The 71,937-nt window shown below is 40.2% G+C and overlaps 1 protein-coding gene across 1 annotated transcript; it reads left to right on the forward strand.

The window, feature by feature from the left end:
- The first annotated feature begins 8,150 nt into the window (after window positions 1-8,150).
- Window positions 8,151-35,832, forward strand: SMARCA1 (SWI/SNF related, matrix associated, actin dependent regulator of chromatin, subfamily a, member 1). The gene is made up of 24 exons (XM_027898069.1): window positions 8,151-8,307; window positions 11,604-11,690; window positions 13,334-13,500; window positions 14,421-14,521; window positions 14,643-14,743; window positions 15,036-15,215; window positions 15,515-15,670; window positions 15,924-16,055; window positions 16,791-16,859; window positions 17,618-17,727; window positions 18,370-18,596; window positions 19,149-19,270; window positions 19,657-19,809; window positions 21,198-21,330; window positions 22,296-22,444; window positions 23,048-23,167; window positions 24,281-24,391; window positions 24,569-24,682; window positions 26,564-26,686; window positions 28,204-28,336; window positions 29,293-29,411; window positions 29,611-29,823; window positions 34,552-34,662; window positions 35,358-35,832. The coding sequence occupies exons 1-24, from the start codon at window positions 8,209-8,211 to the stop codon at window positions 35,427-35,429; spliced, it is 3,102 nt and encodes a 1,033-aa protein (XP_027753870.1). The 5' UTR covers window positions 8,151-8,208; the 3' UTR covers window positions 35,430-35,832.
- Window positions 35,833-71,937: the final 36,105 nt, after the last annotated feature.

The raw sequence follows: 71,937 nt of genomic DNA on the forward strand, positions 1-71,937 counted from the left end.
GTGTGAGCTGCGTGTGGGTATGGCCTTTATTGTTGTGGACAGGGCAGAATCTAATTTTACCAAAAGCACTCATGACATACAGGGAGAACACTTTCAATCCCTTCCAGAAAACAGACCAACGCCCTCTGGCACTAACCTTCTCTGGGAAACGGCAGCAGACATCCAGCATCTCATAGGAAAGTCTCCTGTTTAGGAAAGTAACTGGTGGAAGGGCTGGAATTCTCCTGAACAGTGCATTTATTTGCAAATGTAAAACTGTCTTTTTCTAACATGGGAGTGCCAACAAACAGGCTCACTTTGGTTCAAACCCCTGCCCTGTCTCTTTTGCCAGAAGAGAGGTTTCTCTCTTCTCTGTCATCCACGAAAGTACACATTAAAAATTGCGGTTTTGCTACTTTTCAGCTTCTGTTTGCAGACTAGTAAACGATTTTATGATGTCTACATAGATGGATAAGTGGGTCTTATTCTCTACATATGCATTGCTAGCAACCCTTCTGTGAGGATTTCCTTGTGGGGTAATTACAACAATGGCTCCTCATGGTCAGCAAATAATCCTTGCAGCTGAGGGAGGAGATACCGAAGTAGAAAAGATGGCTTTTTAAAAGAGCCATAATTTCTGTTCTAATTGCCTTAATCACCTTTTGAAGCTAAGAGAAGCCTACTTCATTTTTCATACATAACAATGACCAATACTCAGCTCACGGTTGAGGTCTACTAATTAACTTTATATGGCAATTTGGAGGAGTTTGCCTGTACACAGCTGATGGATCTTGGTGACATGACACAGCCAAATCTCTAACAGCCAGGAATTCAAAATAATCTCTTTGACATCAAGATTATGACATGCCCCTTCCAGCTCAGGAATAGCAAATCATTATTAAATTTTAATTTTAATCTCCCGAAAGTGAGGACTTGCTGAAACCAGTCTACTCTGGGCTATCTGGAACAGCCTCAAGTTTGGATATGAAGCTTAAAGAAAGGTCTCAGGAAGGCCTGCAGAAACTGATGGAAAAAGAAGTTGTAGTTTTATGTTTAAATGAAAAAACATCTACCTAGCTATTTTCAGACTCATAAATGTGGAAGGCTCACCATGAAGTGCGGGAAGAGTCTCAGCTTTCCTAAAATATTCTTACTGAGAACAAAGAATTTTGGAGTGATGAGAAAGTAAACCCATGAAAATTAACAGAGGACACTGTCTGCCTTTGTTCTCTATATTGCCCCAAAATGCCTCACTGGGAGTTATAGGAACTCTACCTCTTACACTGGGACTCGAGAGAAATTTTCATGCAGATGGCAGAGCTGTGGGTGAAAGAGAGACCTTCCCCTACCAGGCAATTGAACTACTTTGTTTAAGTATGATTGAATAGAGGCTATTACAGCAAACAGACCAGATTTCTGAACTCTGTGTGTAAAAGGTTGCCCTGTGTGAAGAATGTAAATGCAGGAAAGGAGAGATTGTTTTGATGGCAGCTGTGTGTTTGAGACTGTTACAAAAAAGGAAGAATCATTACAGGATGAGGAAGAAAGAAGGCCTAGGCAGTCAGGGAAGCAAAATAGAACAGAAAAAAAAAAAAAAGGGGTAGCAAGGAGAAAGGCAGAGACATATTCTATGTGGATAAATTAAAATTAGTTACTCTTGTCTAACAGATCCTTCAGCAGAAATGGATAATATACTCTGGAAAATATAACAGGTTCAGTCTAGTTTTCCACAGGGTGTAGATGCTGGCAAGTAAAAATAGATATAAAGGACAGGATTAAAAGTATTTTCACAGCAGGTTGAAGCCTGTGGCAACTGAAGTGATGGCTTGTGGCTTATGCAATGCATCTGCCATGTTTGCAAGGCCAAGGCAGATTTTGTGCATTTAAGCATCCTTTGTGCATTTCCTGTATTTAAAAGAAAGGTGCATGCTAAAAGCTTTGAACAAGAACTGTTACATTTACAAATAGTCTATGATGATCTTAGGGATAACAGTGTGAAATCAAACCCACAGGAACAGGCTATTGCTTAAGGAAGAGATTATTTTGGGCAGAGAACTGAGAAAGAATCTCAACCATCACTAAAGAGAGTTAAAGGTTGTACTGTACCAGCCTGCTCAGTGGATATTCACAAATATTCAGAATTTTGTAATACTCTGTTTCTGTTATGGACAGATCATTTATAGGCTTTCAATATTGCAAAATGACTGCATATGTTAGGGAGAAGAGGATGCCACTGCAGTGAGCAGAAAAATAGCTTCAGATTTATTTTGGTTGGAAAAAACTTCTGAGAGCTTTTGCTTTGACCTAAAATCTCTTTTAAAGTGCCTTTCACTTTCAACAAAACTAGACTTTTCTGGTTGAGGACTGTCTTGAGACAGTGCTCAGATTTTGGCAAAGTCGTAGCTTATTACATCAAGAAATATTTTATGACCTCCAAAGGAATCACTGGTCCTTGTTAAATTTGCATGACATTATTGTTTGTAGGTGGGCAAAAGCTGGAGTTTAGGACAGAATACACAGCTGTAAAACTGTTTATTAAAGCCTGGGCTATGGTAGCTTAAACTGATACAAATTAGTGTGGCTGCAATTCCACCCTTCATCTTGCCACGGATCTGTTTTGCTGCTGTATTGGCACTGGCCCCTGAGTGCGTGGGCAGTTGAGTTGTTTTGCTGTGCTCATCTGAGAAAAAAATAGTAACTTGCTTTGTTTGGATCAATTTTTTCCTTTTTAGAATCGTGAACTAACCCTTTTCTCACCTGCAAAAATACCAGTATCAGTGCAAGGGGTCTGGAGCAGAGAAACATGGTGTGGTGGGAAGGTGTTTTAAATTCAAAGCTGCAAAGGGCAACTAGTGTCCATGTAGGCAAGGAGGGTACCTTTGAAATCTGTTCCTGATGAGGCTTGGTAAACTAACACATTCTAACATGATCACATAAACCTGGCTCATCACATCCATGAAGAGATGACAGTCTTCTCACTTTCATAATTTACCAAACTGTGAGAGTTCCTGGCTCTCCCACTGCCAAAATGAACACACAGCCAAAAAAAAAAAAAAAAAAGATACCAAGTGAAAAAATGTTGAGGGAAAAACCCCTGTGGTTGGGAAATACACCCCTATTAGATGCCTTTGCAGTACCAAAGTAAAGCTTTGGCGGCTAAAGCCTGGATTAAAAATGCAATACTGAGATAAAGTTGTAAAAACAAAGAGTATTTGTACAGCTATCAACTCTTTGAACCAGACACAAAGGATACATTAGCTATTTTGTTATAGTTCCCAAAGCTGAATGCGGTCTTGTATTTGCAAACCCTATTGGCAATGCCAGAGACTGTCTGTTGGGTAAAATGAAAACTTGATACAGAAAATTGATGCATGAGTATGAAGCCTGAACCACAAATACAAACAAACAAACAAATAACCCTCCAAAACCACCAAAACAACAACAACAACAAAATCCACAAAAAAAAGAAAAAAAAGAGGAAAAAAAAATCCCAAGGAAACAAACTCCAGAAAAACTCCACCCTCCACAAACAAACAACCCCCTCTAAAGAATACTCAATGTGAAGCCTGTTAGAGCACATTAGTGCCTGTAGATGATGCAAGATCAGGTAAGCATTTATTTGTAGCCCTGAATTACCTCATGCAGGGGCTGGACTGCTCTCATCTGCTCAGCTTCCACAGAGCCCTGCAGCAAGGGACATCCTCAGAAATTACATCTTCAACAAAACCTGTGTCACAGATGAGTGACACATAAACCAAGAGCTCATTTGAGAAGTATCTCGTGTATTGTAAGCTCTAGAGAGGAGGAGGCCTATGCTTTTTTCTTTTCCTACGCGAAAGGAAAATCATCTGGAACCCTAAACCAGATAAACTTTGTAAGGGAACGTGTGAAATAAGGATCTGAATGAAACAGGGCTGCACAGCTAAGTGCAAGAATGCATGGAAGTGTGCCACTGGACATAACTGAGGTTACTTGTAGAGACATAATCTGTTAGCTTAATAACAGCAATATTAAAATAGCAACATGATGGAAGCATTTTGAGCAAGATGGTAGTACTGCAGTCAGGGTAACAACATGGTTAAGTGCACTGTGGTGGCTCACACGTGGAGGCTGATGCAAGCATGGAGATAAAGGTGGCAAATACGAAAGTCAACTGGCAAACACCTCAGAGCACTTCTTAGTTGCTCCCATATCCTGTTTGCTTCTGAACTGTAAGGCTGTTTATTGCTTACAGCTAACTTGTATTGCACAGTTGTGCTTTAAGTTCATTGATGGTACAATTAAGCTAAAAATGACCAGTGTTGTAGATGTGGATTTTGAACTACGGCATTCAATGGAAAGCCTCCTGAATGTGCACAGGAGACTGAACAGATCCCAAACCCACAGATCCCAAACCTTCCCAAGGCCCTTCTTAACAAGACGCTTTTGTTATTCTAGGGGAAGGTAGTGACTATACATGATACAGTTCTAGAAGTAATTAAAAATCAGCAAGTAAAAGATGGTTTACACAGCTAATTTTTACATTTCCCCCCCATCCTCATTCTTGATCAAATCAGTTTCAAGACTGAGGAGCATTCATATTAAATAGTCCATGGGCTGCCCGATTCCCTAGTCAGGACTCCCGCAGCCGAGCGCAGGTCGGTGTTGCCACCTGGTGGTATATGACAGAGGTACTGCCACTTGTAAATCGGATTTTCAAGGAAGACACAAATCACTACCAATATTTAAGACACATTTATTATTTAAGCTGTTGTTACCTACAGAAGTAAGTTTTTTAATGCTCACAGCAGTTTATTATCCATACAGTGCATTCACATGGCGGGATTACACCTACCTCACTGAGTTACTTGCTTTGTGTAACAGTTATGATTTGGCAGACTCTTGAGTTTATCTACTCCTGTGAATTCAACATAAAGCTTATCAGTTCTTGGGGAATTTTCACACATTATCTCTTCTTGTGAGGGCAAGAGGAGGGGCAGGCACTGATCTCTGTGGTGACCAGTGTCAGGACCTGAGGGAATGGCCTGATGTTGCACCAGGAGAGGTTTAGGTTGGATGTTAGAAAAAGGTTCTTCCCCCAGAGGGTGGTTGGGCACTGAACAGGCTCCCCAGGGCAGTGGGCACAGCATCAAGGCTGACAGAGTTCAAGAAGCATTTGATGATCTTCTCAGGCACATGATGTGACTCTTGGGGATGGTCCTGTGCAGGGTTAAGGATTGGACTTGATGATCCTTGTGGGTCCCTTCCAATTCAGCGTATTCTGTGGTTCTGTGCTCCTGTTATCCTGTGATTCCAGCACATATTGTTTCATTCTTCACCCTGATTTTTGGTAACATTTCTCGATCCACAGCTATATATTGGTACCTGTACAACCCATCCACAGCAACTCACACAAAGGGGGCTTGTATAACAACTTGGCCTACAAAGTAATTCCACGGAATACTAAGATTTATTTTAAAAAGTTACCCAAATCCAATATATCTGTGCTAGAGAAATTGAGACTGCTACAATTAAGCCCCTGTTTTGAAAAGGTTGAATAGCCACAATCCAAAATTTTAAAATCTTACGGAATTATCTGGATAGTATACGGAAATGCTACTGGATCTGTATCATACCAACTCTTTACAAATTTCAGCAGTGTTTGAAATATAAAAGTGGTAAACAGTTAGCCTAACTGTATGCAATTTCTCTTTCTAGATCTGACAATAAAACATAATTGTCATCATGCAATATGTTAAGTGGCATCTTTCTGAATTGGGCAGAGGAGGCTTGATAAATTGGTGTGTAGGAGACTATATATTCAGTTCTGATGATTGTATCTGGTAGACTAAAAAATAAGGAGCAATAAACCTGGGAAAACAAAGAGCTAATACCTAAATCTACAACTTTAATATGACAACTAGCTTCCTGCCTCTCAACACAAAAAAAAATTACGAATTGGACAAATTCAGTGGAATTTTTTAAATATTAGTACAAAAAATATATATAAAGTAGGCACAAAAAAGCACTTCACTACTTTTTTTTTTTTTTTTTAAACCCCAATAATTAGATTATCATATGATAATAAGAGATTTTTTTCAGTCAATGTCCTGTGGATCCACAGGAGTACACAGCCTAAGAGAAGCAGATAAGAACGTCTCTGCAAAGTGTCAAATGCAAATGTGAAGCACACAAGCAAAAAATAGCCAAAGGAGATCTTTCAAGAAAGCAGCAGCTTGGTTGTTTTGTACAGCATGCAATGTTCCTGTGAATTTCAAGGAAAAAACAAGCTGTAACAAACACTTGAGAGTGTTTGGCATAAACAGAAGCCACAAACATTTGAGAGTGGAGAAGGAAAGTTAGATGTTAAAAGTGGTTAGTGAGCTATTTTCCGTAAAGGTTAAGAGCAAACACGTCATAAACTGGAATTTTCCCACCTTAGAGACTTTCTGCATAGCTAATGGTAAACTTAATCTTCTAGACAGCTCTGCTTGGAAAAGCTATTTGGAGCACTCTTTCAAAACCAGTCACGTCACTCTTCTCGATTGCACTATGAAAAATGTACTTCTCAAAGCTTTTAAAAATAAATCACGTGGAAGGGCTACTGCAGACGCCGTGGGCCTTGCTTTGTTGTGAACTGTACAGCAGATACAGAAGACAAGAGGGGGCCGAATAATTTGGAACAGCCCTGTTACTGCTGCGCAGCTGTTTCTCAACACAAAAAAGGGGAGTTTAGAACTTAAATCTTCTGTGCTGGGCCATAATGTAGATAATGAATTTCCAAGTAATCAGGCAGTCATGGAAACACTTAAGATGTATGTTACTGGCACCTCACTGGAGTCAATGTATAGATGGCAAAGAGGTCTCAGAGGTTTTTCTAAATGCAATGTGTGAGTGCTGCAATAGCCCATTTGCTCAGCTTAGTTGTTGAGTTATGCAAAAAGATCTTGATAACAGGTACTGAGCTTTTTACTGGACCGAAGAAGCTTTTATTGCTCATTCTGCCTACTGGGCTAAGGTTTCATTGCTGTCTCTGTACAAAATGCTCACGATAATGCCTTTGTAAGTAATCACCGGGTAAAATGGCTGATTTGGAGCACTCAGCTTTTAAAGTCTGACATCTCAGAGATTGTTTTGGGATCCTTTAGAAGTATGACCAAGGTTACAGCTCAGCAGCTGAGAATCTGAACGTCTTGCACTGACAGTCAGAAATATGTGCATTGCCGGTAACTAAATCGAATGGCTTTATTAGTGTAATTTTCAACAGAAATACGCAAACGCTGCTGAATTGAAAAAGGCTCAAGAAAAAAAACCCATATGGTTTTTCCTGTAAGCTATTCTTGTTCGGGGAGCTCCACTGGTGCCTCTGCAGATGCTAAGAGATGTCTTTCTCTCTAGTACAGCCTGGGGCATTTAGGAAAACACACTTGCCATTTGCAACAGGTTTTGGAACCACTGGGCTGAGTGAAAAGCAGTGTGGACAGCAGGTGGAGGGAGGGGATTCTGCCCCTCTGCTCTGCTCTGGTGAGACCCCACCATCCAGCCCTGGAGTCCCCAGCAGGATGACGTGCGAACATTGGAGTGAGCCAAGTTGAGGCCACGAAAATGCTGCAAAGGCTGAAAAATCTGAGAGCTGGGACTGTCCAGCCTGGAGAGCAGCAGCAGCCTCCAGGGAGACCTCCAGGAGACACATAAAATAGATGGACAGGACCTTCTGCACGGGTAGATAGTTAATAGGACAAGGGGGAACGGTTTTAAACTAAAAGAGGAGACTTAGATGGGATATTTAGGAAGAAATTCTTTAATGTGGGTGTGGTGAGACACTGGAACAGGTTGCCCATGGAAGCTGTGGATGCCCCGTCTCTGTAAGGGTTCCAGGCCAGGCTGGACCGGGCTTGGAGCAACCTGGTCTATTGGAAGGTGTCCCTGCCCATGGCAGGGAGTTGGAACGAGGTGATCTTTAAGGTCCTTTCCAACGCAACCTCCTTTCTGTGAGCTGCGGCGTGGCTGGAGAGGACGGGAGGCAGCGAAGCGCCCGCGGCCGCCCGTTGAGCATCGCCCGTTGTGCGGGACCCGCTCGGGATCCGCTCCGGAGCCCCCGCCAGACCCTCCCGGGGCCGCCCCCGCTCCGCTCCGCTCCGCTCCGCTCCCCTCACACGGCCCGGCCCCGCCAGTATCGCGAGAGCCGCGCGGGCCGGGGGAGGGGAGGGGCGGTGGGGCCGCCCCCGCCCCGGGACCGCCGAGCGAGACATGGACACGGACCCGAGCCCCGGCCCCGGCCCCGCCGAGGAGCCCCGCGCCTCCACATCCACCGCCCCCGCCGCCGCGCACGACCCCGGCGCCGAGGAGGTACCGCGCCGGGGGGAAGGGGCCTGTGGGTGGTGGGAGCTTTGCCGGGCCCCGCCGCCCCCTCCTGCGGCCGCTGCTCGGGCCGCGCCGCCCCGGCCCTGAGGCCGCCCGGGCCCCTCCGCGCCCGCTGTGAGGGCTCTGCGGGCCGGCCCCGCCCGGACACACCCCCGGCCCGGCGCCGCTCCCTCCGCATCCTCCCTGTCCGTCCGTGTGGGCCCGCGGTGCCCCCGGCCCGGCCCTGCGGCCCGGACACGCCGGGGCCGGGTCCGCTCAGCCCCTGCTCCCCTGCGGACCTCCCGCGCCCCGAGGGCTCCTGCAGGGCCCGTCCTTCGGAGCCTCGCTATTTGCCTTCCCCCGTCCCCAGGGAAAGCTGCGACACTTTCCGTGGAAGAACTGGGAGCTCCGAGGGCCGACGGGGGGAGCGTGGGGCCGGGCCGGGGGTTGGAGGCTGGCCCGCTCTGCCCCAGCCCGCACGGCCCGGGCTGTTCCCCTGCCCTGGCGCTGAGCACACTCCTCAGACGGGCTCGTAGGGCTGCCAGCTGGCTCTCGTTAGGTTTTTGGAAGAAAGAAGGCTAAGGCACGAGGAATGTAAGAAAGTGACGTATTGAGGTATCCTTGGAAACTGAGCAGGGTTCAACCTGAAGAGCGAATCTTATAAAAACTTAGTGAGAATGAGGACCGTGTCTCGAGCATTTGTGGTATTGGAGAAGATTGCAGAACTACTGATAACAGTCCAATCAGAATTTTTAGCCCAGTTACTGAAAGTCTGTTTTTGTCTGTAAGGAATGCTTGAGGCTTTAATTCATTACTTATGTATACAAACAGCTGTGAGACACAGTGGAGTGTAATCCTGAGCATTGCCTGGTTGTTCACAGGAAAAGGTTTAAGGGCTATTTCTCTATTAGATACAACTTATTCTGCAAAATTTTATGCATGCCAACCGTTGAAGAGTCAGTACTAAATGTTTAGAGAATGCCTGCATGGAAAAATCATTTGAAAGCATTGAATAGTTTCATATATTATCAACGTTTGCCACTGTGCCATGCTGGACAGCGTCACAGAATTATAGAATATCCTGAGTTGCAAGGGTCCCACGAGGAACATTGAAGCCCAGCTCCTGGCCCTGCACAGCACAGCCCCAGGAATCCCACTCTCAGGGAGAGTGTTGTCCAAACACTTCTTGAACTCTGTCAGGCTTGACTGCTTGTTCACAGCTGTGACTGTTTCTCTGGGGACCCTCTTCCAGTACTGAACCACCCTCTGGGTGAAGAACCTTTCCCTATATTCAACCTAAACCTCCCCTGAAACAACTTCATGCCTTGCTCCTCCAACATCCCCACCCTTCAGTGTCCTCCAGGCTGAACAAGCCAAGTGACCTCAGCTGCTCCTTGTGTGGCTTCCCCTCCAGGCCCTTCACAATCTTCTTTATGCCTTTTGAGTTGTTATTCCCAGTCATTTTTTGAGGTTTTGTGGGGCCTTCTCAATTTAGGACTGTTGCACTTACTGGGTAGAAATTTCCCAGCCTAAACTTAGTAGCACTACTTAGGATAGTTATCAGAGATTTTACTGGGAGTGTTTTGTATCCTCGGTATACTCGGGATCTGATATTTTTGAAACTGCTGCGTCGTTGTGTTTCTTTGTAAGATGTTTAAATGATACCAGTTTTCAGGGGGCTTAATGGAAACTTTCTAAAGTTGAGGCAAATTGTTAACAGCGAGTTTCCTGAGTTAAAAATGAAAGTACGTTTTTTGCTGCTTAATTGCACTGAGACTTGTCCTGTTTCCTGACAAGTCAGGCCTCTAAGTGATGAAGACACACTGTGTAAAGTTTCTAGGGAAAAACTCTCACAGACCTGATGAAATGTGTTGTGGTTCTGTGTTGTAGGAGGTACATGGTCCAGTTTTTAGTGAGAAGTATTCTTGTATCAAAATGTAATCGTCAGGATGTAGATTTCTGTAACTCAGAACATTATGCAGAAGCAGGTTTGTATATGATGCTTGTCTCTTACCACCTGCCTGGCTCCACCAGCACAAAGCAGTGTTTTAGTGAAACTGCAGCATATTGTCTTCCCTTGTAAGTTATAAGGAGGAAAAGGGAAACATGTGCCTTGTTTGTCTCTTTCATCAGCTTTTAATAATCTCCTGTTTGTTATTTCTGATACATTGGGGGCCATTAATGTTCAACAGAAACACTCCAGTGAGAAGCAGGGGTGGGAAAGCAGGAAAACTGTCTTTTATCTTGAAAGGTGATGTATAGGAAGTGATTTTATAGTGCTGTGGCTGCAGTAACTTTACGTGTCAGCTTGTTTGCTACTTTAACTCCGAGTGTGTTATTCACAAATATTTATTGCAGAATAAATTTGATTTGGATGCTGCCAAAAGTTTTATTCTTCTGGGGAAGTCTGAGTAACAACAGAACTGGCACTGGAGCCATCTGCCTTGGGGCTTAGAAAGATAATATTGCATTGCAGTTTACTTGGAAAACTTCCAGTTAAAAGGGATACTCATAATACTGAGTTGTTCTGCTTGAAGGACTGTATATTTATCAGTAGCAGTTCTGAAAGTAAAGTGTAATGTTGCTCAAAAGGCTTTTAAATATTTGATACCATTTTGGACTGGTTTTGCTACTTGACTCTGAATAGTTTAGATTAATTATTATTTTTATTTAATGTATTTGTAGGAGGCTGATACTTAAAGCACTTAACGCAGATTAAGACTCTGCAGTGTTACATTTTATACAAACATGAACTTTGGCAGTTCCTTTCAGTTTATTCAGGCCATTTCAAAAACATTTTTTATAATTTAATGCATCTCAAAATATATTTACTTTTTTATTGGCAGGAGGTGTGTAAAAAGGCACACTTCAAAGACAGATTAGGAAAAAACCCAACAAAGGTGCAAGTGTCAGAAACTTATCGTTAGGAATCTGACATTAAGAAATCACATTTAATGTTTTAAAATATCTTTTCAATATATTAATGATGCATTTATAGCAAGATCTCTGTGAAAAATTAAACTTGGTTATTTTCCAGTAATTTCTTTCAATGCTTTCAACATGGATCCTACTTGTAGAGATAAACACAAGGATGAGACAGATCTCCAGCTTTCTTTTTTCTGATCATTTCTTCTCTTTAGTTTCATCATGGATATCATGTTCTGCTTTGGGTGAAATAATTATTGCATAACAATAGCATACTTACCATGTAGTTTATAGATATGATCAGTTGGATATCTCTTTTTGCTAAAAAACTGTATAGAAAGCTGACATTTATAAAATGTTTAACTTTTGAATTCCAGAAAAATGATCCCCCTTTTCAACTCAAACTTCCTCCAAAAGCAGCTAGACCTGAAAAAGAAGTTGACCCAGAATATGAAGAGAAGATGGTGAGTGTTTTCATGGTAAAACATACTGCAGCTTTTAATGGCACTTGGCTGTCGGAACTGGATCAGCACAGCTGCATGAGGTTATTACAGCCTGGATGGGTCAGAAAAAAACCCAACCAGATGAAGATTCATCTAAATGTTAGTCCAGTGTGGTGTTTCTCACAGTGACTAACAGTAGGTATTTAGAGAGCAGAAGAAGCAGGTAGTGACAGTCCTGTTAAACACTGTCCCACTCTTCCAAGTGTTTTTGTCTGCACGATTTCTGGAGTTGGAGGCTGTGGCTTTTATACTCAGCAGTTGTCAGTTGATTTTTGGTTTTGTGGTTTCTTTTTGAGTTATCCACTCCCTTCTGTGGTAAGGAGTTACTATTCAGTGACATTTTATATTTAGAACTCCCCCTTTTGTTTTGAATCTGTCTCTGCTGGCTTTATCTGATGACCCCTTGAGTCATGTCATAGGCATCCCCAAGCTGCTTCTTAGCTGAGAGAAATACTGAAGCTTCCAGTTTCTCATTATATAAAAGCATAAAGGTTTTAAATCTTGATATCCTGTAATAAATGTGCCGTAACAATGCAAAAGATACCTGTCCGTGATACCAGTGAAGGGAGCTTGTAGTGCTGGAGAGGAGATGTAACAGAGTAACTTCTGTGTTACAAAGAGGCAGAAATCAGGAGGACATTGCAAGACTTGCTCTTGAATGACACATGCAGTAAGTTCTTGGTTTAAAGCGCTAATACCTGTATCTTGTTGCATTTTTCTTAAAAGCTTTAATGTTAAATGGATGCCTAATAATTACAGTAGAGTCTGAAAGGATTGAACTCCATGGAAGTCAGGGAAGAGTATCCCTCTTAAACATACTTGTATGAATACTTAATTTTTAACCAAAGAGAAGACACGCAAGTAAATCTGTTTATTGGGAATGAGTTGAGTAAATAGCTAAACTTGTTTTCACAGTATTTCATGGTGAATTTACAGCTTTCCTAAATTAGCTTGTTAGTTCAGTTGCTCTTGGAGGCAAAGGGAGTAGATATCAAAAAAAAAAAAAAAATCTACCTCTAATCAGGGAAGAAATAGTAATTTTTCCCCAGGAGATCCTTGCAAAGGTGTTTCTGCGCTGTTACACGAACGCAGCGCCCTCGTGTGGCCAGATCGTGCATTGCGCGTCAGGCTCATTTTGCTGCCCTGTTCCTCGGGTGGTGTTGCTGCTGTGGGAGCACTTCCACTTCATGTCCGTTACCAGCACAGAGGCTCTCCGTGGTTTGAGTACTTCCCGGAAATGTTGTGATGCAGAACTGCTACTTCACTCTTGTGGTTTTTGTTATCATATGTAAATGACATCACATGAAAATTGCTTCGAGTGGTACAGTGTTACATGAAGCTTAGAAATGTCATTGAGAGGCTGATAAGGGTTCCATTCTGTCAGCATTTGCATTTTATTGTATTTTTCTTAAAAAATATGTAACATGTTGTCCTCTAAATATAGAGAAGGACATATGTTTTCCTGTGTGACACAGTGAAGTGTATATGCCCCACTGAGATGGTAAAATGGAAATGCTTGAAATTTGAAATTTGACTGCAAAATTCACAACCTTGAGTGAAAGCAGTATTTTTTTTTTTATCCTCTTCCCCACTTTGCAAACTAGAAAGCAGATCGAGCAAAAAGGTTTGAATTCCTCCTGAAGCAGACAGAACTTTTTGCACATTTTATTCAACCTGCAGCACAAAAATCACCAACATCTCCATTGAAAGTCAAGCTGGGACGGCCACGGATGAAGAAAGATGAAAAACAGAGTTTGATTTCAGCTGGGGAGTAGGTTTTATTTTTCTTTCTGACTTCTTACACTTTCAAGTAACTTATGCTTTTTAACATATCTGTTTAGTTTGCATAAAGATTATTGTACTTTCAGTAAATCCTAAACTTTTCCTGTTAATGGTATATCAGTTTCTTTAAAAATTGTTTGGTGTGTGCATGCTGATCCATCAATGTTAGTATGATCAGAAATGCCATTCTAAAGCAAATTGACTGATTCTTGCCACTTACAATGCTTTGGTCTGTATTGTGGGGTGATACTGGAGCACGTGAATTGACTTTCTTTTGCATGATGCTGAACTAGGAGGTGAACTCAGAAGTGCTCCAAATGTGCTCCAGCTGCTGGTGAACAAGTCAGTGGGACCAGACTGGAGCTAGACCAGGATAAAACAAGACAGCGTGCATGGAGTGGGGATGTTGGGTCCTCAGCACAAATTGTCTTGCTGTGCCAGTCTGTGTTAAGGGTTGCAGGCAGAGCCTGCATGCAGTCCCTCTGAGGGTTTTTGGGAATAACAAACAATTAGTTTTTGGAATGTTTGCAAGATGACATTCTAGTTTATAAATTTTATTTTTTTTTTTTTTAAATTTGAATATGTGATTCTTCTGAACGTTACAGTTATCAAGTAACTGAGTCTAATACCACCACTGATGTGTCTTTTATTTCTGTGTTGCTCATTAAAAAATGCCTTAGAGAACTCACAATACTTGTTGCCAGATTTTACGGCTCTGGAAGAGAGGGCTTTATATCAACCTTTCTAACTAAAGCTGGAATGACCCCTAAGGAATAACTTATTAACAGAACACTAGAACATGCACATCGTAGATCAGTGATTGCTTTTGCTGTAATTTGTGGTTTGAGTTTGCAATCAGTGTATTGAAATTTATTCAGTGTAAACATAACTCTGGGGCTCTTCCTTCAGGTACCGTCACAGGCGCACGGAGCAGGAGGAGGATGAAGAGCTGCTGTCCGAGAGTCGGAAAACGTCTAATGTGTGCATTCGCTTCGAGGAGTCCCCCTCCTGTAAGTGTTGTATCAACAATTCTCCAACTGCTTTCATGTAATTAAGATCTGAGCAGAACACAATTAAAATGTTCTGCTTAGAATTGGTACTTTTGTACTTAGAGGAATCTTACATTTACAGATGTGAAAGGAGGAACTCTAAGAGATTACCAGGTCAGAGGTTTGAACTGGATGATCTCATTGTATGAAAATGGTGTTAATGGCATTCTGGCAGATGAAATGGTAAGCAGTCATCTTTTGGAATTTTTGTGGTAATTTTTGAGCAAAATATAACAATAAAGTGCTTATAGTGTTTAATGTATGTGCAGTAGCATGCATCATTCTACAACAGTTTGATTTTTTCAAATCTGAAATTGTAATGCAATGAAAGGAATTTTATTGCAAACATTTGCTGTCCAGCTTGCTTTGAACAACTTAAATGACAGAATTATATAGTAGGAAAACTGTTAGAAATTATTTCTGTATGGTATTTCACTTCAGCAGGTTTCTTTCCCCCCCCTCTTTGCCAATGCAGGGTCTTGGTAAGACTCTGCAAACAATAGCATTACTAGGCTATCTGAAGCATTACCGAAACATTCCTGGGCCACACATGGTCCTGGTCCCAAAATCAACTTTGCACAACTGGATGAATGAGTTCAAGCGCTGGGTTCCATCCTTACGTGCTGTTTGCCTCATCGGGGATAAAGATGCCAGGGTAAGTGCCCTGCACTTCAAAAGTGTTTGCATTATTTTGTGAAAATATCATTTGGGTATGTGGAATTCTTTCATTGAGAAGGCCTTAAAATAGATATGGGGTGTTTTTCTGACTTGGAGGGGATCAGCAAGCTGGATGTTTTTGTGAATTCTGTGGCTACTGATATGGATTGCCTGACTGCCTGTCACTATTTGTGCTAGTTTAGTGCATCAGTAATATGGGTGGAGACAGTTTTCACTGAATGTCATATAAATTGTTCATATTTATCAGTGTTTATTAATCCAGCTCTTCTGCTTTAGGCTGCATTTATCCGTGATGTTATGATGCCTGGGGAATGGGATGTTTGTGTTACGTCATATGAAATGGTAATTAAAGAGAAATCAGTCTTCAAAAAATTTAACTGGAGGTACCTGGTAATTGATGAAGCCCACAGAATAAAGAATGAGAAGTCTAAGGTAAACTCAAAATTGTTTGATACCTTGAAAGTAGTTCAATACAAAAAGATTCCATCTGATTTGAGCAGATTTTAAGTGTTAGGTGTGGTGTTTTTTAAAATAAAAACCGTAAGCTATTGCATGGTAAATATGAATTTCGTGGGTAGCTCCCTGTCCCTAAATTTAATTGACATTGTTTTAGGTGTCAGAAACTGATGAAGATCCACTGTGCTGATCTGTGCACGGTGATGATAACTATTTGTTGTATTTGTAGCTGTCAGAGATTGTACGTGAGTTCAAGACAACAAATCGATTGCTGCTTACGGGAACTCCTTTACAGAACAACCTCCACGAGCTGTGGGCATTACTCAATTTTCTGTTACCTGATGTCTTCAATTCTGCAGACGTAAGTTGATGTTTGGAAGTACAATGTTGGTCTTGTTATTTTGATTCCCAGGCTGCTGTCTGTAGAAGAAGAAGAATGACCAGCCTAGTAAGAGACATATGTTGCGGAAAACCTGGATTCAGGAGAAGTCTGTGGCTTAGCAAACTGTAAACTACTCTTGCTCTGCCTAGTTAAAAGAGTGCATTCTGTTAGTGTTGATAAGGTCTCAGAATAGTAATGGCAAATGTAATATTTTGTTCAATACTCATACAAAATTTGGGAAGGCAATGAAGAATTAAGAACGTGAAGCATTCAAATACGCATAAGCCTTTTTTTTGTGTAGAATTTGAGTAATCTTTCTCCTCCTTTACTCTTAAAATTGCCTTGTACTTGTATTACTTGCTTCCATTAGTTTTACTGTGTTGTCCTTCTCATTACTTAAAGACTCTGGATTCTTTTTCTTTTTTTTAACTTCTTGCCCCATCGTTACACAAGCACTGAGGGGAAGGACTTGGATGCTGCAGTGATGAGCTAGGAAAACCATTGTAAATGAAGCAGAGTTATGCATTTGACTTGAACGTTATAACATGCTGGGGAACAGACATAGCATTGCAGACTGATTTTTCTTTCACTCGCAGAAGTCATTTGTCTCAAGATTTATGCAACTCTCAGCTGGAATGAAAGAGAGTCAATATGTGTCTGTTACAAGTACAGATGATAAATTGTTCATACTGATTGTGCTGTTTCTCACCACAGGATTTTGACTCATGGTTCGACACTAAAAATTGTCTCGGTGATCAGAAACTTGTGGAAAGACTTCATGCTGTAAGTAATTAAAGCTGTAATCACGTGTCATCATTAGCATGCACAGTGTGAAAAAGAAAACCAGATTATTTTCCCCTTCATCTCAGAGTTGCAAAGATGAACGTGAGGTATTTAGTTACAGAACTGCCTGGCAGAATTTTCATGAATTAAATATTGGAACTTACTATTATAGATACTGCTTTTTGTACCATTACTGTTTGAAGCAGACAAAGTCTGAACATTAAATGTGAAAATGAAGACTTTTGAGATCTTTTTGAAACCACTTATTATTGTGACTAGTATCTGATGCACATGTCGTGCTAGTCTGAATAAAGCCATGCTTTTACCTTGTTTTACTGTGCATGAGGTAAAAGACAGTTTTCATCTTACAGTAACAAAACAAATCAGAGAAACTACAACATACACTGCTTATATTTGAAATGTTGGTGTGTTTTGTATATGCTGCTAGTTGAAATGAAACAGAGCTTATGTTGAAAAGGAATAGATTTTATAAGCTTATGGGTTTGGCCCTGCTTAGGATGACAACTGGGAAGAATATGGGAATCCTTGCCTAGGATTGCATATTTATGTGTGAACTTAGTCATTACTGGACAACTCTGTTTTGCAGACTTTAGCAGAATTTTTCTGAAGGAGTCACCATGTCAGCAATAGATATTGGTTAGTTCTGAATATGTACCAGATAATTGAATCTGTTCATTTTGTATTTGAGGCAATCAATTTTATACATTTGTCTGTATAAAACCCCTTAATTTGCGTAGGTTTTGAAGCCATTTCTGTTGCGTCGTATAAAAGGTGAAGTTGAAAAGAGTTTGCCTCCAAAGAAGGAAGTAAAAATTTATCTTGGGCTCAGCAAAATGCAGAGAGAATGGTGAGTTATTTACGTCAAAGTAAGAATCTTTTGTGATACACACATTGATATTTTTTTTCTTCTTATAATTGCATGTTGAGTAACTTTTATTTAGGGCTTCTTAAAAAAAATACACAAGTTAAAAAGAACTCATGAAGGGCAATGAAAAGAGCTGAGAGGACGAAAGCAGAAACTGTTTTCCTGCCTTAAGTTTGTTTGAGAGAACATGTGCCTCCTAAGCTTCCTCCTTTGACCCAAGTATGTATGCACCCGTAAAAGTCTCACCTGAAATTAAAATAAAAATTTGAGGAGCTACATACCCAGAAAAAATGTGAGGAAAAGGAGCCAAATCAGTGTAGCAGCTTCTGTCAAATACATGATGTGTTTAATCCACTCTGTGCTACTGAAGTGAAAGATAACCTAGTAAATGACAGATCCTTGTCACTTGCAAACAGATTGCCTTTCATGTTCAGGTATGGATTTTAAATTCTTATTGGTCAGATGTTTTTTACCGAGTTTCATAATAATATAGCTCATTGTTATATAAACAAAGCAAACTCCTGCATCCAGAAATAAGTAATTGAGATATTGTAGGGTTTCATGCGTGTTTTGAATATCAAATAAAAACCTGAGAGTTTTTCAAAGTTGCCTTTAAAACTTCAGGTATACAAGGATCCTGATGAAAGACATTGATATCCTGAACTCAGCTGGGAAAATGGATAAGATGCGTCTGCTGAATATTCTGATGCAGCTGCGGAAGTGCTGCAACCATCCCTACCTGTTTGACGGTGCTGAGCCCGGCCCTCCTTACACCACCGACACACATCTCATCACCAACAGTGGGAAAATGTTGGTGCTGGATAAACTGCTGGCAAAGCTCAGAGAGCAAGGTGAGGACTGGTTATGGACAGCAGTGATCTGAATACTCACTGTAAGTAAAACTACCTTTCACAAATAGCATAGGTTCATTCTTGTCTTTCCTCCACTGAGAAGGCATTCACTACTTTGTAAGGTTTTGTTGAAAATTAATTTTCTGTAGATCTTAGCACATGGACGGAAAGAAGTCTTACAGGAATGTTGAGTAAGACCAAAAGTTTGGAGAAGCAGAAAGAAAGGAGAAGAGAAGCTCTACTCTTCCTTTCTTGAAGAAAATTCCCAATGAGATGACTAGTTTGTCTGTGCACATCAGTTGTTACCTAATTATCTTCTGATGGTTTGAAGTGTTCTGTTTCTTTGGTTGTGTATTTCTCCTGTATAATTTATCAAATAGCCTGTCTTGAGTAGTTAAATCAATACCAGAAAAGTAACTTCAGAGGAGAGACGTGAGTTAGACAGAGTACAGAATATTTCACATAAATTCTCAGTCAAGCTCTGTGGTAGCTCTGTGATAAGATTAATGTGAAAACATAAAACTAACAACAAAACCTCCTGTATTCTGTCAGGTTCAAGAGTGCTCCTTTTCAGTCAGATGACTCGCTTACTGGATATTTTGGAAGACTATTGCATGTGGCGTGGGTATGAGTACTGCAGGCTTGATGGACAGACACCACATGAGGAAAGAGAAGTATGTAAACAAGAAATTACTTTGGTTTTATGTATTAGATTATTAAGAAGTTGTTATTTGCATATTTATATGTAGATACATGATTTTTAAGGTAAAGCAAAAGTTCTACAGTTTTTAAAAGGCTGCCAAGGGTATACTTTTTCCTAACCAAAGTCCACAGTAAAGCACTGTTCACTTGTTCCTCAGATAAATGAAAAATATAACATATTGTGGACCTAATACGGGTTTTTCCACCTGTGTAAATTTCCAGTTTCTTATGGGGATACATTTTTTTTAATACGACAATTGAGTACATTTAAAAGAAATTTCATTGAAAAGCCACCAGCAGATTGGAAACTTGTTTGAAAGATCTGATACTTAATTGACATTGCGTTTTTTGCTTTTAGGAAGCAATAGACACATTTAATGCTCCCAACAGCAGTAAATTCATTTTCATGCTGAGTACCAGAGCTGGAGGTCTTGGAATTAATTTGGCAACTGCTGATGTGGTTATTCTGTATGATTCAGATTGGAACCCTCAAGTAGATCTGCAAGCCATGGTGAGTTAACTCCCTAATACACGTTCGTTTGTTGAGGTTGACAATGCTCTATTTTGTACAACTCTTTTCAAAACTCACATTTTTGGTATTTTTCTTTACTTTTTGCATACACAAGACAATACCAAGAAACTGAGGAATTGAATGAAAAGGCACGAATAGAATTTGTGGAAGTAACTGTATATTTTCATCTTAATTATTTTCTTAATGACAAATTACTTCTATTGAAATACTGTATCAGTATTGTTTATGGAATCATTCGTAATATCTGTCTTTCCAGAAAAGAAAAGTAAGTGAATAACAGAGGGCTGCTTCCAAAATAAATAATTAAAAGCATGCAGCCTTATATTTCTCTATTTGGGAAATTTGTGCTTTTGCAACCCACCTTGTTTCTGTGTAAGCATAAAATCCTGTGGTGATGTCAGGGGGAAAAAAAGTTATCTTTATACTAAAATCTTCTCTTCCTGAGTGCTGAATGTAAAAAAAAGAGTCTGTAATTTGTTTCATGTGGAATAAAAATGACAGGGCCCCTCCTGCATGATTGGGAGGGTGGATATTTGTTCAATAGTTTGTAATACTTAATTTTTTTTTAGTGCACCTAAACTCATCAAATATTTCACGTGAATAGGTCATCCTTTTGATATGCATGCTGACTGCCTTTAGTAGACCAACTTCCTGGAAACTGATGAGTGTGATTTGTGAACTTCAGTAGGGTTTTCAGGAAGAAATGAGTATTACACAGGAGAGCAAAAGACTTAACAGATCATTTTTAAAGGACAGTCAGAAAATCCTGGTACCCACAGCTTGAAGGATAGTTGTTTTAAGTTGACAAAATATTTTTATTCATGTTTTCCAGAGAGGATAAGCACAAGTTTTGTTACAAACACAAGGATAGCGTGTCAGTCATAAACCTCATACTCTGTGTGTTGTACCTGTGCTGTGTCAGCTGCATATTGATGAGTTAACGCAGCTGGCTTGGGACAAGTACAGTATTGAAGCTGTGGCTGCAGGAACTTTGCCCAAGGAATCAATATGCTCAAGCCAGGGATGCCAGAGTTTCATTACCTGTGTCAAGTGAGAGAATTGGTTTGAAAGCAGTGCAAATGTGTGTGTGTACTGTTGTATCCCCACTTCCCAGCTGCAGTCCAGACAGACGTTGAGATATCTCCATTTACAGCGAGGGAGATGCGTTTAGTGCTCCAGAATGACTCAAACACTGTAACAGCCAGGTATAAGTAAATATTACTGCACTGGTTTTACATCTTTGTATGCTCTTGAATAGGCGAGGAAGCAAGAAGTACGTGCTAGTGTGAGTCTGCTGTTTCTGCAAGCTGACTGTCTATTGCTTGTGAGTTCTTGTTGCTCAACACTCACTGATTTATGTTTGTTAGGACCGTGCGCATCGTATTGGTCAAAAGAAACCAGTACGGGTGTTCCGACTTATCACTGATAATACTGTTGAAGAGAGGATTGTAGAAAGAGCTGAAATAAAACTGAGGCTGGACTCTATAGTTATACAACAAGGTATCAACTGCTATATATGTTTGTCTGCAACTGAATTGTTCAGTCCCTTAAAGTATGGTTAAATGACTGTACAGATGTACAGTGTTAAAGAAAGCAGGCCTTGTGTATAATAGCAGTGTACTAAATCAACCCAAGAAACCCTAATGTGTAAGTTATTCACTTGTTCAGCTGAATTATTTAAATTATTTTTCCTGATTAATGTGGACATAGATTTATATTAAGAGTCTAAATGAGTAAACTACAGCTGAATAGATGTTACTTGGTTTTGTGATATGTTAAAAAGGAGGGAAAAAAAAAATATGTTCCATGGCAGATAAAATAATTAAATACATATGCCTCTTACCACAAAAGAATTGACTGAATATTAAAACTGCTTTGTCTATCTTTGTTTAGAAGCTCTTGGAAGAATAGTTTGTCAAAAACTAAGGTGCTCAAGCTAAGTTTTGAAGGTTGTTTTTTCTTGAGGGTGGGCTACTGAAAAGATAATGGTCAAAATATTGGTAGCATGTTGAAGAGATGAGATAGGATAAGTGAAATTTTGGGACAGCAGTTCAAATTTTGGGAAAAGTATTCAGAAATTTGGGTTGAAATTGATGAAGTGGATGTTAAAAATGTCAGGTACTTAATAATGGTTAATACAGAATACTTGGTCATTTTTCATCTTGAAAAAAGATTGTGATCTTAAAAGTTCAGCTTTGTAAGAATAAGATCTTGAATGTAAAATTTGGGTTATCTGAATGTGAAACATTTTTGTTATGGCTTGATTTAAAGTTGTAATTTTGTTATTTTCCCTGAAGTTCTTGATTTTCATTTATTCTCATCTCCAGTGAAATGTAATTTTTCTGTATGGTTGTTCTGTTTTTTCCTTTCTCGTTCTGTCAGTGAACTAAAAAAAATCCACTGTTTGCATGGTCCTACTAGAACTCCTGTAATTATAACTTCCAACACGTTTCTTCTAATTTTAGGGAGGCTCATAGACCAACAGTCCAACAAACTGGCAAAAGATGAAATGCTGCAGATGATCCGCCACGGAGCCACTCATGTTTTTGCTTCCAAAGATAGTGAGCTGACAGAAGAAGATATAACCACTATTTTAGAAAGAGGTGAAAAGAAGGTCAGAGAACAGTTTTGTGTGGAATTCAAAATGTGTCAAACATGACATACTTATGCACAAAATTGAGATGGGATCCGGTGATGTAAATCAATTTTTATGCCAAATTATTACTTTGCTATTTGTAGGTATTTTAAATCATATGACAGTTTGGAAGGAGTAGAATTAGTGAGTTGTAATTATTTTCGAGGTTCAGACTTGTGTGCATCAGATCTTAAGCACGGTTTATTTTGTGGCCTTTTAGAGAAATGTAATTTTAATGCCAAGAATTCTAATAGACACAAAATCTTTATGGAACTTCATTAGGGATTAGATAACTCTGTGGAAAAATGAACTGCCATTTCAGCTCCAAGGAGTTGGGCATAAATATAATTTAAATTTAAAAGTTAAATCCTACAGTTGTAGGACTACATCCCAGCATAATAAATTTAGCTTAATGGAGAGTCTTGGAGTCAGATTGTTCTAAATTGAAAAGCACAATGAGCATCTCTCTTTCCAAGAAAATGTAAGTAAAAGTTTAAAGCAGAAAGAGACACTGAGAATGCAGTAATGATGAAAGATAAAATAGCTTGAGTGAGCCTAAAAGTATCTTCCTCTCTTTTTTAGACGGCTGAAATGAATGAACGATTGCAGAAGATGGGGGAGAGCTCCTTACGAAATTTCACTATGGACACAGAGATGAGCTTATACAACTTTGAAGGTGAAGATTACAGAGAAAAGCAAAAGGTAATTTTTCTTAGTCTTATAAGTTGAGAGGTGCAAGCATAAAGGCCATACTATAAATGTTATGGCTGTGAAGGTTGTTCTAGAGAAGTTAGGGGCTATTGAAAAATTCACTTGACTCTGCAAAAGCATCAATATTCTGAATTTTTTTAAATTAACTTTCAGCTCCACTGATTTTTTTCACGGTAAAATCAGATAATATTGTACAAATTTTATCCTTTCTGCAGCAAAAGTACTGTGTTGCATCCTACTGTACTGCTGCAGTCAGCTTTATTTTACTGTCACATAACAGAGGGGAAAAACCAGGCCTGAGAATGATTTTGTGTGTGGATCTTGGACTTCAGTCTTGTTTTTGCAGTGCAAGTTTTAGTCACAAGCATTAATGTGCACTGTTTGTACGTTGATTTACCTAGTAACAGAAGGATCATCCAAACAAATAGGTAGTGCTCAGTCCCACAACTTTCCCTTTGTGTCTCATTGTTTTTTATGGGATGTATAGGGAAGATATCCTGAAGGTCTCACCTGGAATCAGATATGTGAATTCTTATTTGTTAACTACAAAAATGCCCTTCTAACCTTCTTATCAATTCTTAAGAAATATTTAGAAAAATAAATTGTATATACTTCAGCGTGTGTCTTCATGTTGATAATTTCATTACAAGAAGTGAGTTAAATACAACATAGTCTTGAAATACACTTTAGTAACTTCAAGTGATTCAGCTAAGATAAATCTACTGGTAATAGAGTTTTTGTCTATGTTGTAGCCTCTGTAGATGGAGAAGCAATTTATTCATATCACAAGAAATTAGAGCATTCAGAGCCCAAGTCCCCAGTCTTTCCATTGTGTTTTGGTAGATGGAATCATAACCTTGCTCAGGTGTCTGACATACCTAGAATGCTGTAAAAGGATCTATTCTTGCCACTGCGCTCCCTTGCTTGTGTATTATCTTTTATGTGTTAATCAGCTCTATATGTTTGAGCTCTATTGTAGTACCCAAATCATTTTGCCATGCAAAAAGACATTCCTGTTTTGCAGTGCCACTTTAGTCATTATTCCTGTGACTTTAGGAAAGCATGAAGCTTCTTAAATCCCTTTTTATTTTCTTCTGTGTGTAGCTGAGCATGATGGAATGGATTGAGCCTCCTAAAAGAGAACGCAAAGCTAATTATGCAGTTGATGCTTATTTCAGAGAAGCCCTGCGTGTCAGTGAACCCAAAGTCCCAAAGGTGAGAACCTGGCAAGTATGGAGGGCTTTTTATGTTTATCTTTTGCTGCTCCTCTCCCATGTTGTATCACCCTGTGTATTTCCAAAGGAATAGTTTGCCACTGCTGCTGAATTATCGGAATTTAACTGCACAGAAGTCAAGCTTATATAATGTTGATGTATCTGTGTGTTTTTGAAGGCTCCACGACCTCCAAAACAACCAAATATTCAGGATTTTCAGTTTTTCCCACCACGGTTATTTGAACTTCTGGAAAAAGAAATTCTGTATTATCGTAAGACTATAGGATATAAGGTAATGCTTTTTTTTTCCTCTTCACATCAGCGAAGTGTATTTATATTCCTCATTGCAGATTTATTGCAACTTAAAACCTCTATTCCCCTGTTTCTGTTCCACTGTGGAACAGAAAAAGTAATCTGTAATTCTTTTCTTCACTAAAAATTTCATATCTGTGTAGCTTTGTGTTTTGTGATGGATTCCTAACAATAAAATAGAGTAGAAAAAGGAGAGACTGTTCTGATGCTTCAAATACTCAAACCCAAAAGTGTGATATGTGGTCTAGGTGAGAAATACAAGGTCACCTTCCAGAGCATGACTCTCTCTGTTAAAGCTTTTGTATGTCTTATGCAGAAAGTAACTTAAGATAATACTGACTTTGATATGAAGGTAAGTAAACTGATAATGATTTTCCTTGGATTTTACTGGGATATAAAAGGTTTAAAGGTGTGGAGAAGTCTGAATAAATTACTACTACAAAAAAGAAACCACACAACAGACTCCTCTTTTTACTTCCTATTAGCCCTGAGTTGAATTTCTCCCTCCCCCCGGCTGATGTTACTGGACAAGTAGTAAACACAGATTTAATGTTGATTATCTTTACTTGCACCAGTATTGACTGGGTAAATCACATGGATCCTCTGCTTCTAGACATGTCTGTAACTTGCTTTAAAAAGCCCCAGGTTTCATGGCAGGTTGCAGCAAGAAGAAATCACCTATAAAATGTGTTGGAGAACATCAACTTGTCATACAAAGCAACAGATAGAAAATTGGTGTTGCCCAAAAGTAGAATTAATATTAGCAAAGTTATATTTTTATAATAAAAAACAGAAGGTATCTTAGAATCTAGTTTGAGGCAAAGAGAATTTATATGGATGACAGGATAGAATTAAGCTAAGCATTAAAAGGAGTATAATTAGCTTGGGGAAAGAATTTATTCAATTAATGATCCAATGAAGAAGGATGAGAAAATTGTTAATGTTGACAATATGCATGAAAACAGAGAGGTTTCCAGCCCTGTTAATGAAACCTGTCAGACTGGATAGGTTGAACATGAATACTTGTTATCTTAAAAACCTAGTATACTGTTTACTGGTGGTGACAGTGATAAATATGATTACATTTGTTCTGCCTTGAAATGGAAGTATAACTTTCCTTCTGAGGAGAGTTTATTATTAAAACTGAAAACTGCCATAAACAATATGAGGAGGTATCAAATAGGTAGGAACCAAGCTTTATGTGTCAGCCTTAATTTAAACCACCAAAGTCAAGAAAATTTCTTAGATATTAAAAACAGCTGAACAACTATTAACTTACATACTTCTGCAGCTAAAGGCAGTAGTTCCACAAAATCTTTATTAGGCACTGGTTTCTGACTTACCTGCTGTTGTGTGCAGTGGAATTGCAATATATAGTTTAAAGGTCCCAAATATTAAATTGGTCAGTGTGGAACGAGATAAAATGCTTGACCTTGTTTATATCATGTTATCTGTCTGGTCCTTACTTTGGCAGTGTGTATAACTCCATAGGAAACCTGGCAGAACTTAGGATTTCACTGTAGTTATAAAACATTATAAACCCTTGGATGTGGGAGAGCAGGTCCTTAGCTGATGAAAAGTGCCACTGAAATCAGTGAGCTGTGACAGCTTACACGAGGTGGGGCTCTGCCCTTCACAGTATCCCTAAATTGTTGTTCATAGAGGTGGGGAGTGCAAGGCATAACAAACTTATAAAAGACATTTGACAAAATCTAGTCCTATATTTGGGAGGAAAGGCTTAAGCAATAGGATTTGAATGTAGGCAAAACACATTTGATAACTTGTACAGATCAGTACTTTGAAAATACAGTCTCTGAAATAACATTGCTGCATTACTGCTTTCTGATACCCCTGATTTTAGGTCCCCAGGAATCCTGATCTTCCAAATGCAGCTCAGGTACAAAAGGAAGAACAAAAGAAGATAGATGAGTCTATGCCTCTGAATACTGAGGAAACTGAAGAGAAAGAAAAGCTTCTAACACAGGTAAAAGAAAAAGAATTGAAGTATTTCATCGTATGTTTTTACTAGTATGCAAAGTAAGTACTAATAATGGTAAATACACACAGGAAAGCTATACTGACATTGTTGAAAGAAGAAAGCAGATAACATGTAATGATTTTGCTTGGTTTTGCTTTGAGGGCCCTTTCCTGTCCTTGAACAAATTTACTATTTCCTTGAATGTCCTTGAATGTTTCTGAGGCCAGAACCTGTATAGTAGATGCACTACCAGCAGCACATGCAGAAACCCAATCAGCAGGTTTCTCCTCTGGACATACATCTTGCATGGAGTTTTTAATCCAAAAGGCTTTGAATCAGGACAAGGCTCTGTCAACATATATGGTGTTTATGTAGATGTCTAAGACACATCACCTCTATTAATTCTCTCCTGCTTGAGTTGTTAGGCATGTTCTTTTTATAGTGGGACTGAATTCCTGTTCCTGGCTAGTTCTTGACCTTTTGGATGGTCATCCTGCTGAGTAGGCTTATTAAAAGTTGATTGTGAAGGAGAAAAGTGTGTCTCAAAGTAACAGGATTTTTTTGATTCAGAAAATTTCCTGTAAAGGAAATAGTGTACCTTGAAAGACAATTGCAAGGTCACAATTTGACTCCTAATTTCACCTGTGTATAGCAGAGGAAATATTTAAGCTGGTGCTGATATGCATATCAGTACTGCTGTTAATGATTAAAAGGAGGTACTTGTATTGTGTATATTACACTAGTTCTAAAGATGCTGTCCAATTGTGGAGTGAGTTTATTCAGCTGCAGAACTGACAGAGTTCCTTGTAAATATATTTCTGTGATGAAAGAAACTCGATGCACTACAGATTACTGCTCAGGCATGTGATTGTCTTGTTTGTTCTTGGTGTTTTCTCCTTTCCCTGTCTTTAAATTGTAACATCTCTTTCTTGGATGATGTTTTTGTGCATTGCATCTTGCTTTACTTGTTCAGTTTTGGATTGATTTCTTTGGTACATAACAAATTCTCTGACAGTGCTATAGAGTTTCCATTTGATTGCATCTTTTTTGGACTAGAGAGCGTTTCTTGACATACTTATGCTTTCATCCAACTCTTTGTCTGGTTCCAGGTTTGTAAATGTCTGTAAAGCTCTTGCTTTAGATACTTGCACTGCTCTAAGAACATTGCACTGCTCGCCCTGTACTCCTGGTACACGTTTCTTGTATCTGCTGGAGGGTGATTGTCATTGAGCTTGTTTCTTTGGAGAAATACCACAAAAACTTTAAGAAGAGAGGGTAGAAACCTCTTACTAATGCATGTGGACTCATGCCAAAAAAAATCTTCTTTAGACTGTTAATGATTGAGTAACAAGCCCCTGGACAATGTGAGTTTATGGAAATCCTGAAACACCAATGGCCACTGTAATTACGTGACGTGTCAGAGGCATTGCCAGTCAGAGCAAATGATAGGTACATAAATCAGAATTGTGCAAAATGTTTCCCTTCTTCCTAATAATGCCTTCTTGATCTCTTGCTGCTTGCAGGGTTTTACAAACTGGAATAAAAGAGATTTTAACCAGTTTATTAAAGCTAATGAGAAGTACGGGCGTGACGATATAGACAATATTGCCCGTGAGGTGGAAGGAAAGTCACCCGAGGAGGTCATTGAGTATTCAGGTTTGGGATGTTTTGAAATGTATTTCTTAATTACACAGTATTACCATAATTTTTGCTTTTTTCTACAGGTTCTTTTAAAATGCAGAATTTGTATGTGTGTAAGATTAATTTTTTTTTAAAGTATACAATGTTTTTTTTCAGAAGACTTAATTCTGTTAAAAAGGTTGATTTTTCAGCATATAAAAAACACCTGCAGCTGCCTTCATCCCTCCTTAGTCAAAATTTAAAATTTTACATGGTTAATTTACATTGGCAACATGGACTTGTGGAATTATGAAGTTGCCTTGTAGTGCCAATGTGATTCTTTATGCTGTATCTCTTCTATTTTAGCTAGTACACCATACCTTTGTCTTTTGTATTTACAAAATGCTATTTAATTTGTGCAGATTTCTTCCTCTTTCATTCTTGGATGTAATTTTACTAAATACCATAAAATTTAGCTTTGCAGTATTCTTCCTATAGTTAAAAAGGAAGAGCTCCAGAAGAGTTCCCTTCAAAGTGTTGCATTTATTTTGGATTGGCTAAAAGTTGTCACTGGAGAAACCGCAGTTTCCTAGCTTTTATAACATATAGACTAAGTAGTCTCTGCCCATAGAGATAACTAATGAAAATGAAAATAGTAATGTGTTTCATTGCTACACCAGTGGCTCTAACCTGGTTCACTACTGTTATGGAAAGCAGTCCTTAAAAATGACTACAATCAATTATATTGAACATAAAATTTGTTAGAATTTTTACTAAATCTTTACTTATAGTTAACTTTTAAGGATATTGAATAAAAGGTCTATGAAAGTTTATTTTTTGGCTAGCAAAGTAAACTGGGAGAGCATTAGCGCATCTTTTAAGATTTAGTGGAACCACAAGCTACATCCTTTTTTACCAGAGTGCCTTAACTGAGTAAAGTAGTAAGAGCAGAGGAAAAGATTACATTCAACAATTTTGTTTTGTGTTTTTAGCTGTTTTCTGGGAACGTTGTAATGAACTACAGGACATTGAGAGGATTATGGCCCAAATTGAACGAGGAGAGGCAAGAATTCAACGGAGGATCAGTATCAAGAAAGCCCTCGATGCCAAAGTAATCACTCCAGGTTTTCTTGTTTTCTGCAGCTGATTTCTTTCAAATTCCTTCAGAAAAGGAATAGTAGGGGATGGAGGTTCTGTCTTCCTATATATCCTATGTAGTATACCATCTATCAGTGATCTACACTAATATGTAATAAGCCCTTGATGTTATAGTGTACGTTTATTGTTCCTCATTTTTGTTTTGCATTCAGATTGCAAGGTATAAAGCACCTTTTCATCAGCTGCGCATTCAGTATGGAACAAACAAAGGGAAAAATTACACAGAAGAAGAAGACAGGTTTTTGATCTGTATGCTGCACAAGATGGGCTTCGACAAAGAGAACGTGTACGAGGAGCTGAGGCAGTGCGTGCGCAACGCCCCTCAGTTCCGCTTCGACTGGTTCATCAAATCCAGAACTGCCATGGTGGGTATCACCAACATGGACTAGGCGTGAAATCAAGTATCTTATTCCCTTTTTTTTTTTTTTTTAAGCACCATCACATCAAATTTGGATTTGTGCTGGAACTTTGGTGTCTGGGAAACAAGTGCTGAAAGAATAAGTTTGGTTTTCATTTTAATTTCTGTTTCTTTCTTTAAAAGTAACCTTTTCCCATAGCGCAGCAAACAACACATGACAATTGAAACAGATTGGAAAACCTGCCAAGCTGAAGTCCCATGTTGTTACCCAAAGGGATTAATGCAGAGGTAGACTAAACTTACAAATATCTTTGTTAGTTTTATTGCAGACTTGAGTGTTTTCCCAAACAATGTCTCTTAAAATATGACTTTTTTTTAGAAATGTTGGACAGTATTAAGGACCGAAAACATCTAAATTGTATACATGGAGAAAAGAACAGCTTTTTGAATGTAGCATTCAATTTCTAAAAGTGTGAGAAAGGTTAGTGATTCACATAGGAATTAATCATTGAAGCAGTGGGTTTAAAATGCACTTTGTAGTTGTGAACGTGGATTTTCACATGGAAGTGCTTAAATTTCTTTAGGTATACTTTTCTGAAGATTTTGTTCGTGATTAGAGAGGATAATACAAATTCAACAGCAAGTAGACTAGTACTCTGAATTTAGATTTTTTTTTCTCCCCTTTGTCTGAAAAGCAGAGTCATTAATTTTTAATTAGTCATTCGGTGGGAATTGATAACACTAACAGAAACTTTGGTAGTTGCAAATAATAAGCTGTGTAGGTACCAGCATCAGAATATGGGCCTCTTTCAGTTATAAAAACCTGTTAGCTTTGCCCTGGGATTTTTGTTTAGCTCTCCCCTGATTCAGTTACTTTTTCTTATGAGTAAAATGTGTAAATCAGTGCACCTTATGTAAGAAGCACAAACACGTGTTTTCATGTGAACCTGTTTAAATAGGAAAAATGTGCTTCGAAATTTTTCCATAACACAAGAAATACCTTCATCTTACAGTGAGTGAGATCTGTAACACTTTTTTGTCTCCTTGAATAGAAAAACATATTGGTTGAAGCTGATACAAGAGACTGGAACTCCCTATCCTTTATACAGCTGTTGTAGATTCTCCCCATTGTCTTGTAAACAAATTTTCAATTAAATGCTGTACTGCAGTCATATAACTTAAATGTCATTTTGCATAGAAGCCTGGATTTTTTAGTAGTGTAGTCTAGCATTTGCAGAGCCACTGTGCATTGTTGTTTACTGACTTAATTTTCTGGCCTCAGGATTTGTTTATAAAATGTTCTTTCAGAGTTCTGGGTACTGTACTAAGAATAAATAAAACATAAGATAAAATATTTAAAATGTGTATTTGAACAGGTGCTTCTCCCAGTACTGCTTGTAATGATGCAATACAATTTCTGCTTGATATTTCAGCAATTAAAGTGTTTCTGGATAGTGCAGCAGTTAGTCCTTAATTAAAAAGAATTACAAGCATTACTCACTAAAATGTCTGTTTGAAGAAATACTGGATTTTTAAATTATGTCCATAAAGAGAGAAGCCTCCAATATTTAGTCCATTAAGAAGTTTCTTTTAAGTTGTCTGTGCAGGAATTCATTGGAGTAAATCATAGAGATGGATACTAGAAATAAAAAATGTAGCTTGGCTCTTAATATTAGTTGATATATAGTTGTCAGAGATGGAGTTAAATATGCAATTTAAATCTTCTTGCAGATCCTTGTGTTCAGGATACTTTTTAAAGGGGATAGAAATAATTTGCTCAAGTGTAGAAATAAGTTCCGTGGTGTCTAATGCTGAAATTGAGGCACTGGGAATATAGTGAATCTTCTGGCTTAGGTTTTCTCTTAAAATTCTGTCCATTAATATTAATATTTTTAGTTTTTCTCCTATCACACAGTTGAAAAAGAATGCTATGAAAATACAAAGCTAAAGCAATCTTACAGTGTGCATTTAATTTTCTTAAATGTTTTAAATTGCCATGCTGTCTATGGTTTAGTAGTTTATAACTGCAAATCACTGATATAATCTATGTATTCTAATATCCTGACACTTGTGGGGGGATTAATTTCTATGGGTCCATTTAGCACTAGTTTGGTGATTTTTCTTTGTAAAGAAATGTGGTGGAAGAATCACATGATTATCCAGAATAATGAACCAAATATAAATACAAATCTTTATAGAGGAGTAAATAAGTGTAGAGAAAGTGGAGAAGACTTCTTAGAGTGCTGAAATTCACATGTGATCATTTAAACCGATATGAAACGAGATAGAAAGGGCAGAATAATTTTGAAAAAGGCTTAGCAGGCTCTTTGAGAAAACTTTGTGTCCTAACCACTAGATGTCTCTTGAATTCCATACAAAAACTAATTTATCTTCTGTCTTATTACTCCTGTTTCTTCCCCTAAAGATTTCTCTTTGAAAAACAAATTCTGCTTCATTTATGTATTCCAAAATCAGATGGTTTTTACCCAAGACATAAGGTTTCAAAGAGATCACGAGTGCCTAAGATTGTAGTTTTTTTGCTTTTTAAATTGAGCAAAGTTCTTTTTTTTTTTTTTTGTTCTTTTACTTCTGCCCGTGCAGGAAGAATGCAAACTATCAGGGCAGCAGCGAAGCAGGTATCTGTTCTCTGAAGTCATAAATTATGCATCTCCTTTTTTTTTACCTTTCTGCAAACCCTGCCCAGCATAAGACAAATGACTCCTTTGTAAATACAGGAATATCCAGGCCTGTGGACAAAGCTCTGCTCCCAAGTCAGCATCTCTGCCTTCACTCATGCAGAAGGTGATGGTTCAGTGCTCCCATCTTATTTATTGCAGTGCTGGTCTTTATAGCTATGAAGGGGTGAGCAAAGTACATCTTATCTCTTCCTATCTCAAAGAGAAAAGTATCAGGCCCCACAGAATAAAAACTCATCTCCAAAAGTGCAAGGCATTTTGAAATAAGTGTATTTTTATAGTAATAAATTGGAACAGAGCGGTCCATATTGAAATTTCAGTAGCTCAGTGGAGGATTTATCATGCAGATTCATTCTGATTGTAGGTGTAAAGAAACCTGTGTGCATCTTACTTCAACTGCTTCTGTGATTCTCTGGAGAAAATTGTTCTTGAGTCCATCCTCTGTCCACAGCAGATGTTTTGGTGCAGTGGTCCATCTGGAAATGCTAACCATGAACCTGTGCACTTTAATAAATCTATGTATTTATGCACACATTTTTCCTCAGGAAAGGGGAGGATTTTTCTGAGTTCCTTGAGCAAATGGATCAAGGTTATTTCTTAATCTTTTATGTTTAGTTGCTTCTCTTGAATTGAACACAAACCAGTTTCTCAAACACTGGTAAAAATCAAGAAAAAACTTACTATAATACTCTGTTTGTGAGGCTACGTGCATGACACTGGAATATTTCTAGTAGGGAGTTGTAAAGAAAAATGTCCTGAACACTTTTTTTGTGTGTGTGCGGCAAAAAGAATTCTTGTAGGGGCAGGATTCTGTGTGTCCATTCTGAATTACACAGCCTTCACCCAAGGCCACGGAGCATCCTTTGCAGAGGAATCTGTGGAAACTAGAGAAGTTTAAAGAATGTGGTTAAGCTTGAGGGTTTTAATGTCTCAAAGATGAGTCATTTGCTTGACTGTTTCAGAACACTCAGGCTCAAGAAAGCATTGGGGCTGCATCGTTATCCATCAGGGAACATGATGGCTGAGGCAATATACAGGTTACAGATGCTGAGAAAATAGAGACTAATTTCTGGGCAGAAAGGTCACCCGTTCACTTCATTGCAAATAGACCCATTGTAGGTTAAGATTTATGCTGCTAGGTAATTCTAGGATAGCTTGTGCTTCAAAAATGGCTTCATTGAATTTAATAGAGATAAGACATATTTTTTCCCAGCTTTTTTTTTTTTCCTCTCGGACGAAAGCTTCCTGCTTTGAGTTGGAAAGAAAAGCCCGTGGAATCACTGTTCTTAGTGTACATAGAATATACTGAATAATTGTAACAAAAATTAGTGCTGTTAGTTATTTGGTAAGAGATCTTTTTCCTTTGAGATGTGGTACCAGAAACTGTCAGAGTCAATAGAGTTCTGTAAAGCAAGATGACGATCAGTAATGGCAGTGCAGGTACTTTGAGTTGTTTGGCTCCTGATCGCTTTCAGATGGCCTGCAAGCCTTGATGCTAAAAGCATTTAGGGCCTACCACCCTCCTGGGTGTGCTGCTTGAAAATACAACTGTGAGTCCACAATTTAAGGCTGGATAGATTTTTGCCAATTTGGAGCTCTACAGGGTCTTACCGCAAAAAAAAACCCCACCCCAAACCTTGATCTGTTTGCTGCAGAAAACTATTGCTTAGGGTGGCTTTGATTCCTTTTCTCAAGATAGACTTGAAGACCTCTTTTCTAAAATCTGCCATACTATACTGGCAGGCTGTAATTTGCTTCATCTAACCAAGATGAAAGATCAGATCAGTCTTTTGGGATGTCAGTTGGGAAGATACAATCTTGTAAACTCCTTGTCAGGAATTTGAATATTTCAGTAAATCCTTCTCTCTTTAAAGGTTACACTAAGGGAAAGAGAGATGAACAGTAAGTAAGCTGCATGAATATTGAACGTTTTAGGAAAATGGGATTACTTTGAGATTCAAGAATTTTGAATATATTTACGTAAACAAGAGAATTTGTATAATTTACTGAAAAAAATTAAATGTTTTCTGTTTCTTCAGGAGTTTCAGAGACGCTGCAATACTCTCATATCATTAATAGAAAAAGAAAATATGGAAATTGAGGAAAAGGAAAGAGCTGAAAAGAAGAAAAGAGGAGCAAAAGTTACAGCAGTATGTTTAGCAGCATTTACTTTACTTCCAGTGGGGCAGAATTCAATTGTATTTTGTGAGAAAATGTAAAAGATAATTGTAGGCACTGATTGCTTTAGTTAGAAGCCTTTAGGTGAGAGATTAAACTGAAATACTTGTCTATTCACAGCTCTACTAGATTTTTAGACATGTATTCCCAACATACAATATTTTGTGGCACTTTTTTGAGAAATCTTTTGTTTGAGTAGCAGGGGAAGACTCTTAAGAAAAAGTCACACTGCCTACTTTATACCTACTTTTGTACCTCATATGTTAGCTTTCATTTTTTCTTAGATTGTTACTCCTCCCCTGCATGGTAGTTGCTGGAAGAAGAAATGAAAGTGCTTCTTTTATTTTGAGGGGTTGTCATCTTTAGAACAAAATTGTGTGTAAGTCGAGGTCCTGATCTTTTCATCCAATTCATGGTATGTGTGCTACCTGCACCACTGAGACCATGTAATGATTCAAGGATTTAAAAAGGGTAGCAGAATTAAGTGTCTCCGTCAGGGATTTATGTTTGCCTTGTTATTATATCCTGCAGAGCTGAACTGAACTCAGAACACATGAGGGGTCACATATCTCCCTTTTGAATAGTCAAGTCACAAACTTAAAAATATAATTTTTTTTTTAATAATGCCACCATTTTGTTAAATTTATAATTATTGTTTTCTCTTTAGTCACAGAAAAGAAAAGCAGATTTGGCTGCTGAGAACTCTGGAAAAAAGGATGCCAAGAAAGCGAAGTCGTGAACCTGAAAACTGAATGCTAAATATTAAACTGCCACTTTCTTCACTCCATCTACATGTATTAATTGCCAACTTCTTTGTATTCATGGTACTCTCCCCCAAGTCCCATGGTTTAATTTTGCAAATTTTGTATACTTTTCAATGCCTTCTTTACCTAAAATGTGTAGCTTTATATCTTATGCATTCCAGTATTTTTGTGTACTGTATTTTGTGAGTTTCATGTCTTTGGCAAAATTCACTCAGTCCTTGGTTTTTTGAAGCTTGTGCTGAGGTTTTAGCTTTTATATGTTTTATATGCTGCTGCTTTGAAAGAAAACCTAGATTCTATAGCTGTATTATTGTTGTTTCATATTTTAAATTTATATGGCTGTTGGAAAATAAACTGACTTAATTATTTGAAGAGAAATATACTTCATATTTGTTTTCCCTACCCTCTCTCCCTTTTTTGCAAAGCTACATTTAGAGAGAATGTTAAGGTTTGTATAATTGTGCCTTCATCATCAATCAGATTTTTTTCACAGGAGTTCTTAGACAGGATTAGGAGCATCACAGAACAAAATCTAATTAGACTGACATCCTTGTTTACTGTCAGCATTAAATGGACATTTTTCTCTGAAATGTTCAGAAGAAAAGCCAGCAAATACTTGTACACCTTTTTTTTTTTTTCCCCTTATCACTGATTCTGCTGGGCTTCATACATTTTTAAACACAGGGTGAGGTGTTTCTCAGAATGACCTCCAGATGGAAACTTTTCTATGCCAAATAAAAGGAAGTAGTCAACTACCAGCTTCTGGTTGCTTAAGTAGCAAACAAAATAATTCATTTTTGGGCTGGTAGGCTGCTCAGCTATGCTGCCTTGTTGCTCTGATTATCTCTGCTGAAGTTCTGCTTTTACCTTTGATTCAACATGTCAGTCAGAAGCAATGGGGATATGTTGTGGAGTGCTCCTTTTTAGTATTTCTATTTTAAGGAAGGGATGAGAGTGTTGGATGTATGATTTTTTGACTTTGCGAGAGTGGCCTTTACTAAGCAGGTTCATAGTTTTCTGCTCACCTTGGAGTCTCTGCCTTTCCCAGATCAGTAGAACAGTGACTGTGACATCCAATGTTTTACTTTAATGTTCTGTGTCTGATCTGGTGTTTAGGATGGACCTTGCTGCAGTGAGACATGCCCTCATAATGTCAAGTCTAGATTAATGCAGTGTGCTTTCCATGGTACTTCCCTTGTACATTTCTTCTGGTGCAGTTTTGCTTCCTTCGGTGGTTTGAGGTGTTTTGAGAGGAAGAAACCTCTTTAAACTCTTTGTATTTCGTGCTTTGCCTTGGGTATCACCTTCTGTATTTGTAAAATTCAGGACTTTATAAAATAAAGTTCTTGAGTTCTGCCCATGTTCTTTAATGTCATTTAAAATATATTGGTATGTCTTCGAAGTTTTTTGGGATTAGTATCTTAGTATCTCTAAGTTTGATGAGTAATTTCCAGCTTTTCTTGCTAGTCTCTGTTTAAGGTTTGGGGTAAAATGGGTGAGCATTTGAAAAGATTAATAACTTTATGAATTTGAATATATTTTGGAATGGAGCTTTTGTTTGGGGACCAACTTATTAATAAGCTTTTATTTGTATGCCTTGTAGTGAAAAAAAGGGTATTCATTTGTCGAGATTGATCTGGTGAGTGGAGAGGTAGATCTGATAATGATGGGGCACAACTTCCAGGCAGAAGGTCAGTCATGGGTGTCAGTGAGTGCTTTCAGTGAGTGTGCAACCCAGGTGCTCAGGAAGGAAGCTTGTCTGTCCAGCTGATGCTTTTGGAGTAGTTGACATCCTGCTTTATCCTTGGGAGAAGGACATCCCATGTAATTTTGGATGGGGAGAAGGCTGTGCAGCTACATGCATATATAATCACAAATCCTTGGAGCATTGCTATTAATAGAGAGAGGAAGATGCCTTATTTACATTTGCTTTTCAGCTCATGTGCCAGTCACTAAGTTTATGGCCTGAAATTATAAAAACAAGTTAAAAGAGGAAGAAAATAAAGGCTGAAAGAGCCAATTGAAATTTTTATGGAATTACATGGCTAGGTCTAGAGCTTATTCCATTGATCCTAGTTAGCTTTGGATGAATATTTTAATGTTTTAAGTCTTGAAATAAGTGTATTCTCATTTTGTTTATTGTAGATTAGCTTTGTTTGACTTGCATGTTTTTGTGTATCCAGTTTCTCTGTGTTGCAAAGTGTACGGAAAGACTTTAAATGGTAGTATCTCAACTTGTTCTTTTATGCAGATTTCTTGGTTTGAGTTACCACTTGAGTTCATGTTCACTCTCCTCCTCCTCAGTGACACGATATACAAATTATATAACAAAAAATCACGCAATTGTTCATCCAGATATTATCCCCTTGACCAGACAGCTTCTCTGAAGAATGATAAATACTCCCAGGAGCCACCTGTTATCTTTTACAGCCTGTAGTCCCTGGTTAAGCTGAATGTCCTGTTGAACAACAGTCCTTGAGAGCACTTGTACACTATAAACCAGTTCCTCAATGTAGTGAGTCTTCCCATCCATCATGTCCTACAGTGATAACTAAAGAAAATTGCTAGCAGCTGCTGGTCAGGATTAAAGTCAAATGGATCTTTCTTTTCCCTTTTTTGTTCCTCTGGTTGCAGATACACAGACAGTCTGTGCCTAGCAGTATCTTAAACGATAATGCTGCTGCTGTGACTCAAAATCAGATGGTGCAAATGAAAGAATCTTCCTACTTTTCGCCACTGTTTTCTTAGGTGAGGAGTGCTGTTTGTAAGGAATTGGTAAGCACTGAATGTAATGTGATGCAAAACTTCTGAAAAGTCTGGGCCTTTAGGCGATTTGAGAGTTGCCAAAAATATGACAAGATAGAAAATTCTGAAAATAATTTATGAGTTCCTGTTCAGCAGACAATTAAAATTTGATTGTGTTAGCATTAGGCTTGAAGAAAGAAAAAGTCATCTAGCACCTTTCACACATCAGACAGTGCACATAACATCTTGAGAGAGGTCAGAACAATTGTGGTGGGTTTTCTTTCTCACATATTCATTACTTTCAAATTATCAGTCCTTTTATTTTTGTCTTACGTTAGTTATGACACCAAAAAAGTCACGCTGCTGACCACCTTCATTGTATTTAATTTCAGTTTCTTGTGATGACATAGAGAAGGAATGAATTTTCTTCTTGCTGGTAATATCAGACCATCTTTAGATACTGTTTGCACAAGTAGCTTTACTATGCTAAAATATTAAGTAAGAATTTTTTTCTTGTAGATTAGCACTGCTTGTTTGATTTAGTGCTAGTGCTGGTTATGGTTTAGAAAATAATGCAGCTTTCACTCTTTGAGATCATAAGCAAGGGGTACAGTATGCAAAAATTGATCAGAATCTTTCCAAATGCCTGATAGAAATAACTTTGTTGTGCAGTGCCTGCTGGGCACTGCTGTGTTACAGGCGCTCTCTGTGCATGCCTCTTGCCCACACTCAGTGGAGGGATTAAGTACTTTCAGTGATCATAAATAAATGCCAAAGCGTTACAGGTTGAAAAAAACATGGAATTTTACAGTTAGAACCGGTTAATGTGAATGTAAAATGACAGGGTTGGTGCAGACATTGGCACTTGTGCTGCCGGAGGGGATTGATTGCTGACTGTACTTCTGGTCTGATTAAGAGAGCGTGGCAGCTGTTACATTTTCTTTAAGTTTATCTAGTCCGTGTTCTTAGCTTCAAGCATGTATGTAAATGCTTTAGTGGATCACAGTTCTAATGTTTGTTATGTTCTTTTTCTGAAAGAGTTAAAGTTGAACTTAGTTTGCATATTTTGAAATGTAATGTACTCTTTTAATTGCATTTGCATGATATCCATTCTTTCATGAGAGCCTTAATAGAAGTAATATTTGCTGCCTCAAAGGTATGTCTGCATTGTGTTGTTCAAAGGTAACTTTTAACCTTTTTCAAGTTGAGATTTGTTTCTTAAGTTGTACATATATGAAAATAAAAATTATTATGAACCTGATGGCTTCTGGTAATTATACTTCTGGTACACATGGGCCCACTCACTTGGATACTGTTCAAGATAGTTTGATTTGGTTTTTGTTGCTATTGTGTCTCCCATAACCTTCAGGCTATGGTGGCTGATGTAAGGGCTGTATGGTTGTTCCATGTCTGCTTTCAAACTATAATTTCCTGTAATCTAAAACAATATCCTAGTAGTGCCTATATTTTTGTGACAGCCTTGCCTGTGTTGTCTTGTAGTATTGTACAATGTATGTTGATCCTGTATTAAAGTATATTGGTTATTTCATACCTCTGGTGTGTTACTAAAATGAAATACTTTGGAGCTGAAGTCTAAGTGACATAGAATGGTAGGAACCATGAATTACGTTGTTGCAGCTGTAGACATGCTAGATATTCTGCTTGCAGAGGTGCATGCCCTAAATGAATCCTCAGTTTTCCACTTTTTTTTTCTCAGGATGATCCCATAAAAAAAAGAGAAACAGTAAGGAGCTCTGGAAGACCAGTTTATCCTGGCATTGGCTAGTAGCAGTTCTGTCAGCTTCACAGTGACTTTTGATGGACCTCACTCTTTTTCAGGTGAAGCACCTAGACCAGGATGAAGGAGCTGGGAATAGAGATGTTATCTCTATCTTATCTACCTTATCTTGTCCTCATTAGCAGCCACAACAATTGTCAGGTTCACCACAAGAGCTGTAGTTCTTCCAAATAGCGTTGCTTACTGCCAGGCTGAGCTGGATCCCCAAGCTCATTTCTGCTTCCTACCTGTTCTCAGGGGTGGGCTGCCAGCACTAAAGTCTGCTGTTTTCAAGATTTTCTTGGAAGCAGTACCTGCCAGCTCTCCTGCAGATGGTCTCCTCAAACAACAGAAGGTAACAGTGGTCCTGGCTGTGGAGTTCAGTATTGTCACATCATCATCATTCTCAATGCACTCAGTGTTTTGGGGAAGGTTGGGCTGTAGACACCTTTTGCAGGGAAGTTCTGGACCCTGATGCCAGGCTGTGCTGCCACGTGCTGAGCAGGGCTTACGAGGCTGGAAAACGGAGGAGAGATAACAAGTTGCTAGATATTCCTGTAACCTGCTTTAAATACTGACTGGTATTTGGATGGAAGTGTGGTAGAGTCCCTGTGAGGAGCAGGAAGGTGCACAGGTATGTGATGTGCTCTTGGTTGGGATCAAGCCTTTGCTTCTAGGCCTTATTTCAAATCCCACTGGGTCAGTTGACATCATGGGTATTTTCATTCAGAGGCTCCTTGGAAAGCTGTTCAAATTAACAGGTGGGGTGTCTTGGCACAGTTCCCAGTGCCTGTGCAAGCCCTGCTCTCACGGCAGGCTCCTCTTCTGACATTTGAAATGTGGAGGGAAAAGGTTGAATCCCAGAAAAAACTGCCTGTGCTGGGCTGGGAAAATCTGTGTGTAATTAACAGGAGATTTGATGGCTAAATCTATCTACTTTTATTGGTAGTATACTGGAATTTAAAGTAAAGCCACTGTAACTTGCTGCTGAGTGAGTGGAGTTAAGAATGCATGTACCTTGGGGTGGAGCTCAGCTTGTGGGGGCAGCGTTGGGCTTCTCTCTGTCTTTCCTGCTTGCAGTGTTCTCATGTTCTTACCTCTTCAGACCCCAGGTGGTGGTGTTGGATCTGAAAGGAGGAAATAGGAACATGGAGAAGCTCCTTTCACTGTGATCAGGGCCGGTGGTGTGGCACTATTTTTGTCTGACAGGGCCACAGGTCCAGCTGTCTCCTCAGAGTGGCCACTGCTTCCTAAACATGCCTGCAAACGTCCTGTCTGGCTGGCTGCTGCCACCTGAGAGGTGACTTGAGTAGGTTTTCCCATCCAAAATCAGCTGCTTTAGCTGATATGGCACTGGGTGCAACGCTCAGAGCAGTTCAGAGCCAGCATGCAAGATCTGAACTGGCTTTGTATTCCTGCACATTCAGTGGCTGTTTGAAGGGGGGCACCTCTACACCACAAAAAGCAGCGTCCCTTTGTGCCACAGAATTTTTCTTCAGCGACTTGCTGTTAAAATTATGTTGCTGGAATATAAAACAACAAAACAAAACAAAAACCCTACTCTTTAAAAATGTTTCACAGTTATTTTACGGCTTCTGCAGGTACGTATCTCCGAAATAATTTTACTTATTTATGCTACAAAGGAATGATTAACATTACTTGAATGTGTGGAAGAGGTACAAGAAGTTTCTTTTGCTTGACATCAGCCCTGAAGACTCAACATTTTCTTTCAATATTCAAAAAGGAATTTAATTTTAGCTTTTTGTGATGCTCATTGATAATTAACTGCTCCACGTACTGCATCTTATTATGCTACAGGCCTGAAGATTTTCTGTTGGAAACGAAAATCGATCTCAACAAATTCAGTTGTTGCTGCCTTATTAGGTTATGGTACTCAATGTAAATTAAAGTTTTGAATTTATGCCATTGATCAATAGATGCAATTATTGATTTGGGATGTATGAGGTAAAAAGTGAATAAATAAGTTTTTGTCTTTGTTTTTATAACATGGGAACATGCCAAAGTTTGAGCTGCAAGTAAATTTTTAGTGAACCTCGGGCAGAATCAGAAACATAAAGAGTAATGTTAGTCTATTTTTTTTCTTTGGTGCTAGTAGGATTTTTGTAAGATGCTGACTGGCAGGCATCCTGGTTTAGAAGTTTATTTAGAAATCTGGGGTGTAAGGGTGGGCTGATTGCAGGTCCTGATGCCAATCCACGGATGTTGCACGTAGGCCAACACATCACTCTTCAGAAATCAACATCTTTTCTGCACAGAGGACTCATTGCAGGTTAAATTTGTCTGTCTGAACGTGGCTGGAAAGTTCCATCACTGGAGGAAACTAAAAGTAATGTGGAGCTAATAACATGCTATTAACACAACATATACAAATCAAACTACCTTATTTTTCTAGATTGAAATTAAATCATTGATTGCACTCTAAATTATTCCAGGGGTTTTGAATGGTTGTACTATTTCTTGCTCAAAACTCGATATTCATGGTCTGGACTCGATGAAGCAAGATGGGAAACCTGTCACTCAGAGCCTGCCTGTGTGTGCCAAGGTGTGGGAGAGCTGGGAAGAGTCTCCTTTGTGATTAGTGCGTCAGGAAGAGTTTGTGTCCAAGTATAGCGTTGCTAAGACTGTGTTAGTGGATTATATACTTGGGTTTTCAGTGTTGCTTTTTGATGAACAACCTGAGATCAGCAGCATTGCCAGTTTTTCCGCATAAATAATTTGGTTTTTATTTAAAGAGCTTTGAGATCTTTCTTTGAGGATTGCTGTAGAAATATTTGTTGTCAGTGGGAATTAGCTACAGTAATAAAAGCTGAGAAAATGCAATATTTTTTACTACTTTCAAGGACCTGGGTTACTGCTTTTAAATATAGAGAGGAAAAAAACTCAAGAGTTGATTGAGGACATAGTTCACTTGATCAAATGGATGCAGAACCCAACTGGCAGGAAACCTATTAAAATAAAAGACAAAATAGATAGTTTTGTTAGATAGGGACCACATTCCTGTGGGAGATGAGAGGATTTGCATCAATCATAGCAGCAGTGACTGCAGGTTGTACGCGGTAGGGCCCGTGCAAAGACCATAGTTTGTGTCTCTATCTTACAGAGATGGAAATAGATACAGATATCATGTCAGAGTTAGTGGTATCAGAAGAAAAAGTGTATGTGAACTGATATAGACATTTGTAGATTGTGAACTTGGTAGATGTTTTAGCTGTTGAAGTAAAGCTGAGGAGGTATCTCTAAGGTTTGCTGTATTTTCCAAATGCAAAAATGAAGACAACACCCCCTTCCAGTTTGCCAGTCACCTGGTAGCCATTCCAAGACCACAGTTCACTTTTCTGGTATGTTTTTTTTCACCCCCTACAGTTTTCAGCAAAACTATGAAATTTGTCAGTTCACTCAGAGCCATTTGATGATGTTTCTGAAGGGACTGTTGGCCTCTAGAACTGTTGTGTGGCTGAGCTCATCTCCTCCTCCTTCAGTGCAGTGTCTATTGCCTTGGTCAAGATCTGTACTGATTTCAGAAAGCCCTGAAAGGTAAACTATTGCAAGCACTGCTCCTTTGATGGACATGTTCTGTCTACCTTTTGTATTTGTTGAACACAGAATTTTGTGCTCTGGGTACCTCTCTACCTCAACGATTTTTGCTGTAAAAAGTAGAAATGTGGATAAAATTCAGCAGAATTTGTGAAGGGATGTCACAGGTGTTCCCAGGATACCTTTGTTGCATATTCATGTAACTCAGACTATGCAAAGAGGCTAATGTTTATGCCTGTGTAGTTCTTTGATATGTGTGTTTTGCAGAATTTCCTCTGCCAACTGCCTTATTGTAGCCCACAGCACAAAGGTTTGGCTCCCTCATTTCAAGCAGTAGCTGCTTATGTTCCTAGTCATGGGGCAGTCAGATTTCTGGTTCAGTGCCCTGTGATGTGCAAAAATCAGGTGTCACCTCTGCTCCTCAATAGTAATGGTTGACCTTAATTTGTTGATTTCACTAGAATGAAATAAAAATTAGTGTTTTGGAATGGAAGTGATTCGTAAAACCCAAGACCCCCTGGAGAAGTCCTTTTTTATCCTGCTTCTGCCAGTGGTGGTTGCATGCAGGCTCCTGCCACTGGTGAGACTCTTCACTGGTGTGAAAGTGTTGAGTAGAACCTCACAGTGAACCCAAGACTTAATTTTAAATGTGATGACACAGTCAGCCTACTTTGCCTGTGCTCAGTGCTGATGGGTTTGCTCCTAGTTTCCCTGGAAGTGTGGATACAGATATCAAGAGTGGCTTGGACTTTCTGTCCTTTCCAATGGTTTTTTTGATCATTTTCAGTGGAATTTCTCTGGTGTTGCTGTAGAGAACTGAGCTGGTTGCCTCTAGATATTTTATCAAGACTGATTTAGGACCGACAGTTCCTTTTCCAAGTGTGAGGTCTCATGTTCACCTGAGTTAGGTAAGAACACACCCAGGAACAGCACAGAACATCTCTCCTCATACATGACAGACTTGTGCAACCATGGCAGTGGCAAGGAACTCAGCAACACTGGAATGGTGGAATTGCAGCTTGGGGCTGTGCCTGCAGGATTTGTGTCCAGGTGAGGCAGGAGAGCGGCACGAGGGGCCTTTGAGTGGCAGTGCAGGACTGGGAGCTGGGACACTGCCAGGCATTTCTGTGTCTCCTCTGGGACTGCAGCAAGCTCCTTTCTCTGTTCTTTCTCTCCTCTGCTAAGGTCTGTTTATGCCATGTATTTCCTCTCGGGTTAGGATGGATGAATATCTATCTCTGTGCTATGGTAGCACTAACAATGTGGCTACGATCATGGGTAGGGTCTCAAGGTGCTGCTGTAATATTAATAAGAGCCTTGTCATAAGATTCAGTGTTTACAGTTCTTTCCAAATCATGGCTGTTCTGAGTATCTCACAGTATCAGGGCCTTGGCTACATATAAAAATAAGTAATTGATTTGCTTTCCATTGAATAAATGACAGGCCGGTGGAATGATTAATGAATAAGACATCATGAGTGTCACTGGCACACAAATGGGAATCATCATTCCCTTAACAAATTTTTTTCCAGTTGGGTTTAACTTTCCACTGGGAATTACAGTTTCACTAATTTAACAAAACCACCCAATAAATAACTCATCATTTTTTATAGAGGCCCGTTAAATAAATCTATATTGAAGTACTGAGAAATGACACTTGTAGAAGAAACATTGCTGCAAATAATGAGAAAATTGCAGATGTATTTTATACCTCTTCTGAAAATCAAAAGGTCTCATAAATACAGTCTGTAAAAATGTCTGTGGAAGAGTTAACATAACTGTACAAGCAATAAGCCTGACCTTTCAGTGTAATTTATTTTAGATTTGCTCAATCCTTTTTTATTAAAACTAGCACATCTGAAGCAGAATTAAATCCTATTATACCGGCTCTGTGATTGTATCAATTTTTCTCTGCCATGGCACACTTTATTAAAAATTACTTTGTTTCATATTGGTTAACGCAATCAGGGGAGTAAATGAAGTTTTGTGGTCTTTGGTAAAGAAAGAAGCATGTGGTTTCTATCCTTGAGAGCAGTGTAAATTGCCCTGAGGATCAGCTGAGTTGCAGTCCTGCAAAAATCAGTTCAGGTATTTCCTCTGTAGTAGTGAGACACAGGTCCCCCTCCTGTCCCAGTGTCTGCACTGATCCTGGGACTGGGTTGCACAGAGCCACCTGCATTACACCTTTGTGCCTTCTTCTGAGCAAAAATATTCCTATAAACTAGATAGAAAATCCTTAGAGAAGCTATTTATATCAGATGAGGAGTCTTAAAATGAAAAAAATGACTTCTCAGTCCCCCGTGGCAGATTCACCATACATCTCAACTTTACAATACCAAAGGTGTGCTTGAGTCAAGCTAAAATAGCTCAGGGAGTATTTATATCTCGATTAGTCAGGTCAAGGTCGTTCTCACAGACTGGAACTGAAGCCTATTACTCAATTTAAAATCCAAGTAAACTAACTTTTCACTTGTTATGCAGGAGTTAAAAGCATCTGCAAAGTCTTAGGTTCTGTATTGTCCCTATAAATATGAATTTGGGATTGATGAGAAGAGTTGGTCTTGGTCTGGCAACACAGGTGACACATAACTGCAATAAAGTGTGGGAGGGATCAGCCACACTGTTTACATTCACAGCAGGTTTGCAGTTCTGTGCTGCACCTATCCTGAGCACAATACCCCTGAGACACCTGCAGTGTTCTTGATAGCCAAAGAAACAGAGGTTTTAGGGGTTTATATCCGTTTAAATGTGAAACAGGTGGTGGGACAAGGAATGCAGAGCTTTGTAGTGCTGTATTGTCAGGCAGCCCAGGACCTCTCAAAAAAATATCTTCCTCTCTTTCTGGCTTTTTACTCGGGAATATCTGACGATGTTTCTGTATACGTTGGGCTTTCTTTTTTTTCCCCCTACTATCTCACTGGAGTGTCTTTGTTTCTGTCTCCTACACAGTCCTGTGTTCTAATGTGAAACTATGTTACCACCAGTGGAGCCTGTTTCTTATTGTTTCTGTTACCTGAGCTGCCTCAGATACACCTTTGTTCTGAACAACACTGTGTGCTCACAGGTATCCCCTGCCTGTGTTTCATCACTCTCTCGTGTTTTAGTGGAGCCTGTTTGTCGTGCTGGGGGTTAGTGTTTGCTCTAGAAGCCAACAGCTCTGAAAGTGCTGCTGTATTTGCTGTCCTTGTGTGAATTTTACTTGCTTGTCTTTCCCCTCAATTTCTTGCAGTGCAGAAACTGCAGTTAGGTTGGATTGCAAGAAGGGGATTTAGATGGAGCCAACTATTTTTTGATGTTTAAAATCTGTCCAGTGCTCTTTAATTGACCAAGTCTACAGTGCTTTGGAGAATTTACTGCCTCCATTTAATGGATTGTTCACAATTTCAGGATCAGCCTCAGTAGCCTTGATGAGCATATTTGCATGCTGATGACATGTTTGCAGTGAATAAGAATTGACACATTTCGTGTGCACAGGTTAATGCCCCCAGATCAAGTGCTGTAAATGGTTATGGGTGGGTAGCTGGGGCAAGAACCTGTTTTTCTTTTATACAGCATCATGGCAAGATCTGGAAAACATGTGAGTTTATTGCTTACTCTACTCACTGCAGGCAAAGTGCAACGTTGCCTCTTTCTTCCCCTCTCCCACCTCGTGTTCATAGATTAGGGGAAAAGGCCTGGCTGGAGCTGTCTTGAAATGATACCCTTTGTGGGAGAGGATGACCAGAACCTCAGAGAAGCTCTGGGTTCTTCGAGGATCACACAGGTACCTGCAGCTTTGGTTTAGAAGGCCCCGAGGCTGGGAGGATGCAGCAGCCTCCCTGCACTCCCTCTCCAGTGTCATCTCCCCCTGCAGAGCATTGTGCTCAGCACAGCTGCTCTCGGTGGCTGCAGTGCTTTTATTGCTGCTTGATTTTGCTCAGGTCCTCAGAGCAGCCTTCACGAGAGCAGTAGTCTTTCCCTCTAAGACAAAGTGTCTCAAGTTCTGGCCTTAAAAACAGCGTTCCAATTTGGGAAATCTCAAGTAGCCTTTTGCCTTTAAAACACATTAAGTGTTTTTATCTCGCAGGAGTAAAAGTCACTCGATATGCATATCAGGTAGAGAATGAGGCCTCTGGGCAGTGTTATTGGTGGTGTGGGACTACATAAAGGAAAAATGGCTTATTGCTTATTTCCATCTGCCCACAGCTGACCTTTCCAGGTGCAATGTGTTTCGTCTGGTGCATCTGGAAATGCTCCAAAACTGCAGTCTCCTAGGCTTTGGGACTGTACATATTTCTTTAGAGAAACCCACATATCTGCAAATAGGAAAAAAAGGAGAAAATTCTAGAGGGGAACAGCCAACTCATCACTGAATCAGATCTGAGTTTTAACAGGCTCTGTTGGGCTGCAAGTGCTGCCTTGAACATTCACTTGGAACAAATTTAATTCTGGTGACAAGTAATGAGCTAATAAGCCCTGATGCCAAGAAATCCTTTGTTTTGGTCCTGATAGACTGCATTACAGGCAGCTCAAGAAAAGGCCTTCCTTTATGGAAAAGGAAACTCTCAGGAAGTGTGAGAGTTCGCTGCTCACTACACTTGCCCAGGCAGCCTCGCCACTAAAACAATCAGTACTGTTATTTGAAGGCACAACAACAAAACTCATTTGACAGGGACCATCCAATGTTAGACATTTAAAAAATTTTCCATCCCTACCCCCAGATGAAACCTGAACCAGTGACCTGGAGGTGAAATGGGCTGCTGCACTCCTCTGGAGCCTGCAGTGTTTGTTTTCATCCCTCAGAGCACTTCCCTTGTATCAAAAAGCAAGTTAATCTGTCACACACACTAATCCTGTTTGTCTCAGAAGTAAACACTATTTTCCGGTGTAGAGGGGCTATTTTAGATGATTTTTACATTCTAAATCAGAATGTCAGAAAAAATTTTTGCATCTGTTTGGTTAAGATTTTCGCTATGCAAGTTGAGCGACTACCTTTGACCTAAATGACTTTTGTATGAGGAAAAAGGTGGACAACATAATAATGTAATGAAAATGTAGAAGCCTTTCACTTCCAATAGGCAACTTTCCCCCCCCCCCCCCCCCCCCTCCCTCTGATTTCGAGGTGGAATAGACAGAAAACATGATAGTTATGCCAGCAGGTGGACCCATCTGTCATCCCAATCACTGTGGGCTTTGCTTCTCTTTCAGGCCAGGGAAGACTTGGAGAAGTGGACGATTAGAGAGGCAGCTACAAAAGTGCAGAACTCTCTTTATTGTGCCAAACCTCCTGACATTTTTCAGCTTTTTTGAACTCTTAAGTCTCCAGTGAGGTAAATGTAGATGCAGGTAAATGTAGACACACTGATCTGTTAAATCAGTAGATTTGGTCTCTGACCAGACTACACAAATTATCTGCTTGGACATCTTATCTGGTACAGGGACTGAGGAATCTGAGTTTGTGAACACAGCTCAGCATCAGTGCAGTTTCTGAGTGGAATATTAGGCAGTGGCTCCCTGCAAAGGGAGTCCATCTTCTGATGTCTCTGGGCAACACAGGAGGGGAAGCTGTTTGTATTCCTGCAGTTTATATCAAATGCCTGTGATGACATGTGCATAAAAGTAATTAGTGAAATAAATACTCAGGTGTCGATGCTCTGGCAGGAGGTAGCCAAGGGAATTATCTGTGTGAAAAAGGATAATTTAAGTTGAGAGCATCCACAGGGATAATTGATGCCAAATCTACCATTACCATTGATTTAGGCATAATTAGTTTGGATGAAAACAAAAGACTGTCATCAAAAGTAATAAACCGAAGCATAGCAGCTAATCCAAAAGTCAGAAGCCTTCATCAATGATGTCTGAGGAAGGTGTTTTGATCCTCCTGCACTGTTTATGTGACTTGATGCATTGGCTCTGGCTGGTTTGCACTGTGGCTGGGCACAGACACTGACTGTACCACAAGAAAACTATCCTGACTATCCCAGGACAGCATTAGCCATCTTGCTTGTTGTGTTTTATTTGGAGAGCTTTACAGTGAGACAACCTTTCTGACCTATTACTGTGTTAAGGATTTCATGTGTTTCCTTTCCAACTCACTTTAAGATTGGCTTTGATTTCTGGATCTGCTGCTAGTTTTTAAAGTCTCACAAAGCCGCTCCTTGTTCTGAGCATTTGTAACTGGCTCTGAACTAACCTCAATTTCTTGGTATTGCCCTTTCATTGGTACGTAGTTTGAACCTCTTTCCCCTTACCCAATGGACCAGGCTTTCTTTGAACTCTGTTCTCCACTTGCCCTTCAGCCTTTTTGTCATCTCTAAAGGGAAGCCAAATGTAGTCATGTGGTCCCCTAATCCTCTGGAGAACGTGTGGTTCACAGATGATGTGTGTTAGAGACTCAGCTACAGTGAAATCACAGATTTTATTCTTTCTCATGCTGTAGCAGCTTATGGATTTAGTAAGAGAGATCTCCTGTTCATTGCTTCTGCATTAGCCACACAGTGCTGGTTATCCCACTAATGTTTTGCTTGTCTGTTGAGCTCATAGTGTAGGTACTCTGCAGTAGCTGGCTCTGTAGCATGCAAAGCAACCTTGGAGCTGGTAAATTAACACCTACTCTTTTCTTTTGCAGGATGGAGCAGGATAAAATCATCGCAGTTAAAGTATAGGAGTGCTGACTATGGACTGACACACTGAGGAGGGCACAGCCTTCCCCCCTCCCTGAAGAGATGGGTGTGGTGAATTTGTGGCATCATAGCATTCTCATCCCTCTCCTGGTGGACACTGCTGCAAGATGTGAACAGTCCTGCATGAAACCTGTGTGCAACATGTGTGTTCACAGGGGAGAAAGAAGCTAACAATATGCTCAAAAACCAAATGGGTTGAAAAGGAGTTTGAGAACTGGAAGGAAGAAGCTGTTGAAAACAAATCTGTTTCAAGATAAGTGTGGTCTTCACTGTAATCATCTTCACTATGCTTGAGGCTGTGTTTTTACCTCAGTTTATCAGCATTTTCTGTGTTTTTCCTGTGATGAATTCTGATCTTTCCCTTGATAGCAAATCTACTGAGCAGATGGCTCAGCACCTTCTGCTGAGCTGTGTCAGCTCCTCCTGGTCAAAGACCTGCCCCTGTGCTCAGTTCAGCGGACAGGCCAAGTCTGCCGGCTTGGGAGGTTCAAGAGCCCTGCTCTAGGGGTGGATCCAGCATTTCAGCAACGACAGGGGAATGGGATGCACCGTGTGGGTGATCCTCACTTTCACCATCAGCCTGTAAACGTGTCAGATGAGTAACAGTGTCTTGAAAAATGTCCTTGAATACACTGGCAGGATATACTCCAGGAACAGGCTGAAACCAGCACAGGCACAGTGGAAAATGGTAAATGGGGTTGGAAAGTGGCCAGGGATGTGACTGGGCAGCCTCAGCTCTCCAAAATATCCAGCTCTGTGCAGAATGGAAGCAAGGAGTTTCCCCCCCTTCTATTGAGGCTATTTCTTCACATCATAGGAGGTCACCAATTATTTCTGACTGATCAGCAGAACTGCTTCTAGGCTGAATAAATTTAATGTGGCTTTTTATTCGTTTGTGAGGCTCCTTCTTCCAAGGGGCATCTCTTCACTGCTGGACCATAACATGGAGACAGCCCTGCTCCAAGCAAAGGGGAGGAAAAGCACTTTTGTAGATAATCTGCCCGGGGTTTGGATAGCAAGACACCAGAAAAGGTTGTTTATAGTCTAGCCTAGTAAATGAATTTAATCTCTATAAACTCTTGATAAGGAGCTGGTTCCTCAGACACCAAGTGTCAGTGTAATTCACTGGTACCAGCATGGATTTATGCTGATAGAGGAGCTGGCTCGTATATATTTCCTTTTTAATTTACATTTTGCTGTTTTCTGTTTCTGGGAAATGAATTAAGCAGAACTAAGGCCACTTAAGAAAAGTGTCTGTGTGAGACTGGAGGAAAATCTAGCTGGACAAATGTGCTAGTTCAAATTCAAAGCTGTACTGAATTTGAATTAGGCCTTTCAAATGTTTTGGTTTAAACGAGCTGAGAAGGTAGGCTGGAGGAGCAAGACAAGGGAAACTGGGTTTGTCCTCTCTCCTGACATCCCCTTTTGTACTGTGCACATGGCCACAACCAGGCACTGGGAGTCCTGGATTTATTGGGAAATCGTCGATGCTGAGAGAAAAGGAAATAAGGGGTTAATGCTGTCCTCACACATGGGTCAACGTTTTCTAAATGAGTATTAAAAGAAGGCCAGTGGTGGCTGTGAGGGGAAGAGACAAGACATGAGTTTGAATTTGCTTCCCAAGGTCTGGAAGGCATTTTTATTCCTGTTGAGAAAGAATTCAGAGGAAGGCTGGGCACAGTGCTGCTGTTCTGTCTGTTCTTTCTGTATTGCAGCTGAGCCCATGGTCCAGTAAAGCTGTTACTTCTGAGGGGAACTAAGAGTAGAAAATTCAAAAAGCAAAGATTCTGTGAAATGCTAACAATGTGGGTTATAATAAGAAAGTATAAATTAGGAGAAGAAAATAGCATGTTGAAAACAGATTAGTAAGGAGTGTGCCTGTGGATGCCTGTGTAGCTTTACCAACTAGTCAATTAGAGTCAATTATCATCCTTAAACTCCTAGCCCCGTGTTTAGTATGCTTGCAGTGTGTCCAATTTAGCTTGTGCTGTTTCACAGGTTCACAATTTTCTCTCTGTGTCTGAAATGATCTAGCTGGAGACACCAGGAAAGTGCCAAGCATTAAGTATATAACAATTGTAATTCTTTTGACTGAAACCTGATTTGATTCAGTTGAAAACGACTTTAGTGTATTGGATTTACGGTTCATTTAACAAGTGCTGTAGATGTCAATACATTAGTGTAAACCTGATGCAGGTAGTAATTTGGTTTCTAATGAGGTTCCCCAGCACTATCCAACTATGAAAAATGGGACATTCTTCAGTGGAGCACAAAGTGCACCTGCCTGACGGCAGATGTTGTCTGAGGCCCTGCTACTTCACTTCCTGGGAACAGTGTGGTGTTATATCTTGCTGTGGGCTTTAAAAACGCCTCGAACTGATGAAATGGTAGAAGCACAGATTGGGAGGAGTAAAAGATTGCTCCTTAGAAGTTTTGTTTTAATTATAGATTTAAATTACAACTTTATCTCTTGAAGTCTTAATTGTGCAGTTGTTGCAGATGCAAAATTTCAGCCAGATTTAATGGAACTTAGAAGAGAAACCTTTTATTTTTATGGGGCTGCGTGATCAGATCATCTCCTTACCTCCCCACTGCCCTCAAACTGTTTCACTGAATGATCCTTCTGATGAAGGATGAAAACAGATACAGTGCTGAGAGGCTGGGAGACACAGAGAGAAGGCAGTGATGTCTCCCTGTCCCTTGACCCTCTCTGGACATGACACACATTCCAGAAAAGCAGCTGTGGAAAATATTGTCTCCTTTCAAGGCAATGTGTGTGGTCGAAAGTGGGTCGGGCCCCACAGTAGCCTTTTCCCTGCGGGGGAGACCCTTCCAAGCAGCTGGGCAGCCCATGGGCCCACCTCCCTTTCAGCACCGGTGCTCACAAAATACTTTTAAATTTTTTATATGCTGCGTGTAGCTTTTGTTTCAGTGTTCAGCTGATTTCCACAGGTTGAGACGTTACTGATCAATAGGAGGGGATATGAGAGCTGACCCTGGCAGCCTGTGTTGGTGTGATTAAGGGTGCAGAAGATATGTTCAATCCTACACAAAGCAGCCTTTCTCTGTCTCTTGATTCCCTTCACGTCTCAGCTGGAAATGCAACTCCTTTCGCTCCTCTATCCTTCTTAATTTCCTTCCTTTGCTGTTATTTAGCTGCGAAGTGCTACGTGCTGCAGTAGATAATGGAAGAAGCTGTTCAGAATGAAATGGCGTGACATTCTACGCCCTTTTGTAAACTATATAAAATAAAGATGAACTTTTCTGCCCATTCCAGCCAAGGCACACCTTGCTGCGGGGTGTTGGCTCCTGCATTTTCCTCTGGATTGTGGCTGACTCCAGGCAGCAGTGTGTTAGGAGCATTATTCACATCCTCTGCAGAAAGACCAGTGTCTGTGGGGCTGCATGCCCATGGTCACACTGAAAGGTGTCTCTTTGGGGTATATCATCTCCAGAGAAAGGAAAAATATAGTAAACTGAATTCACTTGCTCCACGAGGTGACTCTGGGGTGATGTGGGTGCTCAGTGCTGCAAGGGTCTTCACAGACACTGCAGTCTGCAAATGCTGCTCTAGATGGGAGCCCTCGGAAAAATCATTCCAAAGTACCTTTTAAACCAAATGTATCAAATTCTGGGTAAACTTGTTACTTCAGAATTTAAATGGGAAAATCATAATAAGCTTAGTTTTCCCTTGGAAATGAATAAGCCTCAATTGAATTAAGGGTACTTTAATTCTGAGTGAGAGTGTCAGTACAAGGACTTAGGGCAGTTTAATTGAGCCTTTCAATTTGTGTTTTTTTAGACCTGATTATGTTCCTTAACAGTGCACTGGTCTAGGCAAGTCCCTAGTTTTGCGTTCCTCTGCTTCAGAGAGACTTTATCTTCTGTGGTACCAACTTGGAGGGCGGCAGACAACAGCTGGCAGTGCTTCTCTGCAGCAGACTGTCACTTGAGCTCAACCTCTAGCTTTGCTGGGGGAATAAGATGCTGGACAATGTTTTAAGCAATTGTTGAGTCTTAAAGGTAGAGTGCACAAAAGCACAGAACTGCTTTGACAGTGTATTAACATACCAGAGCTGCACACCAAACTTAGCTACTGTGAAATCATTTATAGACCTCCCAAGCCAGCTGAAGCCAAGAGTGTTTTCACTCTGGTGTGAAAAGAAAACTTACCTGTTGAAGGCTCAAAAGGTGGAGTTCACACCTCAGCACCTTTCTCAGCTCATCTCTCCTGCCTGGGATGGAAGGAGCCATGACCCTGTGGCAGAAGACTCCACTGCCTGCCTGGGTAATGGTTTCCCTCAGGATTTGCAGCAAACAGAACTTTTCCACCACCACTGTGGGATATTGGTATGGCCACCAGATAACAGTAATGCGTGCACAGTGTTTTGTAGCAGCCAGGACCTCTGCCTTTGATGATTCTGTGTCCTCATGCCTTTTTTCCTAGGTCTGACCTGGTAGTACTTGAAGACATGACAGAGCAGAAGTACCAGCTCCATCATTTCCTACTGGTCTAAAATCAAGAGGGAGGTCAAAACAGTCACAGAATTACAATACATGAATTCAGGTGAAGTTATTTTTTGTGTCTCCCTCTCTCTGCTTTCATGACTCCTGTTCTCTGGGCTTTTAGGGGGCTACAAATGTGTTGGCAGGTTTTCTTTGGTTGGTTTGCTTTAATGACAATGGGGGTCTGACACAACCTCAGGTTTCTAAGCACTGGAAATTTGGAATAAAGAGCCTTATTTTTCATGTCTGAGAGCTGGCAATACTGCATCCTCCCTCCTGGTCCCTTTTATCATGCAGCTTGACAGAAATATTTTGTTTGTTATTTAAAAAAATGTGTTTGTTAAAAGTTAATATTTTTTTCTTGTAAAGGCTCATCCATCCTGATATTACATTAGCAATTCTACTTTGTTCTTCTGTGAAGCAAGTTTCAGTTTACAGGTACATCTGCTTTCCATTCCACAGCTTAAAGAAAGTCGTCAGAAAAATCTTAAAACCTACTTAATGAAGCCTTTTAAATGCTCATCCTGCACTTTTGAGTGAAGAGCAATTTATATTTCATAAAAGTAGAAGCTGAGCTGCAAGCTGTAAGTAATTATCATATAATTAAATGTCTACTATGAAAGAAATGAAAACTCAGGCTTCTTGGGAGGCTTCCGTGACTGGTTTATGCAATCACAAATTAAATTACATTTCTTTACCTTATGAATGTTCTGGAGGTACATTAATCTAGTTTGGAGGTGCACCTCGGAGACTGCTAAGCTGAGTTAAAAAGGGAAGGGAGTTTATCAAACCAGTAAATTCCAACAGGCCAAGAAGAAGCTTGCATAAATATCTGTGATGGGTTCTGCTAATGTGACTGTGCTTTTCTTGTGTGGAAACATTTGCAGCTAATAATGAAGAAATCAACCCCCACGTGAGCAGTGCATTGAGTGAACTGCAGCATTAGTTTGCTGACCCAGGCCTGGGTTCCAGTGGACATGGCATTTCTGCAGGAGAGAAAAGATACTGCCTGTTTGTTGGGAATGAGGTGGGGGGTGTTGGACGTCAGGAAGTTTGGGCACTCTCCATGTGTTTAGACTTCCTGTATGTTTAGCTAGGAATCCCCTTCCACTACCCAAAAGGCAGTGAATTGGTGGGCAGTGCATCTGCTGGAACTTGCAGGAAGGCACCTCAGCTCTGGATGTGAACACCTAATTTCATAACTCTACTTCTGTTAATACTTATTGAAATGATGGCATTCACTGGAGAAAATTTCATAGCAAGAAAAGTGGTGAAGTAGTAGCACATCAACACGAGTACTTTGTATTCTTGCTACTTGCGCTGTTGGCATTTTAGGACATGGTACATGGTTCAGTTTTACCTGAATGGGGGAAAAGCTGAATTTTTTCAAGACAGGAAGCCCTGACTTGGAGCCGTTCTGATTTAAGGAGCTGCTGCAATAACAGCCTGTTATGGCTTTATGCAAAGAATAAAGTATTTTCATGCACTGATGGAAATAGAGTAGTTCCTGTGTGACTTAGCTTAGAGAACAGGAAAACTGAATGTTTCATCATATTTTTGCAATGTGTTTAGTCTTTCCAACAAAAAGGACTGTTCTAGTCATGGCTCTCTGAGAAGCTTTGGTACTGTGCTGCTAAAGTGGCTTCTCTTAGGTCAAGTGCTGCTAGACCACAAGAATATAATTTTTGTCTTCTCAAATGAAGATAAATCTCATGGTGCCTTCAGTGTACACTACAGTGATAGTTAATAATCTCATTCCACAGCTATATGCAGTGGGATGATGACAATGTAATGGTATCCTTTATGATGTGTCAAGGGGACATATTATTGGTGTTGGCTTTTCTTTTCCCTCTTACTTTTTTCTTGAGGTTAACTACTTAACCTTGACTTCAGGCTGTATTTTTTTCTCATTGCCTTTCTCCATTATACATTATTTGGTTTGGTTACAGTCACTAGACTTTAACTGCTCTGACATATTAATTTTTAAGGGCACAAATGACTTCATTAAAATAATGTCCTTCAGATAAGTGCACTTGGTACTGTGATTGGAAGGGGACAAAAAGAAATATGAAGCATAAACTCCTTTACATTTAGAATATATTACGGGAACCAAACCCAGCAAAATATTTATTTGAAATGCTTCTCAGCTAGCTTAGGAACTCAAAGTGGGGTCTCACGAGAGCAGAGTGGATAAGGGGCTGGATGAGCAGTAGTTACAGTGACCTGAAACTTGAGATCTCCTCCAGTTTTGCTTTCTGTTTTCCCTTCTGCCAGGCCATTCTCTTTTCCATGTGCTATCTGTGAGTGCTCCCAGAGCCCCAGTGCCACCTTGCCTGAGGCTTGAGGGGGTATCATGTAAAGCTGCTCACCTGAGACTCCCCTGACATCTTGCCAGGCTGTTTCGAGGTGACCTGAGTTGAATGAGTTATTTCAGACGTGTGCTAATACAACTGAAAGCTTTTAGCTGAGTGATTCCTTCTGCTTACCCTTCTCCGGGGCTCTCCTTAGCTCTTGGAAGGGCTTTTAGATTTCTTCATTAATCAGCAAGTTTGTGGAAGTAAAATGCTTTCAGATGGCCCAGTGGGCCCGCGGACACGCACGTGCCGGGGAGCATGTTCTGACATCCAGCATCACCGAGCAGTGTTTTTACCTTGTGCTGGAGACTGAGGAGGGCCTGAGCTGAAATTACAGCCTATTTTCCCTGTCTCCCACAGAGCCTCACAGCACATTCAATGAACACAGCAGGTTGCTTTGGGGTGATGAGGCCTCTGCCACTTCCTTCGTTTCTTCAAGAGCACCATTTTAAAATGAGGTATATAAATGCTGAGCTGCCGCAGATTAAAAAATAAAAGTTAAAATTGAAGCTGACCCAAGTTAAAAAGCAATTTTCTGAGAATGTAAAGGCATGAAGGAAAGTGCCTGAACACGATTTTAAGTGGGCCTCTGAAAGTGGAAGATAGACGGCAGAAATAAAGGGATGCATGTGTTGGTGGGGTGCTGCAGATGGAGAGAGCCCTTGAGTAACACACTAGGAGCAAATTTCAATTAAATGAGCATACTTCATGCAACTACTAAATTCTGTCTAGATAAATGGATTTTAGAAGAATATATGTATCTTTTTGAAACTATGAAGTCACTTGATAAGGTAGTAATAAATCTGTCAGAATTTCTACTTGGACCAAAGCTTAGCTGTAACACGGGATTCATTTCAACACCTAAAACCATTTTGGGGTGGGAAGAGACTTTCCCAGCTTTGGAATTAGATTTCTCTGCAATGGGTATTATGCTCTTGACCCCATATCATTGCCTTTGAGGAGCAGCAGTATTTAAAATCCTCTGTGATGCAATAAGCCTGAGCTCCAGCTAAGGGTGTGCTGTGCTGTTCTAATGCAGCACTGATGGTGACTGTGGTTCAGGCACTGAAACTATGGGAGGTAAACACAGGGCTTTCTTCAGGATAATTAATAATTTAATCTCTGTGAAGTAGGGGTTGCTCTCCCTTTATCCCAACTACTCTTTGATTTTTCTCTTCAGCCCATGTTAGCTGGCATCTTTCCCTTTCTGCCTTCCTCCCCACACACAGGTTGCCTTTTATAATAAGCTCTTTCAGCAAAGACCAGTTTTTATTTCTTTCAGCTTTTCTTTCTTATAAAAAATAATTGTGACTTGCTGTAAAATACATTCTCAGGTTGAACAGACCGGCTTTAAGAAAATGGCATGATGAAGGGCTGCAGTCCCTGCTGTGGCTGCTGTGAATTGGTACCTGCTTTGCTAAAAACATCATCCCAGGCCAGGCTGTGGATTCTAGGACTGACATGTCAGTATTTTTGTGTATGTGGGTAAAGCTGCAGGGAATCCTGTGCCAGTAATCCACTTTAACACAGAGGAGTTAGGGTAGGGAGATATGTCCCTAGTTTATGTTTATCCTGTAACATGCAAACAATTTAACAGTTCTAGCAGATGCTGATTTCAAAGTGACTGCCTAATATTTTGAATATATATTTTCAAAGTATTTTCTTCCACAAGTTTAAATTGAGCTAACAATTCTTTTAGTACTCCAAACTAAATTGGCTGTGGCACTGCTGGTTGGCTTCAAGTATTGCCTTTCCCACTCCTGGTAGCTGGAACAGTTGTGCTTTTGTTTTACAATTAATATTTTGATGAAAACTTGTAAGGTACTGTAGGCATAAATATTTAATATCTTCCCCTCATGTTTCTTTATTGCTGAGCTTGGTGATAAGTTAGTAATTCAAACTGAAATGCAGATAAAATAGTAATGTGAACAGTTTAAATCTGCATTTTTCCAAAGCTCCTGTGGTCAAGATGACTGCGTTCTAGCAAGAATATTGCTATTTAAAATTGTTTACCTCTACACTTCAGCTGAATGCTGCTGTGTATGATAAATGAGGTAAATAAAGGTGCCTTTCGGGTCCCAATAACTGCACAAGAAACCTAATCATTCTCACTAACATAAAATAATTTAACAAATGGAACAGTGCCATAGCAGCCTAATAAGAGATTTCTGAATATGGCACCACATATGGCCAAAGTCTCTTCAGGCATAATTCAAGCTTTTCTTTTTTTCTTCCCTGTTTTTACTAGATTTGTTCCATGTTTAATGTGGAACAAAACTTTGTGTTTTCAGAGTTTACTTTTACTTTTTTAGAGGTTACTTGATTTTTGGTCTGGAAATGAAACATTATGATTTATATTTCCCCCATGATAACTGGTACCACTTCATCTTATGGATAAAAGATGTTGAAATTTGTGGCACTGTTCCTCAGGAAAAGGCACACTGACATTAGGTTCAGATTTTCATCTCTTTAGAAACAGAACTATGTCACTTATACCAAATAGAGCAATGTCCTTAAAGGCAGATGTGCAGATGTGAAAGCCTCTGTCCCACTCTCTCTTCCTCCTTTCCTTCCATCTCTGTCTCCCCCAGAAGGTAATTTCTAAACAGATGGAGGTATTGCTATTTAGTAAAAGTAATCTTTGCACAACACCAGGTTTTTGTAGCCAAGACAGCGTCATTTGGCTTTGTATTATTAACAGCATTACCATTTGAGCAAAAAGAAGTTAATCCATTGCTTTGTTAGTGTAATCTGGGTTATCTGCTGAGGAAATGTGCTTGCAAGACTTTGGTCTGATAGAATTTGTCTGAAATTTATAACTATCTTTACCACTTGCTAAGCAGGATAAAAATCTTGGGTTTCTGTCTCGAGTACACACTGTCAGAGAGCACCAAATAAATTTAATAACATTTAAAATTCCTCTTCAAAGCATGGTTCAGTTGTGGGTTTTTTTTATATTTATCTGAAGAGTCAAATTGTGTCCTAATCCTGCACTTTGATCCACTTTGTAAGCCTTTCTGTCTTGTCTTGCAGATGCTAAGGTATCTCCTGTAGCAATGCAAGCAAAAATAGATCTGAGGGGAAGTGCAACTTTATTAGAGCCTTGGGATCTTGAAGAAACATTTATCCCAAAGTCTGCTGTTTACACCACAAGATAAGAACCATCTGTGAGAGTGCATCTCAATTCCAGCTGTTTGAATCCAACTATTACTCGAAATCTATGGATACTAAAATTTTCTTGGCCTCATTACATTTTAATTGTAAAAGAAGCTGGATGTTGCTGGTGGTTTTTGCACAACCTTATTCAGAAAGCTCCTGGCAGCTGTGGGGATGAGCTTTTCCAGGTGGAAGAGTGTCAGTTGGATATGCAGGCACCTCACACTACTCCAGCTCCCCATGTACAGTCACAGCTACGATTTCTGGGTTCAAATTCCTGGCTACAGGTACATTTAATATCAATTTTGTGCCTTAAAAGAACTAAGAACCATGTTTCATTAACGCATGGTGGTGGAAGCACAGATGGTGCATTTCAAAAAGGAACCAGAAAACACTTTAAAATAAATGAGGAGCTGTTAATTTCTCCTTTGGTGGCTCTTTTAACCAAATGTTAATGGGGTTGGGCAGAGGCTGTGTACGGGCCAGATATTTCTGTCTTTGCTGTAATGGAAGCAAATGAAGACAAAGTGGGAATCAATCTAACTATATCTATCCATCTCAAGCACAAATATTCCTGTCTCTGCAGAGAAGGAGCCTGAGCTTTCCTGCTAAGAGGGCAGACTGAGGCAGCAGCCCTAAATCCTGACAGAGCAACACCAATGAGCTGACCATGCTGTGGAAAAAGCCTATCTGGGAGTGCCTGGGTGGTGGGGGCACTGCAGAGATGTTTTCAGAAGGCCACAGTAGGAATATCCTCTCACTGGGGGCCACACAGTTTGGAATGAAGCAGATGGGTATGTTTTATGCTGACATTTTTCTGTCAAAGCCAAGCCTGTTTATGGGAAAATGGTTAGTTTCTGTGAAGGTCCCATTTTGAAAAGGTATTTTTTAATGTATTTTCAGTTCAAAGTGCATTTATAACTTGACATTTAAGTTATAATACAAGCCAAACCTCCAGTTTTACTGAAAATAAAAAGGACAAAACCATTCTCAGGTAGTTTTAAAACTACTGAAGCAATTTTTATCAATAAGACCATTTTGTTCTAGCCTTTGCTGTTTGGGTTTCTTTCATTCAGTAGCATTTTTTAGACTTTGGATTTCTTGTCGAATTGATGCATATTTATTTTAATTTACTTTTTAATTTTCAAAATTTCTTTTAGAATGGCAGAGCAGTTTTGTTGAGTGCAGCTGCTCTCATCCTGACAGGGGCCAAAGGGTGGCATGACCAGCGCCCTGGCACTGAGTGGAGGGCAGGACATCAGACATCACTGAATTCTGGAGTCATGGCACTGTGCAGGAGGGGCTCAGCACTGAAATCTGCCCTGGTCACTCTGCTCTTGGAAATACTTTTTAGGCACACTTCCTTTGCAGATAGTTAAGCTTTCTTAAACTGAGAAAACCCAGCTATAAACTCATCGATATATCAAGATCCTATTGCAACTACCTGGCAGAGAGCCTGTTGTGGTTTAACTGGGCAGTTCCTAGTGAAAATAACAAGCATACCCATGTGAAGTTTTGGGTTTGTATGTTTTTGCAGTTGGCAGGTAAAATGCTGTTTGGAAGCAGAGTGAGCCTGAGTCTGGCTCCGTGTGCATTGGGAATGATGTGGCTCCAAGTGAGATTGCTGCTGACATCTGGCTGTGTGTGGGACAAGGGTAGTTTCTCATGGTTCACTTGGCAAATACAGCCTGGTGATTGGACATCCAGGATGAACTTTGTGCCATTCAAGAGGATTAGGGAAGAAGTCTGAGCTCTGAGTTGCGGGGTCAGTGGAAGGGAGGTTGGTTTAGGTGGTGGCCAATAGCACTATTGGCATAAAAACGTGCCTTCCTCTTCAGAGTCTGAGTATCATAACAAGTGTAGGAGCATACCTATTAATGATAAATAATTTTCTGAAGGCTCCTTTTGTTACCATACTATTTTTCCTGTCCTTCTATGTGGGATCCCCTGCTGTTCACCAGTGCACTGGCACGATGCCTTCGGTGCACGCCTTTCCCCGAGGAGTCCCACGTAACCTGCTGGAGTTAAACTGGTGGGATTTCCCCCTGACTGTAAACAGTTTCTTGTACTCCTATTAGTTTGTTTGGAAAGTTGGGAAGCTGGAGTAATAGAAAATAATCATTGGTGTCAAACTATTATGAATCATTAAAGAGAGCACAGCAACGGGAGCTACGGATAATTCCTCATTCTGAAAATGAGCACGTCTTATGTTATTGCTGCAGTAATTACCTAAAAATACTTAATACTTAATTACTTTCAACGTGTCAATCTTCATAACAGTTTATTAGAAGATTCTAATGGATGTAGCAGCTGCTTCCACAAGCAAATGTATTTGTGGCTGAACCTGACATTCTGCTCTAAATATTATTCCACCTTGATCAATATTATTTCTCCATGTATATCATTACAGCTGTAACAGATTGGGAAGGGAGGGATTATCCAGCTGCAGTGGGAATTGCTCTGCTCACTCGTGACTTCCAACTTACGCTGGTAGAACTAGTAGAAATGTTTACAGCCACTTTATCAGGAGGAAGAAACTGGAATGGTTTTCATGACCCTGGCCTTGTCTTCTTGATATTTCAGCCATAAAAATGACTGGCTGATTAATTCAAAGGCTCCTCTTTCAGGAATTGTCAACTGGATGAGAGAGTTGGTGTGAGGGGACAATATTCACCTCTCTCTCATGCAGAGGGAGATAGGTATGGACAGGTATGCTCTGTGTTGTGGTGCTGCTGGTGGCAGGGCTGTTCCTTGGAGCTCTTGGGCAGAAGAATGAAAATTAGAAGTGCATAATGTCCTCTTGCTACAAATGCAGAATTCTTGTTTGTATGGTCTCGGTAGCCAAAAAGCGTAGTTGGCATGTTGAACAGAGAGTTTCAGTATGGAACACTCACAAGTTTAGCCTGTGTGAAGCTCAGTGGAAATAGTGAAGCAGGACAGAGTACAATCCAGAAATCTAAAATCAAGCTCTTTTTTTTTTGATGTATTTTGTGCAGAAAATGTTTAAAAATACCCAAATTAATAAATACACCAAAAGAAGCAACTTGAAAGCAATAGTCTCTAATAACAAGCTCTACCTTAACTTGATTAATATTGAATTCTATAAATCCGTGGCTTCAAACCCTGTTGTGTTCCTGCATTGCTGCTTGCTGTGTTTTTCTGTCTTTTTTGCTGGATCAGGCATTACTAAGAACTGCAGGACTGTCCTCCTTCTTCTGCAGTTTCTTTGGAGACCAAGACTACATTACAATTTACTTGTTTAGACCTTGCACTGTCCTACTTAGTGTCACATCAGTGACTCAGCTACTTCATGTCCTTTATCAGCTTCTGAGCTGTCCTTCAAACATCCCTACACCTTGGGCAAGTTAGGATTGGATCCAAGTTTTGCTTTCCTGCTTGGTTTTCTCCCACTGACTGAATTTGGGACAGCAGCAGTCTTGGCACAGCCAGAGTGGTCTGGTTTGCTGATGGTGAAAAACAGAGTAGTAAATTAAAAACAACTTAATGAGAATGCCTATTCTTATTTCTAGTAGTTTTCCATTAATTTCGTGGGTAAATAACAGGTGTCTTGAGACATAAAGTTTGTATTTTGAAAACGTGTATTTTTCATTTATCACTGTGGAAGCTGCTCTGTGCAGCCTCAGTGAATCTCCAGAGCTGCCACACTGCATTACGCATGTGTCGCACTGTAGTTTGCAGATACTAATTTAACCAAGTGTTCTTCTAAAAAATGCATTGCAAATCTTGTTAGAGCAGGTACCTGGTAAGAACAACATCTGAGTGGTGTCAGCAAACCGAGCTGACTTTGCACAAGTTTTCCTGTGTTACGTACCCCTCGTCTTTGCAGCGTATGACAAACACAGCACAGCAGTATCTCGTTGGAGGAAAGCTGAGTTTTTGTTAAATATGTGTAAGAAGTTCAAACTGGGTCACCCTGAGAGAGAAGCTGATATCAAATGGTGGTAGGGACTCAGCTTTATTTCGGCAGTAGTGGATGAACATTGATAGTTCCACTGACTTTCGTGGGATGAGTATCGTGGGATGAGTCACACATGCAAATGCTCAGGCTATGGATAGATATGAAAGGAAAATAAGGGTAGTCATTAATATTAAAGTCCATGAAATTGGTAACCCAGGGGTACAGCTAAAGTTCTCTCTGGTTATTGACCACTAAATTGTTTTGGTTTTTCCTCCCTTGCATGGCTTTGGCTGAATTAGGCTTTAGGATTGGTGTTAGAATTACATTTTTATCTTCTCGTGGATTTTTTGGCAGTTCAGATGTTATATAGACTATAGCTGCTCCTCAGAGCAGTCCAAGAAGGAGGAAAAATATCTCACCAGAAAATGTTCCCTCTTAGACTGTAAAAGTGATTAAAAATCAAGATATGCCTTTTAAAATAAGTTCCTGTTCTAAGGGATAAATCAATGACTGAATTATCTCTTGGCATCATCATCTGCATGAAAAAGGTTTGACTTTGGTGGGATTTTTTTTTTTTTTTAGTTTAGAGAGTATTAAAATTAGGCAGAACAGGAATTCAAAGCAAAGCAATATAAACAGAGAAGCTTATAGCTTAGTTACAGCTTCCTATAAGTTAAATAAAGAAAATGTGTTGTGATGGTTCACTGGCTTGTATCTTATCTTGCAAAAGGTAGCTACCATAACCAGAGTAGTTATATTCTGCAAAAAATCCAGTTTATTCTCTCTGTTACCCTGGATAATGAATATTCTTCAGAAGAGAATGCAAATGTATTTTCTTATTTCCTCTGTCTAAAATTGGGAGAGAGTGTTTGTTTAAAAGGTAGCAAAAAGATTAAAATGGGATAGAAAGCCTGCAATTATCTGTGATAAACAATGCATTATGTTTTGGTTTGCAGGCTGCGAGGCTGTCACTGAAATGTTCCTCGTCTCATGTAATATTTTGTGCTACTGCATTGCTTTTCAATTACACAGCTCAAAGGAAAGTTTCTACTGACAAAAGCTGTGAAAGCACATTGCTTTTAGTATTGCTTTTTGGTGTTTTTTTTCCTTCTTTCATAGGTCTCAAGTGTCTCTTCAAATCTAAGTCCAAATGACAGGAGTCCGGGAGTTTGAAAGTTATTAGAGAGATATGGATATGTGCAGCTAATGAAATATGCCTGCTCATAATATATCAAGACATGCACAACTTCGAGGAAAACTCAGTGATCTCAATATTTAATATGAGCTGGAGTTAAAGTATTTTTTTTTTATTTTTTTATTATTTTTTTTTTGCAAATGCAGCATATGCTAATCTATCGCTGAGCATTCGTCTAGCAGATTCAATTTCCACTCGTAATTTTTCATTTATTAGTTTCTCTTTTGCGTAAACACAGCTGTGTGTTCTGATCTGCGCTGCTGAGATCTGATGTGGTGCAGTATATGGGGAACCCAAGTGATTTATTGAGAAGAGCCAGGGAGTAGATGGAAGGGACTACAGAGCAATCTTGGAATAAATATTGGTTCTAAATTAAGTTCATCTTTGTGAAGTTTTTGCCCCAAACTTTATACCAGTTGCTTATATAGCATATGAGGGACAGTTTTGAGCCGTGTTGCAGCTCAGGAACAGGGAGCAGTTTCTGCTGTGTTTGTCCCCAGATGTCTCTGGCATGCAAATTCACTTGCAGTGCTGATATATTGATGAGGATCATAGGATACTGATAACAATCCTGCTGCTGCTGTTTTCTGGCTGCCACCTCTTAACCTAAGGTTTTCTGAGACAGGGGTTTGTAATCAAGAAGCTTGTAATTTTGAAGGCACAATGAGAAACCAGTGCTTTATTTAAAATGTAATACTGAGTCTGCCACTTGCTGAGTGGCAGCTTGTTTTGGGGTGGTGTTATTGTAAAATTATTAAAAAAAAAAAAAAGGGCAGAACAAAAAACCCAACCCCTTAAACAACAAAACAAGGCTCTCCATCATCTCCAATGGTTTCTTTGCTGTAACTTATGGCTGAAAATCAATATGTATTTTATTTAAAATTTCACACTAGGCTACCTTCTTCAGGTACAACAACTAATTTGCAAAGAGCTGCTGCCCAGCAGAGTCGGAAGGGCTTTTGGAGCTTATGCTGAAACTCATCTGAAGTTATTGAATAACTTTTCTTTGGCTTGAGCACCCTGCAGATGGCTGTGTCTGTGCTACCAGGAATGTGAAGCACAGAATAAGAGTGTCTGTTGTCGGTGTGAGGGAAATGAGTTCAGCCTTATCCCCTTGGTTTTTTACCCACCTCCCTACAGAGGACCTGTGCTGGATTTTCATCTCACCGGTGAATCCACCTGCTGTCGTCACTCGGCTGTTTCCACTCTATTTTCTGAAGCGTGGTAAGACACAGGCTCATTTAATATATTGCACTGTAACTCGACACCTCCTCTTCCCGCCAGGGGAATATTTTTCCCATTGCCTGTAAATGAGCTTTCATTCCTGGGTCTGGCTTGGCACGTGTGAGCCCATCCTTTCAGCGGCCATTGCAGGGTGGGGAGCAGAGGTGGTGGCCTTTCAGGAGCCACTGAGCTGACCTGCTCCCTGCTGTTCTTACCCCAAGCACTGCTCAGTGAGGGAAGGTCTCTGGGGAGAGATGATACAGTTTAATAGAAGAGCTGATAGAACAGGGAAGAGGAGTTGTGTGCTGATAAGCTTGTCTTGTCTTTATTTTTAATCTCTGTTGGTTGGTTTTAATGAAATCCAGTGCTTATCTACAAGCCTTTTCCTGATTGCATCCTTTGGTTATCATGCTGCACTGACAGTATTTTTTAAGGCTATGGAAAATAATTAGAGTATATTATATTTATTACCTGGGTGTTGTCTCACTTGTGAACCCTTTTTTTTCAGCAAACTATCCACATTCAGCACTTGGCTAATGGACAGTTCCAGCTCTGTGCTGCTCTGAGCTCCTGCAGTAATGCTAAGAGAATAACTGAGTTGGAAACAAGTAAAGAAATGGTGCTATGTGCAGCACTTGCCTGCACCCTCTTGGGGTTTGGCCTTTGAGGCACAGGCAGTGATGTTTTGCAGAGCAAAAGGAGCTTGTGGGTGCTGCTGGGTGCCAGCTGCTCAGATGCACAACCCTGACAGGAGTGTCTGGCTCAGGAAATTCCTGAGCTGTGAGTCATTGGAGGCTGGAAGAGTATTCAGGGCAAGCATTGCTTGATGCCTGCCTTGCTCTTGTGAGCGTATTTCTGGGCATTTGGTGCTGACAGTTGTTAGAGATGGGACAGTGGGTTGGCTAAATCTCGGGGCTGAGCCCGTACGTCACTTCTGTGTTCATAAATAATTGGCATGCTAACCACAGCTGTTCATTGCACTGGAGCTTGCAATGATTAATTCTAATTGCTATTCATTATTTCTCTAGCGTGTCAAATGTACTAGAAACAAAATCTGGTGGGTGCTGAGCATTGAGATCTGGTTACAGTAAGAGAGAACTCCTGACTTTTGTCTGTTCCCTGCAGTGCTGGGCAGCTCAGCACACGTGTGCCGAGGTGTTTGCCTGTGTGATATGATGCAAAGCTTGCTGAATGCAGAGGCTGGGTCCTCAACTGCTTGTAAATCACTTTATTTTCTTAATGGTGGAGCTTCACTGGTTTAATCTCAGCTTAAATCTGACCTCTGGGTTTTGGGTGGCTGCTCACAGCACTGTTATTACCAGGTTTGATGACAAGTGACCTTTGCTTTGTAGCAGCAGGCTCAGGTAGGGATTCCACCTCCTCAGAGAGATGGCTGGTAGCTGGAGGAGGTTCTCCAGTTGCCTCGGTAGCTCAGAGGGGTGTGTTTGTCTAAATGGACAGAGCACACTTCATTCTTTTTCACTTCTCCTGCAATCCTTTGCTTGGGAAACACAAATGTCAGCCTCAAAATGGGAATTCCACATTGAGATACTTGATAAATTTTGCCTATTACAGTATCACTTCACCTTTTTTACAGCTGAGAGTGCTGGAAAGATGAGGTGTGGAGCTTTGAACAGAGCCCTGGTGAGGAAAGCTGCATTACAGTAAACACGGGGTAAATTACTGCTTCATTGCTTTCAATGACTTTTAGTTTACTCCAGGATTAGCATATGCATGACAACTCCTGCAGAGAAGCTGATGTGCTGGAAGGGTGGTTTTTGCAGTAGCTAACAATGACTTACTTGTATACCTTGATTATTTTCTTTCATGAAGATCATTTTTAATGAGTCTCTGACAACACACGTAGGGGCTCCTGACTTACTCCCAGGATGTACATGAGCTGAAGATAGAAGTTTCCTGGGGCATTGCAGGTGGTTTCTGGGACAGCAGCTCTATTCAGACACAGGTTGAGGATGGGGCTTTGCAGCAGAATAAACAGGAAAGGGAGTTGATTAGGCAGAAACAACTTTCAGGCAGCTTATTTCAGCTGATAATTTTAAGGCCTTTAACAGGCAATCCATAAGCAAAATTTTAGTCCTTACAGAGATGTTTTATTTCTCTTTTTGCTTCCTCTGGCAGTCTTATCTGAATTAATATGTAGCTGAATAGCTACTCACTGTAGCCACACAGACATTGCTTACAATATAATATTTGGCCTTTGGGTAGACCTGCAGCAATTTTTAAACATTAGTTTGGTGATGGGGTAGTGATACACGTAGTTACAACTCTTCACTTACAGGGAACATCTGATTTAAGCAGAATTAAAAGGGTGAATGGGGTAAAGAATGTTTTCTAATCCAGTCTTGCTGAACAGACAATTAGCAAGATCATTAAACTGCCTCATTATAACCATGATAATTACAGGATTACCACACTTCACTTCAATATCTCTAATTTGTTTTGTAATATAAGCAAGATGAGGAGATGATTCCTCTCTATGTGAGACTTCTGGACAGCTAGTATTAGAAATTAGGTCTTCTTGGTAGTTACAGAACAAGCAAGGGTGAGATGGCAGGAGGAGGTGGGTGTGGGGGGCAGCAAGAGCTGTCAGATTCCATATAATGCCACAGGCAGTCTTTAGGTTTGGGATTAAATCTAGTTAGTGTGCTTGGCACTGCTTTTTGTCTGGGAGAAGATTTCAGATGAGTTCCCTGTGGGCAAATCAGTGCATCAAGGGAAAATACTGTACCATGTAGCAGGTTTTGAAAGCTCCTGGGACAAAGCTGAGGAGATGAACGGCCTAGAGTAACTTAGGGAAGCTTTGTCCAAGTCAGGTCACTGAATGCAGCAGAAATTCAGTATTTACAGCTCTTCCAGCATCTGTGGGAGCAGTGACCTTCTCCAGTGACTCACTTGCTGAGGGATGGGGGCTGCAGGCTGCAGGACTGGTGCCTTCTGACACTGCTGGATGTGCTCATTAAATAAACCTGCCCTATTTCAACCTTTCCTTACATATGCAGCAAAACTAATGGGAGATTGATAGCAATACTTCTCTTGTATGCATGATAGATAGAAAATGTGTTTATGGTACACAGGGGCAGGCCCAGCAGCGTGTCAGGAGGAGGGCAGGTGTCCTAGAGAGGGAAGAAAGTAGTTATACCTGGGGCTAGTGGCACCTGCTGGAATTGCTAACACCCAAGTGGCAGTATTTGTTGACAGTATTTTTGCTGAAGAACTCCCCTCGTGTTCCATCAGGAACGTGGTGCAGGCAGGTTCCCAGCAGGCATTTGCAGCTGGGGCAGTCCATGTTTCACACCACCACACTGTTGCATTCAGGGAGATTGTGGGGCCAGACAGGTGTAGTTTCAAACTGCAAGGAAGTTAATGTGGCTCACAGGGAGTCTGGCATAAAAATCTCAAAGGTAAGAGAATTCCAGGCTCTTTCAGGAGCCTGGTACTTCTCATGCTGCACAGGAGATGTGAGCTGGGGACATAACACAGGGAACTATGTTTGGGAATGGATTGTACATCACCATAACCATGTTAGTGTCCACTGGGAAATTCATTTTTAAGAGAGAGAAGTCGGCCTGAGGCTCATGGCAGAAAGATACCCAAATACAAGACTTGCTGTGGTATGTGGATGATCTGTTAATGAATTTAAAGGAAAACTTCCATGTCATATATGTCAGAAGGGGAAAAGTAAAATAGCCAGTCTGTGTGGCTGGCTCGAAGGAGTCATCCAATTCTTTGATAGACTGATGAGCTGTTCAGAGTAACAGCTGTGGCTCTGTATAATGCAGAAAAGTACCATCCTTAAGGCCAGCCTAGTGGGAATTTGCCTCAGAATCCCCTTGGATATCAGAATAGGCCAAGGAATAGGTAGCTGTGTATCCATATACAACTGAACAGAATCATACATCTCAAACAGACATTAAAAAAAGCTACATATGCTAATTCAGGATGTGTATGTGAGCTCCAAAGATCATTTACTCCAGACATGTAGTAGTAGGCGCCGAGTTTGATCAGGATATCAAAGATACTCTAGGACCTGTCAAGTGCAACTCCTCCATGTTCTTCTGAAAATATTAACATGAAAAGACAAGGCAGAAAAGGGTCTGACATTATTAACAATGACAAGATCCTTCCCCAGCAATCCTTGCTTGTTTTTCCCTAATGAGCTTTGGTGGGACAGACTCTCTAACGAGGCGCTGTCGCTGCTGCAGCAGCTCGGTGTGATGCTGAGATGTGAGGCTGGTCCCTGCCTGTTCCACATTCCTTCTGCCTCATGAGTGGTGGGACAGGACCTGGGCAGCTGTTTGCTGGGGGCATGGAAACCCAAGCACAGGCTGCAGTTTGTCAACAAACAAACAAACAGTGGGAGTTCATCGCCTGTCAGTATGGGAAGGAATCGAAGCCTGCTGATGCGAGTTCAGACTGTCTGGCAGAATTGGAAATGCTGGGAGAAATTTTGAGTGCAGGAAAGCAGGTGAAAAGCTAAAATGGTTTCTCTTTAAACAAAACTATTCGCAACAATGGCTACATGTCAGGACAATAATCCTATCGGACCTAACCCTGCCTTTATTTGGGCCAAAAGGTCAGTGTTCTGTGCCATGTGCTAATTTCTACATTGCAGCTGTCACACATTTGAACCATATAATCAAAGCTAGATTGCAGCATGAGGAGGTCAGAACCTCTCGCAAAACGTGTGTCAAAGCAGAGCACCTTGAGTATGGTCTGTTAGGCGCTGAGTATGACGGAAAGAGCCTGATATGGTCTCAGCTTGATGAGAAAAAATACTGTTATCAGCTGTGGATATGAAGGTTGATTTATTGTGCCTGGAAGAATGAAAAGGAGACTGGTCAGTCAGAAAGGGATGGGTATTTCTCATGGTGGTTTGCTAGGATCATTGCTCTTTGCGAAATATCTCTTGTAAAAAACATTATTCCTCTCACTAGGTAGATGAGGTGGTGGCTGCACCTCCCTGGCAGCCTCCCTCTCTGATGCTGTTTGGTTTGCCTGCAGGCTGTATGAGCTGTAGTGCTATCATTATAACTCAGTCTTGACAGCAGTGACAGCAACTAATGTGTCATTTGACTGGGAGAAGGGGCATCTCGCTTGTTTTTTTTCCAGACAAGGCAGGACTAGAAGTTCAGCTGCTTGATGGCACAGAGGATGCTTTTGTCCTGAGTGCTGTGTCAGTATGAAACTGCAGTGCATTTACTGAGCACTGAATAAAACATTTTTTCCCTCCCCTTCCCCAGTGTTGCCGCCTAAGAAGCACAAAGCTATCAAAATCAGCAATTAGCAGGGAGAGAGACTGATAACAAACCCATGGTTTTTCCCTTCTTCCTTATTCTGACATCGTTTTAGTTATGTATTCGTTATTTTCTA

The sequence above is a fragment of the Empidonax traillii genome, unplaced genomic scaffold (genome assembly GCF_003031625.1).
Source record: "Empidonax traillii isolate 1590-97213 ecotype Southwest subspecies unplaced genomic scaffold, ASM303162v1 scaffold20:size5563877, whole genome shotgun sequence".
In the NCBI taxonomy this organism is placed as follows: domain Eukaryota; kingdom Metazoa; phylum Chordata; class Aves; order Passeriformes; family Tyrannidae; genus Empidonax; species Empidonax traillii.

What these genes read in the sequence shown, in the direction of transcription:
- SMARCA1 (XM_027898069.1), top strand. Translation starts at nt 8,209, where the DNA reads ATGGACACGGACCCGAGCCCCGGCCCCGGCCCCGCCGAGGAGCCCCGC. An exon ending in ACGACCCCGGCGCCGAGGAG is followed by an intron (nt 8,308 to 11,603) that starts GTACCGCGCCGG and finishes TTTGAATTCCAG; the next exon opens with AAAAATGATCCCCCTTTTCA. An exon ending in GTAAGACTATAGGATATAAG is followed by an intron (nt 24,683 to 26,563) that starts GTAATGCTTTTT and finishes CCCTGATTTTAG; the next exon opens with GTCCCCAGGAATCCTGATCT.